General features: G+C 40.4%; 1 protein-coding gene across 17 annotated transcripts; it reads right to left on the bottom strand.

The window, feature by feature from the left end:
* Positions 1 to 6413: 6413 nt before the first annotated feature.
* RNF6 (ring finger protein 6) lies at positions 6414 to 35533 on the bottom strand. 17 transcript variants are annotated; one of them, XR_005378450.1, is made up of 9 exons: positions 34988 to 35057; positions 34430 to 34512; positions 32584 to 32794; positions 31605 to 31700; positions 28826 to 28944; positions 23757 to 23881; positions 9355 to 9473; positions 9188 to 9259; positions 6414 to 7727 (listed from the first exon to the last, which is right to left on the bottom strand). XR_005378450.1 is itself a non-coding variant. In XM_038573442.1 (6 exons), exons 3-6 carry the CDS (start codon positions 32774 to 32776, stop codon positions 14821 to 14823), a joined length of 480 nt encoding a protein of 159 aa, XP_038429370.1. In that variant the 5' UTR covers positions 32777 to 32794; positions 34430 to 34512; positions 34988 to 35057; the 3' UTR covers positions 14806 to 14820. The 17 variants fall into 17 exon arrangements, 10 of the variants coding, with proteins under 10 accessions (XP_038429370.1, XP_038429371.1, XP_038429363.1 ...); XR_005378446.1 differs by lacking the exon at positions 23757 to 23881 and having other exon boundaries at positions 6453 to 7112; positions 7583 to 7727; positions 34988 to 35056; XR_005378448.1 differs by lacking the exon at positions 23757 to 23881 and having other exon boundaries at positions 6453 to 7112; positions 7583 to 7647; positions 34988 to 35056.
* Positions 35534 to 54441: the final 18908 nt, after the last annotated feature.

The raw sequence follows: 54441 nt of genomic DNA, 5'->3' as shown, positions 1-54441 counted from the left end.
CATCCTTCGGCTGGAAACCCGGCGGGAGACAATAGGACGGAAACTTTTCAATTTTTTTTTTATTGGAGTTTAATTTGCCAACATATAGCATATACCCAGTGCTCATCCCGTCAGGTGCCCCCCGAGTGCCCGTCACCCAGTCACCCCCACCCCCGCCCTCCTCCCCTTCCACCTCCCCTTGTTCCTTTCCCAGTTAGGAGTCTTTGTGTTCTGTCTCCCTTTCTGATATTTCCCACTCATTTTCTCTCCTTTCCCCTTTATTCCCTTTCACTATTTTTTATATTCCCCAAATGAATGAGACCATGTAAAGATACATCCATGAAGGCAAGAGAAACCAAAGCAAAAATGAACTATTGGGACTTAAGATAAAAAATCTTCTGCACAGCAAAAGAAACAGTCAACAAAACTGAAAGACAACCTACAGAATGGGAGAAGATATTTGCAAATGACATATCAGGTAAAGGGCTAGTTTCCAAGATCTATAAAGAACTTATCAAACTCAACACCAAAGAAACAAACAATCCAATCATGAAATGGGCAAAAGACATGAACAGAAATCTCACAGAGGAAGACATAGACATGCCACCAAGCACATGAGAAAATGCTCTGCATCACTTGCCATCAGGGAAATACAAATCAAAACCACAATGAGATACCACCTCACACCAGTGAGAATGGGGAAAATTAACAAGGCAGGAAACAACAAATGTTGGAGAGGATGCGGAGAAAAGGGAACCCTCTTACAGTGTTGGTGGGAATGTGAACTGGTGCAGCCACTCCGGAAAACTGTGTGGAGGTTCCTCAAATAATTAAAAATAGACCTGCCCTATGACCCAGCAATTGCACTTCTGGGGATTTACCCCAAAGATACAGATGCAGTGAAACGCCGGGACACCTGCACCCCGATGTTTCTAGCAGCAATGGCCACGATAGCCAAACTGTGGAAGGAGCCTCGGTGTCCATCGACAGATGAATGGATGAAGAAGCTGTGGTCTATGTACACAATGGAATATTACTCAGCCATTAGAAATGACAAATACCCACCATTTTCTTCAACATGAATAAGTCAATAAGACGGACACTTAATGCTGTCTCAAGAAGGGTGAATGTGGACACCTGGGTGGCTCAGCGGCTGAGCATCTGCCTTTGGCTCAGGGTGTGACCCTGGGGTCCTAGGATCTAGTCCTGTGTCGGCCTTCCCCCCCCCCCCCCCCCCCGGGGAGCCTGCTTCTCCCTCTGCCTCTGCCTGCCTCTCTGTGTCTCTCATGAAACAAAAAGAAAAAAAAAAAGGTGAATGTTTGGTGGTAGGACAGGGTAATAGCCTTGGGGATAGCAGGAATATAAGAGTTCTTGGGGTGTCTGTGTAGCCGGTAAGAATATCAACTCTGGCGAGCAAGAAAGGTCACCCCTCTTCATTCTCTGGGTCTCAGTTAATTTCTGACTCCTCTGAACCACATCCACCTACTCTTCCCTGCTCCCATCTGATAGGCTGGTTAAAAAATAAAAATTACCCCAGTCTTTGGAGTCCCCTTGCCAGGGATTAGGCCAGATTCTGACTTGCTGGGTAAATTAATGGTTTAGTAACTTATGCAAGGTCACATTACCAGTGACAGGATTCACACCCCGATCTCCTGGACTCCAGAGGCTGTGCTCTCAACCCAGATGCTACATCTCTTTATGAAATGTTTAGCCTCAGCCCTGTTTGAACCCAGTTTGGATCGCGGTGCTCTGAAGCATAAAACACCCTGGACTAGAAGTCAAACAACAGAACCAGAAGTCAGGAGGTGACCAAAAACGTGACTCTACAGTTCTCTCATCTTCAGTTTCCTCTGGACAAAATGGGGTTAATGTCCCACGTCTGGGAATTGTAGGGGGTGTAACTGGTCATTTGAAGGCCACTATCCAGCCCATCATAATGTCTTCTTGCTGACAGATTTTCAAGAACAGATGCAGCATCTAGGTAAAGTGGCCTCATCATCACTGATGCAAAACTAGATTCTATACCACTAAACTGGTTGGTGGCAGATGAGACATGATGACGGTGCAAAGGAGGTAATTATGACACTATCCACCCCCTACATCCACTCCCTCTTCACCTCCCGGTAAACAGACTCCAACAGGAACTATGCCACATGGAGAAGGAAGACTGACTTTGAGACAGTAAATCTGTTGTCAAAATGCCACTGGTCAGTTTGAGAGAGATACCTCACATCACATAGGGCTGAGTAGCTCCTGGAATTATCAACAGTCCTGCTGAATTCACATATCACTTTCCCAAACAAGTGTAATCCTCCCAAAAAAAAGCAGGAACCTCCAGACGTTGCTTAAGTCACATTTGCAGACTTCCTTGAAGCCAGAGGCTAGTGACACATGAATGCGTAGACTAGGGGGAGTTTTTTTTTTTTTTTTTAAGATTTTATTTATTTATTCATGAGAGACACAGAGAAAGAGGCAAAGACATAGGCAGAGGAAGAAGCAGGCTCATAGCAGGGAGCCCGATGTGGGACTCAATCCCCAGACTGGGATCACACGCTGAGCCAAAGGCAGATGCCCAACCACTGAGCCACCCAGGCGGAGTTTTAAGTGAAATCTGCAGCAATTCTCTCCCTCTCTGAGGAGGACTTTAGTTGGCAAGTCAGAACAGATTCCTGAAGAGGGTTCTAGTTGTATGAAAATTGATTTTCGGGCTCAAAGGCTTGCATTTCCCTGAGATAAAAGGGAGTTTTCTTAAATTTAAGATGTAATAAAAATGGTTCCTATTGTAACATACCTTTGTATGGAAATAAGCAGCCTTGCTCACTCATTCAAAATCATATGGCAGGCTCATTTGAACATAATATCAGTGGCTGTGTTATTTATGTACATGTTCATGTGATATTTTATATTTCATTCCAAAAAGGAAATTTTAAATTGCTTCAATTTGGACATTTTCACCTAAAACCCAAAGCAGTCAGAAGACAAATTCCATTTAAAGGCCATCTGAATGAATGAATGAATGAATGAATGAATCAGTGAGCGAATGAATGCAGTTTGTCCCAATCTTATAGAGACGCTACCTTTTCTGAGCTCTTTTATAGACTCCAGGGAATAGGAATTCATCTAGCTTATTATCCCCAGAACTCAGGTAATGGAACTTTAGACTGAGTTCTTGACAGATCACATTCACTCACTTTGATCTTTAAGCTTCTGGGAGATAGGGATTTCATAATCTACTTGATAAACCACCTCCAAGTTTAAAAACTCTCACCTTTGGAATTGTTTTCCTGTTATTAATCCAGTCCCTCCTCTAACAATTTAGTATTATGGAAACTTAGATCTGGAAAACAGCCTTAAAGGTTGTTGTATTAGTTTTCCAACAAACTTGATTAAAATACAAACTTATTACTTTACAGTTCTGTACCTTAGAGTCCAACAGAAGTCAAAACAGAAGTCAAAATCAAAGTGATAGCAGGGCTGTGTTCCTTCTTTGGGGGCTATGTGTGGAGGCAAGGGGACTCTTGCCTTTTCTACCTTTTAAAATCCAGCTGTAGTCCTTGGTTTGTAGCCCCCTTCCTCTTTCTTCAAAGCCAGCATTTCTCTGACTGTTCCTCACATCATCCTTTGACTGTGATATCAGCCAGAAACATTGTCTGATTTTAAGGACACATAATTAGATTATTCCCCCCATAACCCAGAAAAATCTCCCTATTTTAAGGTCCTTACCTTCATCACATGTATAAAACACCTTCTGCCACATAAAGTAACACTGAAAGGTTCCAGGGATTAAGATGTAGACGTCGTTGGGGGCCATTATTCCACCACAGCCTAGCCACATTTGTAAAAAGTATTTTTAATATTGCATCTGTCCTGGCTCCCTGGGTATTTCACTTTTCTGACTCAGGTTAGACCTTGGCTAAGTCTCTAACATCCTCAGTAGCTCCCTGATTTTAACTACATTAGTTGAATGCACTTGATACATCAGTGGCCTCGTTTCTACAAAGGGCACCCCCAGCACCGTGAGGACGGGACACGCCCACGTGGTATATCCAGCTATTAACGCGGAAGCTGTGATGTGTGGCTGTGGAATATTTCTAATAAATATATTGTTTCCAAAAAAAAACTTTTTTTTCAAATCCTCTCTTCAAACTCCTTTCATCTCTTCAAACTCCTTTGTATTAGAAGGAATTCCTTAATAGATGCTTCTCTAATCTGAGTACTTCCACTGATGGGAATGTTATTATTTTACAAAACCACAAAAGGCAATGTTGACCAACACTAAATGTCACAAAATTCTTATGTTCAGTCCCAGTAGCCCCCATGCATAGGTCCTTGTCTTAAAAAGCACAGGAGAAAACCAGTATCCCCACCTACACATCCCCCACATGAAGTTCTTTATATGCAGACAGCCAGAAGATTTCCTTTTTTTCCTTTAGTTGAACAAATTGAACACCTATTGTATGTGGATTCTATTCTAGGTTTCAGAGATACAGTGATTAATCAGCTAGAAAAGTCCCCAGTCTCATAATGCATTTCTTCCACTGAAGGAAACAGGTGGATAATCCAATAGACAGCCTTAGCATCACCTTAAATACCACCAAACCAGGGGTACCAAAATAATTTTTGAAAGAATTTTATATATATATATATTTTTTTTTTTTTGAAAAATCACCTGCTGGGGCACATAGGGGGCTCATTCTTTATTTCAGTTCAGGTCATGATCTCACCACATCAGGCTCTGCGCTGGGCATGGAGCCTGCTTAAGATTTTCTCTCTCTCCCCCTGCCCCTCCCTGCCACTAAAATAATCTCCGATCTAGCAATTATGGAGGGGGTGGGTAGAACCAGTTAGATCTTTGTACACATATTTTATATTTTAGAAATGTTTACATTTTGAATAATGGAATAATACCAAAGCCTTTTCAGAGCCATGGTCCTCTGAAGATCTTACTCTGGTCTTGAGGGAAAAACAATTTTAGGGCAGCCCAGGTGGCTCAGTGGTTTAGTGTCTGCCTTCGGCCTGTGGCGTGATCCTGGAGACCCACATCGGGCTCCCTGCATGGAGCCTGTTTCTCCCTCTGCCTGTGTTTCTGCCTCCCTCTCTCTCTCTGTGGGTCTTTCATGAATGGATGAATAAAATCTTAAAAAAAAAAAAAGAAAGAAAAACAATTTTAAGTGAGGTAGAACAGTTTCTATTAGAGTAAGCAAAGATGACTTCCTAGGAAAAGTAGAGCCTTCCAAGATGACTTTCCAGGATTTCAATAAGACTAGCAGGGAGAGGGATGCCTGGGTGGCTCAGTGGTTGAGCGTCTGCCTTCGGCTCAGAGCATGATCCTGAGGTTCCGAGATCGAATCCCACACTGGGCTCCCCACGGGGAGCCTGCTTCTCCCTCTGCCTATGTCTCTGCCTCTCTATTTCTGTGTTTCTCATGAATAAATAAATAAAGAAAAATTAAATCAAATTTTAAAAACAGGGAGATATTCTATAGATTCGTATTGACCTAGGCAGCCAGGTGAGAGGGAGAATCAGGGCAGATAAGCCTTTTAGTTTGGGCATATGGTTGAGGATAGGGCATAATCTGATGTTTTACTTTAGTTATTAAATAGAAGTCTTCTCAGAGGCACAGAGAAGACTAGGAATTCAGGGATAGAAGACTAGGGATAACACAGTTCTGGCAGCAACCCCTGCTATCTGCAAACATCCTGTAAAGCAAGAAGGAACCAAAGGTCAGACATAGAGGATAAGCAAGGCACTTGGGAAGTTAGTCTCCCCAGTCCAAGGATAATTTCTCACATGATTGGCAACACATCAGAATGGGGAAGTCTGACTCTGTAATGCTCAAAAGGTAACATGAGCCCACCAATGAGCTCTTTAGAAACAACATGAAGGTATTTGGAGCACAAGGGCCACTTCATGCGGTTTCCATCTCTACAGGCTACAAAATCCAGACCTAAGCACGTTCAACTTGCTGTGGTTGAGTTTACCAGAGTCACTTGAAACTCCAGGTTGTGACAACCTGTAAAGCAAAAGCTAGAGGATGCTCCAATGAATAAGGTCATCAAGGCATTTGTTCTTATTCATTCAACTTAAATTTTATCTTTTTCTTGTGGTCTAAATTCAGCCTCTCCACATGCATTCTCAGAGCTGGCAATAGGAACATGTCATTTCCACTCAAATTCTGTGCTGCTGTTTCTGAAATATAGATGTAACTGAAATAGGGGCAACTGGGTGGCTTAGTCAGTTAAGTGTCTTGACTTTGGCTCAGGTCATGATCCCGGGGTCCTGGGATAGAGCCCTGCATCAGGCTCTCTGCTCAGCAAGGAGCCTGCTTTTCTCTCTCCCTCTGCCCTCCCCCCACCCCCCGCTTGTACTCTCCCTCTCTCTGTCAAATAGATAAAATAAAATCTTTAAAAAAAATAGATGTAAGTGAAATAATGTAAGTAAATCTAACCAATTTTTATTCAAATTTCCTGACATAGAAAATGAAAAAAATGTTTATTTTCAATTCAACTTTTCCAGAGGCTCTGCTGTTGACATTATAATATTGAAAGTTCATTGGACTAAGTTATCTGATGACACAACTTCTCCATTGTTGGGAAAGTGATGCATTTTGTAATTAACATTTGAGGTATCTCCTTCGATTTAGCTTTCTTATTAGAAGGCTTTGTTGTAAAGTGATTGTTTAAGTTTGTGTATTTATTTTAGGCATGTTTGCCTTTAAGACTCAGAAGAATTCTGACTTTTGTTTGGCTACAGATTGACATTAGTCATAGTTTTGAAGACCTTAAATGATTGCTGGAAGTGTTTCAGGCATTGTTTTTATTGGGACCAAATTTGTATCCTGTGATGATACTCTCATTCTCAGTGTTTCTTATTTTTAAATTTTGTTGGGTCCCTATGTGGGTATGCTTACTTGAAACTAGAAATTCCACTATAAGTGGGCAAAGTGTAAAATGAGAACAAAAGAGTAGTACAGTGCTGGCTGTCTGAGTAAATAATGGTATGACATTGGTATCTTATCCTTTTTTGGTTCCCCACAAGGTTCTGGATAACTCTGATCACTCCCTTCTATTACTACCTGTATCCTCCCAGAGAACTTGGGCATGACTGGTAGTAAAGATCAGTGGTTCCCATTCCTGTGAAGCAAAGTATAATCTTTCTTACTGGGGCAGCCAACTATGACTTGGCTTCTTTCCTTATTCATACAGAGGGTTAGCTGTTTAAAGATATAACATGATTGAGACAATTTGAGTGAACCAAGCTCTGCTCCCTTAATGTCTACAAATACAATGGAAAATATTCCAAACCTCAACATCTACTCTTAAACAGGAAGTTGTCTCTTGGTAGCTCCAGGGTTGACAGATCTAAGATATGACCTTTATAATATCAGATCCTTACTGACATGTAGACTTAGACAGTGGTGGGTGGGAGCTGAGAGAACTTGCCTTCAAGCACACATGAAATAGTCTGAGGAGTCTCACAGAAAGAAACAGGAAGACTGAGAGGAGATGGAGATCATACACTAGCTGGTGAAAGTTAGGGCTGTAAAAAATGGCTTACTACTGTCCATTTTATCTTATTTGTCATTATTCACCACTTCTCTTACCCAAAAGATGTCATGGCTGGTGGATTCATGGGTTCTTCTTCATCATCACCATCATCACCAATGTTCTGATGCATTGTTCATTTAGCATGAAACAGAAAAATCCAGAAATCCAAAGGGGGACTGAGTCAAATGAAAGGTCAGAGAACTAGAGTGAAAAATCAACAAATTCTTTTTGAGAATACATAATCATTACCCAGCTCCAGTGTTCATGAGGCCAAGCCTCATTAAAGCTTGCCATAAAGCTAGAATATTAAAAAGCTGGTAGAGAAATGGATAATGTTCTATGGAACATTACTCTCTATTTAGACTATTTCATTCAAGTCAGTGGGGGAAGGGTGGTGTGTCAGATAGATTATTAAGTAAAAGGTGCTGGAATAATTGGTCCTGTTTATGGGTGGGGGGAGTGATTAGGGTTCATTCTTCTCTCCAACCATTCATAAGAATTAATTCCAGATGGATTAAATATGAAATACATTTACTCACTAAACAAATATATATTAAAATATTATCATGTTTAAATTACTATAGATACAGCAGTAAACCAAACAAGAATCTCAGTTCTTGGGGCACCTGGGTGGCTCGGTTAGTTGAACATTGATCTCAAGGTCTTGGGATCAAGCCCCATATTGGACACTGGGCGTGGAGCATCCTTGAGTTTCTCTCCCTTTCCCTCTTCCTTTGCTCCTCCCCAACTTGTGCATACTCTCTTTCTCTCTGTCTCACTAAAATAAATAAATCTTAAAAAAAAAAAAAAAAAGAATCTTGGTTCTCAGGGAGGCTACATACTAGTGCAGAGTGACAAACAGTAAGTTTATTAGTAGGAATATGTGTTATGGAGAAAAACAAAGCAAGCAATGGGAATAGGGTATAGGAGTTTGCAATTTCAAATAGGATATTTAGAGAAAGCTATACTACGAAGATGACATTTGGGTAAAGACTTAAATAAGGTGAGAAAGTTGCCATGTTGTTCTGGAGCAAGGACATTTCAGGCAGAGGTAGCATTTAATACAAAGCCCTAAAATGGGAACATACTTGTTTCAGAAATAGCAAGGAGTGGCTGATGTGCAGTGAGCACAGGGGAGAATAATAGGAAATGAGGCCAGAGAGGTAGCCAGGGGTAGAAAGCTGATGGCCATTATAAAAACTTTGGCTTTTTCAGGTCAAATAGGAAATAACAGGATCTAATTTTTTTTAAGATTTTTATTTACTCATAGAGACACAGAGAGAGAGACACACAGGCAGAGGGAGAAGCAAGCTCCATGCAGAGCGCCCTGGCGTGGGACTCAGTCCCGGGTCTCCAGGATCACGCCCTGGGCTGCAGGCGGCGCTAAACCGCTGCGCCACTGGGGCTGCCCAACAGGATCTAATTTTAATGGAATCTTTTCTAGTGTTTGTTTTGAAAATAGTCAGTGAAGGCTAATTCAGGAACAAGGAGACCTATTAGGAGGCTATTGCAATACTCTAGCTGAAAGAGAGCAATGGCTCGGACCAGGGTGGTAGCGGTGAACGTGGTGAGAAGTGCTTGTTTCTGAATATACGGAAGGTAGAGCCAATAGGATTTGCTGGTGGGTTGAGTGTGCTGGCAAAAGGAAAAGAGGAGAGTACCTCTGCCTCCCGATAATCATGTCGTTTTGTAATCCCCTCCTCTGGAGGGTGAACTGGACCCGTAGCCTGCTTCTAATCAATAGAAGACGACGAAGATAATGGGATGTTACTTCCATGAGTAGATTACATAATATTGTGACTTCTGTCTTATTAGCAAACTCTATTACCTTCTTAGCTTGCATGCTTTGATGAACTGAGCCGCTATCTTCTAGAGGCCCATGTAGCAAGGGACTGAGGGTGGCCTCTGGCCAATTGCCTGCTGGGAATGGAGGCCTCAGTCTGACAGCTATAAAGAGAAATATTGTCAGATTTTATTTCATAATAATTGTAAATTTCTTTAGAAAAAAATAAAGTTTTTAAAAGTTCAGTCTGGAATAAGAATTTATAACATATATATAATCAACAAAATAGCAATATGAGTAAAATACAGTTGCAATAATACATACTAATATTTTAACTTCATAATATAATCTAAAGTAATAAGAAAAATCTTATAACCCAACGAGTATTAACTCAACGAATAAATGTAAATGCACAACAATACAAGCAGGTAATTCACAGGGGAAAATATGATATATAAATACATTAAAAGATACTTAACCTCACTAATTTTTAAAAAATGCTAATTCAAACAACAAAATACCATTTTTCCTTCTTACAACTCCATAAAGTAGGTACAAGCATACCTCATTTTATTATACTTTGTAGATATTGCAATTTTTATAAATTGAAGGTTTGTGGCAGTCTTGCATCAAGTAAGTATGTCAGTGTCACTTTCCAACAGTATTTGCTCATTCTGTGTCTGTGTCACATTTTGGTAATTCCTGCAATATTTCAACTTTTTTCATTATTATATTTGTTATGATAATCTGTGATTAGTGATTACTACTCGCTGAAAGAGGATGGTTAGCATTTTTTAGCAACAAAGTATTTTTAATTGAAGTCTGTACTTTGGGTTTTTTTTAGACACATGCTATTACACACTTACTAGACTTCAGTATAGTATAAATATAATTTTTATATGCACTGTGAAACCAAAGAATTCATTTGACTCATTGCAATATTATACTTATTGCAATATTAGCTTTATTGCAATGGTCTGGAACTGAACCTACAATATATGCCTCTGAGGTATGCCTGTACTAACACTGTCCTCATTTTATAGATGAAGAAACTGAGGCTTCAAGAAGCTAAGTAACTTGCTCAAGGTCACACAATTACTCAGCTGCAAAACCAGAATTTGAAACCAGTATGTCTCTCTCCAGAGCTAGTAGTCCTAACCACTGTACCATCAGGGGGTGAAATGCAAACTCTCATTATCTCCCCTCTTATACGCACACCCCCTACACACACACACACACACACACACACACACACACACACACAAAACACACACACACACAAACTCATATACAGGACCATCTTTGTCATTTCTCTAAAGATGATGTTATTATTTATTTGAACCTAATCTTCCTTGGACATGTTATATGGGTTATTCTTTTCAGTCAAATCCTAATAAGGTAAACCCAGAATCCTGTGGGAGGAAATACCAAACAGATTAACAGACATATAGTAGGAGACCCAGAAGAAGAAGAGAATTAGAATGAGGCATTAAAAATATTTAAAGATATAACGACCAAAATTTTCCAAAATTTGACGAGATCTCACAGATCCAAAAGTTTATTGAACCCAAATAAAATAAATTCAAATGTTCCTACCTAGGAACATTGTAGTCAAACTGCTGAGAACCAAAGATAAAAAAAATGTCTTGAAAGCAGCAAGAGAAAGAAGATGTCACAAACATACATTGTTTCTGATGAGAAACAATATAGGGCCAGAAGTCAAAGACAGAAAATCTCCAAAGTGCTGAAAGGGAAACATTACCCAGAATGTTATGTCCAGAGAAAGGATCCTTCAGAAATAGGAGAGAAATAAAATATTTTTATTTTTATTTTTAAAGTAATGAAGGTCCCAGACAATGTTACAAGTCAAGAAAAAAAAAAAGAGGCATACATATTGGGAAAAAAAATAAAAGAAGAAAACTTTTATTTGCATTTGAAATGATCGGTATACAAAATATAATTAAGAATCTTTTTTTTAAAGATTTTATTTATTTATTCATGAGAGACACAGAGAGAGAGAGAGGCAGAGACACAGGCAGAGGGAGAAGCAGGCTCCATGCAGGGAGCTCGATGTGGGACTCAATCCCAGGTCTCTAGGATCATGCCTGGGGCTGAAGGCAGGTGCCAAACGGCCGAGCCACCCAGGGATCCCTATAATTAGGAATCTTTAAAAAAGCTACTAGAATAAGTGAGTTTAGAAAAATCAGAGAATATAAGCTTAAAATACAAAAACCAATTGTATTTCTATACACTAGTAATAAAGAGCTAGAAATTAAAATTGTACAAAAATAACACAATAACTTCAAACAATGTGAAAAACTTAGGCATAAATTTAACAAAATATGCAAAATACAAGTACACTAAAAAAGTACAAATCATTGCTGAAATTAAAGAAAACCTAAATTAATGGAGATATATATAATATTGATAGATTGAAAGATTCAGTATTTTTAAGATGTCATTTCTCCCCAAATTGATCTATTGATTCAATGCACTCCCAACCAAAATTCCAGCATTCTTAGGGCGAGGCTTAATAGTTTTTTATTTAAGTAATCTTTACAACCAGCTTGGGCCTTGAACTCATGACCCTGAGGATCAAGAGTCAGATACTCTTCCGATTGAGCCAGCAGGCACTGCCCCCCACCCCACAATATTCTTTTACATAGAAATTAACAAGCTGATTATAAAATCTATACAGTGACACAAAGGATCTGAAATAGCCAAAAGAGTGTGGAATGGCACAAAAATAGATATATAGAACAACAACACAAGAGAATAGAAAATATAGCAGTAGACTCACACATACACATTCAACTAATTTTCAACAGAATTCAATGGAAAGGATAGTCTTTTTAGCTTATGGTGTTGAAACAAGAGAGAGTATCCATATTCAAAAACAAAAAAAATAATCTGGATTCTTACCTTCCACCACACCAAAAAGTAACCTCAAAACGGGTCATGTATTTAAATATAACAGCTAAAGAAGACAAAGAGAAGGGGGTGGGGGGGAGACAAATTACAAGAGGAGGAGAAGGAGGAAAGAAATCTCTGTGACCTTGGATTAGGTAAAGATTCTTAGGTAAGACACAAAAAGCATAAACAATAATAAACAAACACTGATAATTTGGACTTCATCAAAATTAAAAACATTCTTCTTCAGCGATGCCATTAAGAAAATGAAAAGGGAAAAAAAAAGAAAATGAAAAGGGGCCACCTGGGTGGCTCAGTGGTTGAGTGTCTGCCTTTGGCTTGGTCATGACCCCGGGGTCTGGGATCGAGTCCCACATCGGGTTCCCTGCAGGAAGCCTGCTTCTCTCTCTGCCTATGTCTCTGCCTCTCTGCGTCTCTTATGAATAAATAAATAACATCTTTGAAAAAAAAAAAAAAGAAAGAAAATGAAAAGGCAAGTCAGACATTGGGAGGAAAAAACATCAATAATGTGTATATAACTATATATAGTGTGTATATATATCGATACATATATAGTATAGATAACTACATAGATACACACATAGCATCTATGTATCCAGTATCTCATATCACATAGATGTAGATCACAAATGACTGATACTCATAATACATAAAGAACTCTTACAACTCAATAATAAAATAAATCAATAGGGGGATGGGCAAACATACAATTATATAAAGACAGAATTAAAAGAAGATGTAAAAGAGCCAACAAATACAAAGATAGTCAACATCATTAATCACAATGGAATTCAAATTAAAACTACAATGTGATACCATTTCACAACTATACAATGGCTAACATCAAAGAGCCTGGCAATAGTGATGTTAGTTAGGGAGAATGTGCAGCAACTGGAAGTCTCAAGTAAGGCTGGTTTCCTAGGCACCATGCTCAGAAGGTCTCCTCACTTGAATTAATGCTCTGCTGTCACTGTCCTGAAATTCTCAACAATGTTAGCTTTGAACTAGTGTTTTCTAAGTCCAATGAAACAATGGAAAATGTATGTGAGCAGAGGAGATGCTAACATACATGCCTGTTTGTTCCTTGCTGCCTCATTCAGGTATGGTGTTTGCAGGGTCCCATGAGCACAGAATTCCAGTGAACACAATGTATCGGGGTTCAGGAAGACTCAGAGCGAATAAAAACTAATCATGTTGTTCCTCAGAAAATTAAAAATAGGATTATCATATGATCTAACAATCCCATTTCTGGGTATATATACCCCATAAGAAATGAAAGCAGAGACTTTGTACACCCGTGTTCATAGCAGCATTATTTGCAATACCTAAAATGTAGAAGAAATGCCACTATCAATCAATGGATGACTGGCTAAACAAACTGTGGCATGTATGTACAATGGAATATTATTCAGCCTTAAAAAGGAAGGAAATTCTGCCACATGGTACAACACGGATGAACCTTAAAGACATTATGCTAAGTGAAATAGCCAATTGCAAAAGGACTTTGAAATGCTGCAAAAAAAATACTATATGATCCCACTGATTTGAAGTACTTAATGCAGCTAATTTTATAGAGGCAGAGAGTAGAATGATGGTTGCCAAGGGACTGGAGTCAAGGCAGAAATGAAGGAGTTTGCGTTTAATGGGTATAGAGTTTCCATTTTGCAAGATGAAAAGAGTTCTGTAGGTGATGGCTGCATAACAATATAAGTGTACTTATAGCCCCTGAATGGATATTTTTAAATGGTCAGTGGTCATATGTATTTTACCGCAGTTTTTAAAAAAGTAATTATATTACATCTATGATTGAGGGAGAAGGGGGCAGTGACAGCCCTAAGATATAGAGTTGTTGGATAAAATAAAATGTGTCCCATGCAGTATTTGGGATGTACTTTTACTAAAGAAATGACAGTGGTTTGCCTGAGGCCTAGCTTTAATTGTTCATCTCCTAATTTTATTTGCTAACACTGGCAATCCTACTCAAGAAGCCACACTTTCCATTTGAACCAGAACTTGCTTTGGATGAAGAAAGTGGCGATAGCCTTCTAAGAAACACAAAACTCCAAAGAATGCTATTGTTTCCTTGTTCACTTGGGTTATCCCCTGTGTGAGCCAACCACTTACACTGAGAACGAAGCTCTAAGACATTAAAGGAACAAAAAGGGTCAGGAAGCCTAGAGTTCCTTTTCCTTTCGCTCTTCCTTACTCATCAGTAAGCCTAAGGGGAGTCTCACTACAAAGTGCATGTGTCGAGAAGAGAAATAGAGACAGCTGAATCAGTTTTCTGCAGTGTTCGTACTGTCTTCCTAAGAGTTAAATACATGAGCTATGAAACCTAAACTGTGTAATTTCAGTGATTCCTCATACAAGCTAAAAGCTCTTGTATTTGCACCCAAAACTGGCTGTTTTGGATTCTTTTATGAGACCATTAGTCAGGTGGAGACACAAGAGGAGAGAGACAAAAGGCTCAAAACAAAACAAAGGTAATTATACTTACAGGTCCTAGAGACAGGAGGCACACAAGGCCCTATGAGAAAGATACCAGAGTGGTCAAGAGGCAGAAAACAGGAGTCGGGGCAGTTATGTGCGCTGCCAGGAGTGGAGCTGGGGCTGGGAGCGGTGCACGCAGACCATGGTCTTTATTGGTGTTTCCTTGGAAAAGTCAAGACAGGGCAAGAGAACAACATAGGATAGAATAATTTGAATAAAAAAAAAAAAAAGAATAATTTGAATAATTTCTGTGGGCCTTAGACTACAGGGCTGGTCCCTAGTTTCCTGGGATGATAAAGTCAGAGGAATGAATATAGCCTACGAGGGATGCATGGGCAAGAAAGAGGAGGTAATTCCTTGCTGTCTTTAAGAATCGGCTAGCCCAGGAAGGCATGCTCTCCCCAGTCAGACAGGATTTTTAAGATTTCAAAACATGATAAGGTATAGGAGGAAAAATACATACACACACACAATGCAATTGGTGCTCTGATGTTTTAACATCATATTAAGGAAAGTTTGGGATGATAGTAGTGGAGGTTTTTAGACTGGGCATAAGTTGCCTTAAACAGCATAGAAAACATTTTATTTTGAGTAGAGAGGAAGAATAGAAGTCAAACTACAAGGAGACTGGTCCACAGGCTGGTCCATAACTACATTTCCTATCTCCATGGCAGGAAAAATAGAGCTGAAATTTTGAGGACTTTAACAATATCTTGGTGGAATTGCAAAGTTTGTTAGAAATATGTTCAGTCAAGGTGGCAGGTCTGGCAGTTATGTTGTTGAAGGGTATGAAATATAAGTTAGTAAAATATATATTAAGACGAGTGGTTCTGTGTGTAACCAAGGAGAAACAGTGGTTTGGTGGTCATGGTCTGAGATGCAAGGTGGAAGATCATGGCAGAAAGCTGGAAGTGGATAGTAGGAGAAGGCAGTGGGAGGGTCAAGTGTTGACTAATATGGAGCAGGTGCCTCCTGGGGAAAACAATAATTTCCATTAATTCTTAGAATGGTACAGATAGTAGTAACTTCTACCAGATTCCTCATTAGGAATGGGAATGTAGGGATGTACATTTGAGAAGCAAGGAATATACAAGGATCATAAGCTCAGAAACAAAATAGAATCCCTAATGTCAAAAGAAGAAAAGCAAACATGCCTTGTGTCCAATTTCTGCCTAAGGAGAGGCAGACCTGGAACATGGTTTGGGTGAAGAGCTTAATATCCAGGGCAAAGTATCTGACACAGTGGCCAAAGTCCTCTCCAATGGCTAGTCTTGGGCAGAGACCATGTCATCTGAGGTGATATCATCTCCAGCAGTGAGCTCCTGGGTCAGGGATGTTGAACTGGGGTATTCTTATCAAGTGAGTACTTACTGGAATTGATGTGGGTCTCAGCATTTGCCATGTTTGGTCGAAACAAATGTTTACTGGAGTGTAAATGAGTGAAAGCACCCAGACCAGGAGTAATGAGATCAAGACTTAACAGAGTTTTGTGGGGCTTTTTTGTTTTTGTGGAAGTTGAGATTCAAATGGGTCCCATGTCAGATGGCAGGTGCCTGGCCCAGGGGACATTCTATGACTAATTGGTCCTAAAAGAGTATAAATTGGCTAGCCTAGGAGGGAGCAGTCTCTCCCCAGCCAGGAAGGCTTTTGAGATATCTAAACATCATAATACAAAGAACATTTTCCATATACATATTAAATCCCTTGACATTAAATCATATAAAGATGAAATAGCAGTGAACTTTATGCTCATAATTAATAACATGAACAAGTAAAAATCACCATGACAAGTCAAGAGAGATTACAGAAGAAAAGAGCTTTATATTTCCTGCTTTTTGAACAGTGAACCACTCATTTATTTTGCACTAGATTTAGCAAATTATGCAGCTGGCTCTGGCTTATACATTTCTGGTAGGAATGTAGATGGTATGACCATTTTGGAAAATAATTTGGTGACTTCTTGTAAAGTTAGCCATGCATTTACCACATGGTCTGGAAAGAAGCTAACTGAGCTAACTTGGTCATATTTGTACCCTTCTGAAGAAAAGTGAAAGAGATCTTATGATCAGCAGCCCTACCAGTAACACATAGAATGGAGGAAAACTAATTCCCCTAAAAGAATGGAGAAAGGGATGCTAAGCAAGCAAAAATAATGGAGGCAGAAAATGAATAAAGAGAGAAGCAAGAATATTCTATTACAGATGGGAGGGCTCCAATTTCAGGTTGCTGCTTTGATTCAATTCCTTCTTTGATTCAAGCCTATATTAAGACATTATCTAGGAAAATGGCTGGTTTCTGCAAATAAGTGTTTGTAAATTACACCTGAGGCAACCAAACAGATTAAATATATTGAAACACATATGGGCTACTGATCCCTAAGGAGCATATGTTTGCTTAAAAGTAGTGTAACTAAGAAGCAGGCTTCAGCTCAGATTCCTAAAATAGTAATTCATAATTCATATGAGGCCCATCAAGGGCCTGAAATTTTATGTTGCTACCCAGAAGTTTGGTTTCATACCTTGAAAGCCAGTTGACTGATACCCTGTGACCCAGCTGTGGGACCAGTCTAGAAGCTTTGGGGACTGACTACTTACTACTGGGAGGACAAAGACAAGCTGCCTGTGAAGGTCTAGTAGTACTAGACCCCAGCATGGTGGAGGAAAGAATGCCATTCTGCCCTTATTCAGAAGGTATAGGTCTATCCTGTCATGGGTAGCAGTCTGGCCCAAACTGAAGAGCCTCCACTGTAAATCTGGAGAACCAAGGTCTGTTTTTGGCACCGCCATTGGCCTTTTGGTTGACTTGGGCAAATTATTCACTTCTCCATACTTTAGTTTCTTCCAAAATAAGCATAAGTTATTCTTAACCAACCTACTCTCTTTGTGTATAAAATGAGATAAGCAGGGATCCCTGGGTGGCGCAGCGGTTTGGCGCCTGCCTTTGGCCCAGGGCGCGATCCTGGAGATCCGGGATCGAATCCCACATCAGGCTCCCGGTGCATGGAGCCTGCTTCTCCCTCTGCCTGTGTCTCTGCCTCTCTCTCTCTCACTGTGTGCCTATTATGAATAAATAAAAATTAAAAAAAAATAAAATAAAATGAGATAAGCAGCACAAAATCTCTTTGGGCAAATGAAATTTCATTGAGAATTAAGACGACTTGTTAGTTATTAGTAACACTAGAGAACGGAGCTGGCACCCTCCCCTTCCCTTCCAGATTATTGGCAATGGGAGAGGATCAAATAAGGATCATGTTTGGATTTGGAAAATGACCTTTCAATATTTTGCTATTCATGAAACAAGGATCAAAGAGTTTTGTGGCTATGCCAACTTCCTGAAAACCGAAGGACTGCTATGAATCCAGAAGAGGCATTAGTTGTTAAAACTCAGAGATGGAATAGTCTAACAGTGATACAAGGCAGCTTCTTATCTCTTGCCTCACAGCATCACTAAAACAAAACAAAAACAAAAACAGAAATGAAAACCTTTAATGGATTCCCCAAAGCACAGACTTTACAGAAAAGCTGAAGGAGAGAGAGAGTCAGTGAGCAAGAATAAAAACAGTCTGGTACATTCAGGAAGGAAAAATAGAGACATTATCACACTGGCAGATACTGAGAATAAATAATGAACAAAAGTACCTCAAGGCTTAGCCAAATGGATCACAAAGTGGATATGAGTCAGCAACACAAGTCCTTTTATTAGTAAAGGTCAAGACTGAATACAATGCTAATATTTTATGATGTTTATGAAGCACTTAGTATGTGCCATGGACATTTAGTATATACATGCTTTAATCCCACTGTGTAGGTGTGACGTTATTCAATTTCACGAATGAGGAAAATGATGATCAGAAAGTTAGCCTTCAGCCCAGGGCATGATCCTGGAGAACCCAGATGGAGTCCCATGTCACGCTCCCAGCATGGAGCCTGCTTCTCCCTCTGCCTGTGTCCCTGCCTCTCTCTCTCTCTCTCTCTCTCTCTCTCGAGAATAAATAAAATCTTAAAAAAGAAAGAAAGAAAGTTAAAGTACTTCCACAAGTTCCCGTAGCCCATATTGTGGCAAATCGGAGACCCACGCTGATATCTCTGGTCACCAAAGTCTGTGTTCCTAATCCCAATATTGTAAATGGACTCCAAAAGAGCTCTCTGCCCACAGAGAACATGGGTTGCAGTTCTGGGCTTTGGCAAAGGGGCTTGGCAAACCTGATTCAAAGGATAGCAGTGAAAGAAATAAGATTATTTAATCTGGAGAAAAGAAAGCTAAGATCTGAAGCAAGGTTAACTTATCTGATAGCAATTGGAATAAAGGAATGGAAAACCATACAGGTTTCCAGGAGTCAAAGTAAACCACGATCAAATCGTGATTGTTTCTAGAAATGAAGAGTGCTAAATATCTGTTGCAGTCATGAAGATGCACCCCTCAAGAGAACCTTGACAAGGAGAGCATAAGTGACTGAGCCTTCAGGTGTCACAGCTTTTGGGTCTGCCCTGACACTCAGGCCCAGGACATGCTCCCCCAGGCTACCCCTACCAGTGACTGAGCCGGAGGAGGTACAAGAGCTGGGCCATTCCTCCCCAGTGAGGGACTCCTCTATCAGCCTTGACTTCCCACCTGACAGTCATACAACTCCACTGCAATCTGAAGCTTCTACCCAAGCTTCCTTCTACCCACCTCCTTTCTTAGGTAGCATACCTACATCCTAGCCTAAAAGTTCTCCTTACCTACTCCTGCTCCCTCCCCATTCTCCTTAACAGGTCTTTCCGCAGTAAATCCCTTGCATATAATCCCGTGTTGGTTTTCACTACTCAGAGACCCAAACTGATACAATATTGAGTGTGTAGTGAAAGACAAATAATACCTTTGTCTTTAAAAGCAGGTGTGGCAATTAGTGATTGAGAAATTTTAAGTAAGGCTCTCAGGGCCCATAGAGAATGTGCTTAGAAGATGGCCCATCTTCCCTTAGACCTGAAATTCTAGGAGTCTGTATTTGGGGCATAAATATAACAGGTTGAATGTTCTTAGCTTTTTAAATTAAAAAAAAATTCACCGCATTATTTAAGTAAGAATTATGACCTTAAGGTGTTATCTGAATGATAATGAGAAATGCCTGAAATGATACCTTCATTGCACCTGTCACCATCTGTGATTTGAACCTGCACTGCTCTAACAGATGCTTTTAAAATTATTGCAAAAGTGAATAGGAACCAATACTCTTAAGTAACAGACAGCTGCAGATCTGAGGCTTGAGCCCTCACAAACCAGCTTTGGAACTCTACTGAAGCCCTGGAGCAGCATGACTCAGCTCAAACTTCCCCAAAGTCTTAGAGTCAGAGCCCACAGCTCAGCATTTGTCCTGACTAGGTTAGAAGAGGTCTTTCCCTATATTGAGTCATCAGCCTTATAAGACCAATAGACATATTTTGGCAGTGAATACATGGTGTCAGAGCTTTGAATAATTCTTCGTAATAAAGACATCTAAAAAATTACAAGGCTATTATTATGTCTTGCTTTAAAAAAATAATTCTTCGTAATAAAGACATCTAAAAAAATTACAAGGCTATTATTATGTCTTGCTTTAAAAAAAATTATTTATTCATGAGAGGAACATAGAGAGGGGGGGTGGGGTAGCAGAGACAAAGGCAGAAGGAGAAGCAGGCTCCCCACAGGGAGCTGGATGCAGGACTCAATCCCAGGTTCCAGGATCACAACCTGACCCGAAGGCAGGGGCCCAAGCACTGAGCCACCCAGGCGTCTCTTATGTCTTGCTTCTAACCAACTGTGTGACCTTGAATTATTGAAGCTATCCAGATTCTCTCTCTCTCTCTCTCTCTCTCTCTCACACACACACACACACACGCACACGCACGCATGCGCACATGCATGTATGTGCACACACACACTGCAAGTTAAGGGGGTCAGCATTTTAAGATCAGTGAAATTATAATCCTCACCCCCTATTAAGGGGTTAAAGTTATTCTTTGTTTCCCATGAGGACTGAACATTTAAGAAAATACCTTTTCATTGGGATATTGTACACTTCCTTTAGATGTATGTGGTAATTATCCCTCTCTGTATACTTAGTCAAGAAGGCTAAACCTCTGTTCTCACCTGAACAAACTGTTTAAAGAGCTTCATGATAATATTACATTGAATAAGGCATTTGCTATCATCAGCTCCAAAGACATAAACAACTCTATCAAACAGTCACACAAAATAAACATTTTAAGACTAAACCTAAAATCTTTTCTTTGCAAGAAAAAAAAATCTGAGTACAGTTTTGGGTGAGACACATTCAGAATTAAGCTATAAAAGGGCTAACCTGTTCTGCACTTGCAACCACCAAATTCCTCTCCCACTTGGCTATGTGGTTCTTCCCACAATCAAAATGACCAGCCTGTCTGCTTACTCTTTGGCTGCTTTACCCTTTGCCCCCTCCTGGTTGTTAGGGATGGGAGTCAGGAGAGAAGATGGAAGCTGGGAGAGACAAGAAAAGCAGAGTACACACAGCCAAAGCAACATTTTACCAAGCAGGGTGGCCCAAGGCAGAAATTCCATCCAGTTTAGCCACTGTGGTAAGTGAACAAAGCAGCAGCAACAGGCCAATGAGGAAAGGGCAATTTGAAATTTGAGAAAGGCATCCTAAGGGCACCTGGCTGGCCCAATTAGTAGACTTGTAACTCCTGATCTTGGGGTCATGCGTTCAAGCCCCACTTACATTAAAAAAAAGGTGGGGGGGGGGGGGGAGGAAAAAAAAAGAAAGGCATCCTTTTTAGAGTCTCAAACACTACTATTTGAGATAAATTTTTAAAATATTTCTTCACTTTCATTTTTGTTCTGTTAACTTGCAGGAATATTAGGTTTTTCTGCTCTTGCCGGCACTTATATTTCAGAAACATTCTAGGTAAGGTAGATTTTATCTGGGCTGGCTTGGGAGCCTTTCCCCTCTTGCCTAGTCACAAACATGGCATTGTATCTATAGTAAATGTGTTCTGAGTTAAAAAAAAAAAAAAAAATCTTACAAACAAGCTTTTAATGTAAAAGCTATTTGCAAACCAAGGCCTACCTATATATGGAACTTTTATTCATTTACTTATTAAATATATACTGAGTGACCTACTATAGGTACCAGGCATCATGCCAGGTGCTGAGGATAACTTCAAGGAACTTTCAGTTCTTTGCAGAAGATATAGTGTAGCTGAAGGACATAATGGGGAGATGAGAAGGGCCACATCGTTACTTTCATGGGCTCTCAGCACTTTTGCCTTGCTGGGGTCTGGAAGTTTGGCACATGCCAGACAGAGGTGCCTATGTGACCAATCCCCAATAAAAACCTTGGGCACTGAGCCTGTAATGAGCTTTCCTAGTAGACAACACTTCCCTCATGTCCCATTTGGTGCTGGAAGAATCTAAGTGTGTCTTGTGTAACTCCCCTGGGATAGGACTCTGGAAGCTTGCCTGGTTTCCTCCAGACTTAATCCCATGTGCCTTTTCCCTTTGTCTCCTTTCCTTATAATAAATCTTAGCTGTGAGCTATAGGCTGAGTCCTGTGAGTCCTCACCAACCACTAACCTGGGGGTGGTCTTGGGATCTTCCAACACAGAGTTATCAGAAACACTGGGCACTTCAATGCTGGGACTCAGAACAGAATTAACCCCTCCCAAGCTACATGCTTGCGGTGGATGGGCATGTGACCTGAACCCACTGATCAGAATGGAATGGTCACTCTGCCTCATCCTACAGACAAAAATGAACATATCTCCTTCCTATTGTAAAGCACACTGAAATGCAGCAAAGGGACATGGGGGGATTAAAGAAAAGCTCCCAACTACAACATAAGCAAAATCTATTTAGCTAAGAATTAGAGATAGGAGTCTAAAAAAATGCTTAAAAAAAAATCCCTAAAGGTGTTATAAGGGCCAGGACTATTTCTGTTAGCAAATCAAGAATAAAAGATTTCTGGCATGTGATACAAAAACCCAAATGAAATTGTTAAGATGCTAATTAAAGTTTTAATTAGATAAAAAAGCCCCTAACCTGTTGTACAGAGACTTACGACTGTTCAACATTAGGGCAGTCCCCAACATCAAAATGCTAAGATCAAAGCTGGTCACTAACATTTCTTCCAACCTTTGAGCCCCTACCTACCACCTACTCCCACCCCTACCACCAATAGGGAAATTCTCCATGGAGGTCTTTCTGAAAGTGGCCCCAATTCAGGATCGGGGCCAGCCAAATTGGCTGACCAAATAACTTATTCTACATTCAGATAAGAGTGTCAACAAAGAGATGCTAACAAGACTCATTATTTCTATCATTCATCCTACTAAGCTTGTTCAGCAAGATGTGTGTACATTCCCTACCAGTAATGAACGTAATCAAGGACACTTGCTTCCCCCTTTTTTGTTTGACCTTTATTCTACTTCACTCTATCAGGTAGGTAGAAGCTACATTTATCATTTATCCCATAAACTGGATGGTAAGGGGTCACAATTAAACCTGGTCAAATCCAAGCTAATGGAAGGATGGATACCATCCGGAGAAGCTGAACTCTTTTAAGAGTTGCTGAATAGTGTCACTTCACAATATAGAGGCTATATATAAATTTAGATTATTTCCCATGGGGGGGGGAGAATGTGAAAACATTTCGCAATTGCACAGAAGACAGTTTGATTAAGTAGGGGTAGTTTTGCAGTGAGAAGAGTGTGTGTGTGTGTATATATATACATATATGTATATATATACTGGGCAACGAAGAGCTTTCTTGGTCTTCAAATGAGACATTAATACAATAGAGGAAAAATACACCTAAAAGCTTTTTTTTCATTTTGGAGAAGATAAAGGATTGTATTTAAAAAAAAAAAAAAAAAAAGAGGAAAAGAAAAGTATAGGGGCCAACTCAAGGGTCTTCAGAGATTTAATGCTCAAAATAAAATAAAAACCTTGCTGAGAATAATTATTGCTCCCTAATTATCCTAAGGGCAGCTAGTCAAGGCCTAATACATCCATAGTAACTGAAAAGAACTTACAATCTGCCTGTAGAGATGGAGGAAACAATCACCACTGACACTTGCAGTCATGTCCTCTGGAACATGGGGCATTTGGCCTTCTCAGTGATGGATGGCTCTGGCTTGCTGGGAAATCATCTTCTGTCCTAACAGATAAACCAGCGCTCTGACTTCCAGTGTTATAAAGGATTGTGGAAGTGACCCCAAATGAGCTTACCGGCACTGCAAAGGGAATAATTACCGCCCCCCCCTTCACTTGGAGCACTATTTCTACATAATTTCTTGCTCCTCTGACCAGACATTAGTCTGAAGATTAGAAATCCATTAGAACTTCTCATGTAGGAGTGATATTTGTGAAAATGCCTCAGACTCCGCTTTCAAATTATGATCCTTAACACAGGTTCTTCAGATGCCTTATTCATCTCTGTTCTGGTTACATCCTTACAACACAGATTCTGCTTTATAACTTTCAGGAGCAGTCTGCTCATCATTTGTGAGACAGAAAGTATGTATTTGCATAGGAAGATTAGGGTAATCACAAAGACATGCCATCACAAAGTCACAAAACTAGAAAAACATCTTTAGGAAGGAGTAAATTAGACTGAAAACTTCCCAAAGCATTTCTGCTTTTCCAGAACACAGTTGAGTGGGAAAAGCACAAGCTCTGTAGGCAAATGGTCCCATGATTGACTCTAAACTCTGCTGCTTATTATGTTAAATGGCAGTAATACTTCAACAAGATCTTGGGAGGCTTAAATTATAAATTCACTTTAAATACTGAAAGGAAAATAACCTCAGAACGAATAAAAGATATTCAAGTACGGGCCAGTGCTAGGTGAAACTACACAAAACTGGGATACAAGAGGGAAAGCAGCTGGGAACCTGATGGTTTTGAAATAGAAGTTTGCAAGACAGCCACACAATAAAAACAAGCTCTAATGACATGACCTGGAACATAATATTCAAATGAAGAGTTTTAAGCCATTGTTCCTTTCTATATTGGAACCGTAAGGGGTACAATCATTGCTAAATAGAGGCTATAAATAAAGAGCCTTTGTATTTGTCATCAGCCTCATTTACTGGGAAATGAGTGAAAATATGATAGAATACATTTCTTTGTTCCCAACAAGGGTACCAATTTACAAAACATATTAAGCCTTCCCGCTGTTTTCAGGGAACTTTCCATATAGTATAGAATCTGGTATTATTTCAAATGCCTATTTGGGATCCCTGTACATGCCGGTGCTACCACATCTTACAAAGGACTAAATCAAACAAAGAAGCAATGTGCTTTTATTTTTCTTCTTTATCCCTACTTTTTTCATTTCCCCCTTTGTTCTTCTCTTGATCTTCCTAACTGACCAAACCAGGGGAGGTAGAACTTCCTGAAGAATATTCCATATGAGCAATAAATGCTGGATTTAGTCTCTTATACTGGGAACAAATGGTAACACTGAAATGAGTGCAATACACAAATAAGGCTATGTTCAAGATAAATGTCTCTTCTTCTATTCAGGTGATTCTCCATCTGTGAATATATCACTCTCCCACTTCTTCATACTGAACAAGAAACCAAATAATGTCCTTTTTTCCAACATTTTTACTTCCTTCTCTTTCCAGTTTCACTGCCATCACTCTAGGATAGAAAACAACTTAGGATGATGGTAACTGATAATTAAATGATCACAATAGTTCTTTTATTCGTTTCTTTTCACTCTCCTCAGCCCCCATTCCACTGAGTACTACACTACACCAATTTTCCTGAAACATGAAAGATGATCTTATCATTCGCCACTAAAATTCATCAAGAGACATCTAAAACCTGTAAGGTAAAGTAAAATTTCTTAGTGGGGTATTGAAAGCCTTCAAATGTTCCAGTCCCATGTCCCATAACTGAACTATATAAACCATTTACTCCAAGTCATGACTCATATTAAAACCTTTCACTCCAGGTGTTAAATGCACTCCCTAAAAATTTCTGTGTTGTATCTTACCTGGTGAATTGAATATAGTTACTCATCAGAAAGAAAAACTAAATCTTGAGATACATGTAAATCTTACAGAACCTGGTCTTGACATATTTGTTCTTGTGATTTTGCTCAAGCAGTATCACCACAGGAAAACTGTGTCATATTTTCATAAACACAAAAGTCATGTAATTCATTAATTCATTTTATCAACTGATTTTCAGTTTCTAAGAGCAAATATCCTCTTGCCTATGAAGATAGAGACTGTCCTCAATAAATCCTCAACACCTGTAACACTGCCTGGGCACCTTGTAGGTGCAAAAAAAAAAAAAAAATTATTTTTTAGTAAATAAACCACAGGGGACCAAAAGAAAAGAATAGTTCACATACAGCTTTGTTTTAATATTTATTGGTAGAAATAGATCTTCAATGCATACTTTTTGTGTTTATATAAATTCTACATTCTCTTAAGGGTTTTTTGTTTTGTGTTATTTGGAGTTTTTTCACCTCCAAGAGAACTTAACATATTATCTATGCATTTGAGATTCTTCATAGACATTTTTTTTTTAGATTTTAAAAGTAAATTTAAGAAACCATGCATATTGTATACCTTACTTAATATAATCCAAAGAATTGTCTGCACGTTCAAAAAATTCACAAAAAGGCTGAACTCAAGTTAAATAATCTATATGTACTAAAATGTCCACGTTCCGTTTCTGAGTAAAGAAATACTTGTTCAGTATTACATATTGCTTGCTGTCTAGTAAGATTGTCAGAGACGCTTCAGTAAATTATCTCTATTTTTAAATATCTTAATCTACTTCCTCCCAGAGATGATCCTGTAAATGTTAAACATTGTGCCATATGCAGTAATAACCCAAAAACTTAAATAAGAACCAAACTGGTAGTTTTTTAGATTGAATATTTTAACCTTAAAATTATATATCTATATATACATATATGGTATGTGGCATATTAAATTTAACATTTCAAGTAACTTAAATATATTTAGCAAACATTCAGCAAAACACTCTTTCGTGAAAAGATATTGTCCTTAGAACAAAAAGTGAAAGGCTTATTTAAACACCGATGTCTGGACATGGTACTAAGCCTATGGAACATGAAAGTCCAAGTAAAGTCTGCTGTGCTATTAAGAAAAGGAAGATTTATTTTTAACCGACTGACTTGTGCAGATACAAAAGTGCTTAGCATGACAAAATTACCAAAATAAAAACATTTTAAAGATTATTTGGTTCTAGCAATATTAACTATTCTGTACTTGTGGGTAATTTAACATTTGCCATTTTAAGTTTTATATAAATTTTCTTTTTACCAAGTTAAAAAAGCACACAAAAAATAGTTCAAACTATAATAATCTGTTCTTTTTCATCCTGGTTAAGCTCATCACAAATAATTCAACAAAAGAGCGCTTAAATACTCAGCTCTACTAAAGTGTAATATTTGAATAGACCCAACACCTCACCCATTGTTTGCTATGCTGGACCCTAAAACAGGCTGCCGACAGATGGGGCAAGTGCAATTCTCTGAGAGCCATCGGTCAATACAATGAATGTGAAATTCATGCATGCAAGGTAATTGCCTGAGCTTGTTTCCAGTTACATAGTCACTGATACAAACACTACAGATTTTACCTAGTTCACTATCAATACTGTTATGCTCATAGTTCCGGGTGGAAAGATTGTCAATCTGCTCTTTGGTTAAACCACGTATGTGATCATCATCATCACCTTCATTTAGTAAAAAGAAATGAGCAAGGCGAAGGATAGGTAGTGTTCCAGTTTCAACTAAGTTATTTGAATTTCGCAACTGCCTGCCACCTCTAGTATCACTGTTTCGGGCAGGAGGCTGGGTAGTCTCATTTTCACCATGCATTGCAGTGCTGTCTTCTTGTGCCCGCCTGTTTTGAGAGGTACCTTCACTGTGCTGGCTGATGTCATTAACTGCACCTATGTTACTCAGACCTGAGTGCCTCTCTGGAAAATGCTGACCATGTCTCTGAATCTCTGACTCAGATTCAGCCTCCATTAAAGAACTCAATTCTCCAAAACCAGTCATGATCTGCCTTAAAATTGACCGAAGAGCCACTGATGACGGTTCAACAAGCTCATTCTCAGAAATCCTACGAAGAGGAACTGTGATAGTACTAACATAGGTTTGAATACCCGATCGCTCTAAACGAGAGATAGTTCGGCGAAAGCCCCCACTATTGCTTTCAATAGTGACTGTATTTTCTGCTAGCCCTACCCTAGATCGAGTTCTGCTTGCAATACTATCCCGATCTCTGTTTTCTCCAGGACGAATCCTTCTCACTTGGAGGTCCAGTGTGATTGTTGGATGTCGTCGTGCAGCAGTTGAGGATCTGCTGGATTCTTCTCCTTCTTCTACTGTTATTCTTGACACAAGTCTTGAGTTAGAGAATGGAGCATAGGCAGTACCTCTACGTTCCCTATCTTGCTCTAAAAAGACACGCGTTATACCTCTCCGCCTAACAGACCTTCTAATGTTTTGCTGTAAAGGTCTACTTTCCCTCTGTGAATTACGATAAACAGTGGTGCCACTTTGTCTCTGAATTGGTGAACGGCTTCGACTACTGAAAGTAGACCGTAATCTTATTGGCTCTAATCTTTGGTTTGTATTTCTCACTGTAACATTAGTTCTAGCCCCATTTTCCCACACATGTGCTGCTCCAAACCGTTGCCCCTCCCTTTGCCTGAGTTCACTACCACCTGACTGGTTTGTGTGACCACTGAAATTGTGTGGACCACTAGTTCTAGTAATGCCAACTGCTCCCCCGATTCCATTTCTTAATCTTCCTAATGTTGAGAAAGATCCTTCTACTGAATTCTGCCCCCTTGAGCCAAGCCTAGTCCTTGGGATGTTGGAACTACTATCACTGAAATTCACTGAGGTTTGGCTTCTTGTTCGCCTAGCCACAGGACTAGCCGATCTTTGTTGCCTACTTGTAGTATGATCCCTGCTAATATCTGAGAGTGGAATGCCTGTATGATCTTCACCATGAATTTCAATTCCTCTATTCTCATGATTTATGTGTATTTCCAGACTAAACCGAAACTCTCCACTGTTTGGGTTTGTTCGACTCACAGCTCTCCAAGTTTGGTTCCCATTTTGTCCACTTCGAGTTGCGTTTCCTGTGCGTCGAAAGGTGTTCAACCATTCTAGCAGAGAATCTTCATTTGAATTTTCTCTAGGGACTTCTGAGTCTGGAAAGCAAACCAAGTTAACTTAAGATCAATTCCAAAAATCTACGCTTGGACTTTTATTGAAAACTTACAAGATAAAATTTTTATCAAATTAAGTTATATTTAAGAGCATCTGTGCATTTTAATGAATGAAAAATGGGAAAAAACTGAACTTTCTAAAAGGTGTATACTGTAAGCATATTATAATACATTCCCATGTATTATAAAAATATACTCTTTGCAAAGCCATGGAGAAATCCTTACTCTTACTTTCTATATGCCTATTACTGGGAAAATATTAAGGCAAATGAGAAATAGATCCAATACTAAAATTATATATTTAAATTGCTTTACTTTAAAGTCAGTAAAATATAGTGGCAAAACTTATATATAATTCATCTTGAATTTGTGGAATCCTTCTAGTAAAAGTAACTCAGCATTTTTGCAATTACATATTTTTGTAACCTCAGGAATTTTATCCTATTTCTCAGGAACTGCCAAAAATGTTTATCTCAAGAAATATGGCTTTCTGAATACAATATTAGAACTACATAGGTCTTTATGTAAAGCTGGGAAACTTTAGGCATGTTATGTAATGACTGTATCCTTATCTGTAAACTGGAGATAATAAAAGCATAAACGTCAGAGTTATCATGAAAATAAGACACTGTATATAAAATGATTAACATCACCTGGCACATAGGAAGCATTTGATAAATGGTAGCCATTACACATAACATATTTTCTGTTCATTTAGAATGTAAGCTCCATGAAGATGAAGGGTTTTGTCTTGTTTTATTTACTGTTAAATCCCCAACTTCTACAACAGTATCTGGTAGAAATCAGACTCTCAATATTGTTGAATTAATCAATTTAGAAATAAATGTGCCCCTGATATACTTTTTTGACTATAATTCTGCCTCTATGGGAATTTTTAACCAGTGGATTATATATATAAAGGAAAAAACTCAACAAAAAGCATTCTAATGCACATGAACTATACAGACTTTAACCTCAACATTTATTCTACGCAAAAATGGCTGTTAAATGAGATTGCTTTGGTTTCACGTCATTACTGTAATCTTTTATAAAAAACTATTTTTTTTTTTTTTTTTTTTTTTTACATGTTAAAGCTATTAATCAGCTTCTGGTGTCAATAACATAAAGAGCAACTTTAACCATATCTAAAGATACAAGCTATTTTATGTATGGTTATGTACATTTTCCATTAAAACATAGTATAGTAAAAGGACCAGTTTTACCAGCTATAGCAATATAGTACAACTCTCATACCTACATATACAGAAAAAAACGACCCCCTCATACCAGGGGTCTCATACCTACATATACAGAAAAAAAAAGAATTAATATCCAATTTCCATTTTAATTTGGAAAGAGACAGGAATAAAAGGCAGGTAAAAAGCATTCTAAAGGTTATTTCCTTCTTTAATTCCTAGAACATTGTGATGATATGTATATGTAAAAGAGTTCACTAATTATCTAACAAAACCTGTCCTGCCCTTCTCCCATTGTATGCATTATAATGGTCACATGGGCAGCTGGGCAGCTGGTGTGGCCATGTGACTAAACTCTCATCAGGGAAATGGGAGTGGAAGTGATATATCTCACTTTCGGGCTGGTGCCTGACTCTCCTTCTGCAACCTAGACCTGCCAGGTAGAATCTGTGTTGTGACTGAGCTTGGTCATGCAAACAATACTATGGAGCAGCAGTGTCCAGTGAAACTTTCTGTCGTAGTGGAGATGTTCTACATCTGTGATAATATAGAAGTCACTAACCACATGCAGTGACTATTGAGCACTTGAATGTGGCTAATATGAGTGAAGAAGTGAATTTTAAATGCTATTTAATTTTACTTAATTTAAGTTTAAATGGTCACCTGTGGCCAGTAGCTCTGCACTGGATGGCACATTTGTAGAACTACTCTGCTGGCTTCTGGAGTCAAGTTTGCCTATGTTCCCTGGACTATTAACATGAAAGAGAAATAAACTTCTATCTTATTAAACCATTGCATTTTTGAATTTTTAACAGTCTTTGCCCATCTAATACAATAATCTTGATATAATATGTGAAACACCAAAAAAAGAAAAAAAAAAGTGAAACTACCAATAATAAATACCTCTAGGGAAGGAAATGGAACTGGTAAAAGCTACATTAGATTGACTCTATTTTTAATTCTTCATACTTTTGTTTAGTTTGGGTTTTTTTTTTTTTACACTTTATTTTTCGTAAGGACATCTATTATGACTTAGTGTTTGTTCAATAAAATGACAAAACAAACACAAAAACAGTAAAAACAGTAGACAGGTTTCCTCACTTAGTCTTTCTGGTATTGCTCTGTATAAATTTTCAGAAGCTAAGTTTAGTTCTACTACATTAAAATAAGTAGTGTGTACATTCTAAGATTAAAAAGAACTATGCTGGTAATTAACTTAATTGTATACTAAGAGCTCCCTAAAGGCAACCTGTGTGTAAAATATTTGTATTCAAACCCTGTCCTATATTGCCTAACTATGCTGTTTTGCATATTATGGGTAAATACTATCTGAGTATCACATTAAAATTGGAAGACATGAAGAACAAACATACAAAAGATCCAGTAAGTTCATATCCACAATTGCTCCAATCAAACCTGCTTCTATTGGAAAGGGGTCCACAGTACCTCTGGTATTTGTCCCATTTCTCAAGTCAGGCTGATTTGCTAGTTGTTCCTTGACTCCATCTAACCGCTGTTGTAGTTCTTCTGACGTTATTTCTCCTAAAACAATAAAAAATTGCTCACTGAAAGTAACTATTGTAACCTATTGTTTTATGAGAATTCATGAAGGGTAAGACTAATCCTCAGCAATCTATTAGAAGACACTCTATTATTTTCATGTTCTATTAAACTGAAAACAGTTAAAAATATTTAAGTGATACAAGCATATATCATTTTGGTTGTGTTTCATTTATTGTTTTATTAAAATGAAAAAAAAAAGATTTAATTTGATTAATTTAAAAAGTCCTCTCAGCTGATACACTTAGGAATCTATAAGCTTGATTCATCGATTCTTGTCAGAGTTAAAAAGAAATTTAAAGGGAATATTTTGAGAAGAAACTTTGAATCTTTATTTGCTTGAATTTTACTTCAATAGTTCATTATATGGGTTATCAATATACAATGTGCAAATATGCAATTACAAATATATTCTCTGCAAACATACAAGTTTCAATTAGTTCATTTGTGAGATGAACTTATAAAAAATTCATGGAGCACATCTGACTCTTGGAGTGTTATTAATTCAGCTGAATAAGTTATAAAACCTCAAATGAGTTAGAATTCGGTTTTAAATATTTTATCTGTACAAGTATCACTTAAAAGAGAAAGAGGACCCTATATGTAAACATTTGACACCATTATGTATAATAAGCTATTTGTTAGGTTGGCATTGTATGAGGCATTGTGCCTCATGTCTAAGATTCATACTTACTTATAAAATATAGAAGTAAGCCAGTGATGTTCTATTTTGTTAAACAGTCCTTAAATTAAAAAAATGGTGCATTATATTTTGGGAGAGGGAAGAAGGGGGAAAACTCTCCTTATTTTGAAACTCCTTTCTACAATGATAACAAAGGTGTCTCCTCTTTTACCCATTTCTTACCAGGGGTGCCTAAAAGATTGTGGTCTCTCATTAGCCTATAATCTTCATCATTGAGTTCATTAATAAACTGATAATAGGCTTCTTCTCTGTGGAGACGCTCTTGCTGCCATCTTCTCTCACCTTCACGATGATTATGGTCTTGAGATGAGGCTTCTTCACTACCATCATGCGATCTAGATCTAGACGGATTCATACTGAGATTCCTGGCTTTCTTTTCAAACAATATATATGAGATTCAAACTGTTAGTCAGGGACTACACATGGCTTCATATTTTTAACTTACATCTATTTTCATTTTTAAATTTCATCCTCTACCCATATATCTCATATGCCAAACCTTGCAGTGAAGAATACATGTAAAATGAAAAACAGCTTCTGGGCAATAGAATTCAACTGGACCTACTTCTTTGCTCAAAGCCATTGTTTAAGTCAGACTGGATCTATTTTATCACTCATTTCTAATATCTGAAGACCAAAGTGATTATCCTTTTTTTTTTTTTTTTAACCTCTTTCACTCTGGTAAAGTTGATCTAAAAGCCCTCACATTGATGTTTCAAATATCTGGGTACTTCATGTTAGCATACAAATTTTAAGCTGAATTATACACTTTAAGCCTAATTTTAAATTATCCTCTTTACTCCGTAAGCAAAGAGCTATTGGGAGGCTATCATCTACATTTATTTCCAGCAAAGGTATTCTTCCTAAAATAAAACTCATGTTTGTAATATTATACTCCACTGTACTTTGTTGAGGTAAAAATAATTTAGCCTACTGTATCTACTGAACAGATTGGGAGTTGGTCTCTTACACCTAACAGGACACAGTACTCAATGCATGGCTCTGAGGGCTGGAAATGTACAGCAGAGCACTCTGTGTCTCCCCACAGCAAATCTCATCCCTGGGCCTCGAATTGTTAGTCCCAGAGGTTTTTGAGGGCCCATGAAACTTCCTGGCCTTGCCTAGGCAAACCTTGTATTTGGATTATACTTCAATGCCACTCCTTAGGGGCTTAAACTATAAAGAAACTGATGGGGAAAATTATATTTGTTTCATAAATACTTTAGAATTTCTTAAACATGTGTATTTAGTGAGTCAACAGTTCTCACCTGGTAACGCACAGCAAACTTACTTGAGGGAATTTTTGAAAATACAGATGCCCAGATCTCATCTCTAACCCTAAATCAGAATTTTCCAAGCTAGGGCCCAGGTCTACCTGTAAGAGCTAATTTGAGTTTTCTGTGGATGAAACAATCTATTCCTTGACAATGTCTGGGTGTTAATAAAGGGTATGTGTAATATGGCACACGACTTAATCGAGGCTGGAGAATCAAATAGCTAGGTGGCCAGTGAAGCAATTGTTGCAGCTCTGACTCACTGCTGAAGCAAATCACTTTACATATAAAGTAAATTGGTCTACACGTCTAAACTACACCTGAGTAAGCAACTCTCCAACTTCACTTACGTTCTAACATTTGATTACAAATTCAAGGATTTTATTACATGATTTATATACAAATACTAAGGACTTATTGAATGATTTTATTACGTGATTATTATATATTTTTAAAGGAAAGATCTAGTAGCACTACACCATCGTTTAACGCCAATTAACATGTTTTAAAACTCAAGATTTCTTTCCATTTTCAGAACAAACAAGATTAGGCCATCACGAGCAAAGACCACACTCGATAGGAACAGCAGGAATAGGATTTTTGTACTCAACAACCCAAACATTTGAAACCTGTTCTAAAATCAAGCTGGCCGAATATTATTCAAAACTTTAAGAGCTGCTCCTCGAAATGGTAATTTTCTTGCACGATGAACCACAACGAAAGAAAAGGAATACCTTATTTTCCTTTCGACATGCTTTTAATATATGGCATGGTATCCGTCCTTCAATTGTTTGTGCTTTTTTTGAGAGCTGCCCATCTGAAGCAATAAGAGAGAACTGAATTATTCGAGAATTGTGGTCTCTCTGAAGGACAGGAATGGCTAGCAAAGTCAAAGCTCTGCTGCAAAGTCAAAGCAAAATCTTCAGCGGATTGAGAGACACTCACCTAGAAAATTAGATCCCCAAACAATTAGGTCATCCGCACCTCCCACAAGGCCCCCTTCTCCCACAACGGAAACTAGGCCTTCCCTCCTGCGAGTCACAGCTCCCGGACCGCGGCCGCCGCCGCCGCCGCCGCCGCCGCCGCGCCAGGGCCTGCCTGCCTTCCTAGCCTGCTCCCATTCAGACGTTACCAGGCTTAGGGGTCTCCAGCTTCCTCCTGAACCTTCACTTTCTCGCCACCCCCGCCCTCCGTCCCGCTACTGGTTCCTTCCCCGGCCGTTGCGACGGAAGCTCGCGCCAGTGCACGGTTCGCACTACAATAAACAAACCGGGCTCCGGGGCCCAACCAACCTCTTCCCAACCGAGCCTCAAGTAACGCTTCCCTTAGCGACCTGGATGCCCACAGGGAGCAGGTGACGGACGGCGCAGCTGAGCCAATCAGCGGTGCGGGGAGCGCATGAAGGGCGCAGCTAACCAATCGGAAGAGAGACGGGGGGGTCGAGCGGGGCGTGCTTTCCTCGGCGTCTCCCGGAAGTAGTGGCCGGGCCCCGAGCCTCTCCCCGCCCCCCACCCCCCGCCCCCCGCCCCAGCCCACCTCGTCCGGCGCCGGGCGGTCTTGCTCCGGCCCACAGGAGAGTCGGCGGCGGGCGGCACTCCGCCGGGGGTCCTGGGAGGCTGTGACCGAGAGGCCAGAGGGGCGCGCCGCCGGAGGCCGCTGCGCCCCGTAATCGTCTACTGAAAGGAGAAGCCGGAAGTCCGTGTGGCAACTGGGGGTCGTCCAGCTGGCGGGGCGGCTCCGGAGGAAGGACGCGGGCCCCAGCCCTTCTGCCCCCGCCGCCAGGGCCCCCCTCGGACCAGCAGAGACGCTGCACCGCCGGCTGGGCGCTCGCCGGTGCTACTGAAAATTGCGTCCGGCGGGGTGTAGGACGCTGGCGTTCCGCGTTCCGTCCGGTCAGTGCTCGAGGCCCGGCGGGTGGTCCCAGGGCCTCGTGGAGAGCCAAATGCCGGGCGGCTCAGCGCTCCTGCAGCTGCTTTCCACCCTTGGGAAGGCATAGCTCCTACCCTGCGCTATGTTGTGGCCAGTTTGTCGAGCCTGGCTACGGAGTGCCCCCCCAGCCATCTGTTCCACCTCCCTCCTGCCCGGGTACCACGTAACTCATCAGCCAGGCTCTTCTCTTGATTGCTCACGGGCACCTGGAAACTGCAAATCCCAGCCATTCCAGAGTGCTTTTGTGTTTCTTCACTTTCCCGCTAGGAATGCACTTGGAAACTCCTCGCGTTCATGGCCCTCGTTTTATTTGCTTAGATGTGCCACTTAACCAAACTCACTTCACCATTAAGGAAGCCCTTGAGAAGGACTGCCCGGCCTGGTGCACGCTCCTTTCCTGACAGCCCTACCATCCAGAGGCTTGATGTGTGCACAGGGCGAGCGCACGCTACTGTTGTTCGTCATTCACTCGTTCATTAACCCGTTCATTCATTTCTGTCTTAACTTTTGAGGAGCTAGTCTATCCCCACCATTATGCTGAACGGCTGGACAAATGATGTAGTCTTTTTTCTTTTTTTTTAAGATTTTATTCATTCATAAGATACACAGAGAGAGGCAGAGACACAGGCAGAGGGAGAAGCAGGCTCCCTATAGAGAGCCCCACGCAGGACTCCATCCCAGGACCCTGGGATCACGACCTGAGCAGAAGGCAGACGTCTACTCAACCACTGAGCCACCAGGTTGCCCCAGATGATGTAGTCTTAAGCATGGATGAACTATGGCTTTAGTAGGGATATATAGACAAATTTTTTAAAAAATCATATCATTATAGATACTAAAATGGAAATATATGAATAATGCAGTCTGCAAGGACCTTTGGGACATCTCTACTGCATACCTCTATAGACTGATCTCTTCTTGAACTACTTGAAATTCCTCAACAATCATATAGGAACTCCTAAGCAACACCCAACCCCACTTTTACCTAATTTCTTTGAAATTTCTTTGATCTCTCAAGACCCAGCTCATTCCTCATCTTCAAGGAACTTTTTCTGATACCTCTGAAGTGACACCCTCACTCCACCCTCCAGCCCTATATTTACACATAAAACTAGGCAGATGTCCCTTTGGGGGCTCCCATAGCTCCCTCTGTATAACTATTCAAGCATATATTTATTTATTTGTCCAATACGGGGTGCCACTACATATTAGGTGCTAGTAATAATAGCAAAGAATAAGACAAAAAAGGTCCTTGCCCTCCTTTTCAATGGAAAAAGATAGCCACTGAGCAAATACAAGGATTTTCTGTTAATTTATACATCTCCTCCAACTAAAAGTCTAAAATCTATAAATTTGAACAAATGGTTTTATTCATTTTCATAGTCCCAGAATCTAGCATAGCTCCTGGCACACTACTCTTGGCTTACTGCATGGGTGAGCAGAGAAAAATGCAAACTTTCTGCACACAGGATTGAAGCAATGACCTCAGAAATTGTGAGTACAAGTCAGAGAAAGCCACAGGTGAGATAGCCAAAATTCAAGCAGAAGTCATTTGAAATAGTCTACACAAGTTTTTTATTTTATTTTTTTAAAAAAACTTTATTTATTCATGAGAGACACAGAGAGAGAGAGAGAGAGGCAGAGACACAGGCAGAGGGAGAAGCAGACTCCATGCACGGAGCCTGATGTGGGACTCGATCCCGGGACTCCAAGATCATGCCCTGAGCCAAAGGCCTACATTCAACCGCTGAGCCATCCAGGCATCCCTACACAATTTTTTAAAGAGTACTAGTCCATCGAGTACAAATACCTTTAAATGTTCAACTGAAAGACATGTATATATCCTAAGAGTCAAAAAATGTAAAATCCAGTCAAGTGATTTAGCTGGTGAGAAGCTGCAGATTTTTGTGAGTAAATAGATAATGTATGTAACTTGAATCCAACAGTTTTTGTAGTTAACTATAAAATGAGTTAATTCTCAAGGGAAATGAGATCTGGTAATTAGGACAGACAGATAAATCATGGATATTTGTATTTCAAGTCTCATAACCTGCCAAAATCTCTGGTCTGATGAATCTGAGATTACTGGAATGGTACCTGACCTCTTTTAACTTCAGGGCTTTTTACAATTAAGAATAAAAAGGTGTTAAGAGAATTTAAACCATGACCTTAAAAAGATGCTCTGTGTATTTGGTTTTTTGTGTACTTAAAATGTTTAAATAATTTGGGCTTCTTACAATGGTAGCCTTAATTAAAACTTAAAATGCAAAATTGAATAGTTGATTTAGACATCTAAGTTTTGGTTGAAATCTTACTGAGTTTGTAGCCAGTATAGGAACAGCTGAGAGAAATTCAGGTTCATCATAGAAATGTTTATGATTAATTTCAACATTATTATTTAAGGATTCACGAACGCATTAAATCCAACCCTTGAAGTACTTGTGGAAGGAGCATCTCTTACAGAACTGACCGAAGAGGAGAGCTACCACCCCTAAGGTGGCACCTGGAAGTCCTGCGTCAAGGAGGTAACTGCATCAGCTGCTGTAGTACAGTGATCTGGAACCCAACCTCTGAGAATCTCTGCCACCACAGCCTTCAGTTGTCTCTTAACACCATCAAAGCTGATAACTGGGTGCTGCATCCTACTGCAGAAAATCCTCCCCTCTCTATAACCTCACTTACCATCAGAGAAATAGCCTCAAATGGGTAGAAATACAGCCTCTGTGTTGGCTCCATTTTCCACATCTTGGTGAATACATTTTAATTGGCAGAATCTAATTTGCATTAGAACTGTAGTTGCAGAAAAGTCTGGGTCAGGTCACTTTTAGTGTTCCAGCCTTTCTACAAGATGGCACACTAGAAGAAGGAAGGAGTGGAGGTTGAACAAGGAAATCCAAAGTATCCAAAACTGGTCTCATCAATTTTCACCCACCCATCAATTTCACCATCCATCCAGTAGGCCAGAGACTGTCTTGGTTCAGGTTCTCTAGAAATAGAGCCTGGGGGATCCCTGGGTGGCACAGTGGTTTGGCGCCTGCCTTTGGCCCAGGGCGCGATCCTGGAGACCCGGGATCGAATCCCACATTGGGCTCCCGGTGCATGGAGCCTGCTTCTCCCTCTGCCTGTGTCTCTGCCTCTCTCTCTCTCTCTCTCTTTGTGACTATCATAAATAAATAAATAAATAAATAAATAAATAAATAAATAAATAAATAAATAAATAAAAATTAAAAAAAAAAAAAGAAATAGAGCCTGGGACAAGGATGCATATTCAAGTGATTTATTAGGGAAGTGCTCTCTGGAGAAGGGGAATGAAGGAAGCAGGATTGGCCAGGAAGACAAAGAAATAAGAATGAACCTCAGCTGATCCCACAAAATTGACAGCAAGTGTTATCCAAGAAGACCAATGGTTTTGTACCCCAATGCCATTGGTACAATGGTTTTGTACCCCAATGCCATTGCAGGGGCAGGAGTATAATTCTCTAGGAAGGTGGCAACCTGAATTGTTATCCAACACTCAGAGCAGCTGAAATATAAATGAAATAGCTTGTCAAGTAGATTTGGGCAGAGCACACACAGAATTCACTCTAGTCTGCCCTTTGTAATGCTTAGAGCACTTACTTTGCACATTGTTACTCCATACAAGCACAATTTTTCCAGAATTTGTATTAGTCACAATCTCTGGGAAATTTTTTATAAGAGGAAGGTAATGGGACAAACTACAGTCCCTACTACTACAGTCGACCTCAAGGCCATAACTGATAGTTGTTATCTCCCTCCTCCAGCACCCTCCTAGATTCCCCTCCACTTGGGCTATCGCTTCTGCTAGCATAGGTTGGTTGACTGATGGATTAACCCAGGTACTATTCCCTAAGGGGTTTCATGCCTTGGTTATCATGTTCTTATCAGGCTGCAGATGCTGTATTTAACTGTTCAGAGTTACAACCAGGCATGTGAATACCAAGAAATGTTCCTAGAGGACCTCCTGAGCGACAAGCACATTCCTCTCTGTCTCCATGATGTAGCAGTAGCCCCAACTCCCAATGATTTGTAGTCTTCTGGCATTAGGAGCCCAAAGTGACCAGAGAGCAACCATAGCTTTAAGTTTAGTGGGACTCTCACAGGAGGAAGCATCCCATGTCTGAGTATCAGGATCTCTAGGTTAGCAGGGCCTGAAGTTGCAGACAAGAAACATAAAGTCTCTGAATGGATCCTTGGGAGTGATGGGAAGCAGCCCACTCCTACTTTTGTCCCTTGATCTCTGGATCCATATATTCTACCTACTAGGGACACTGGCCCCTATTACAGCCATTGCTTCGCGAAGTATACTGCATCCTGAAGGATAATGCTCCAACCTTACAAGGGGTCATTTCAAACCTGGAGCCTCAGCTATGCCTTCCATAGGGCCATAGTTTCACCCCATCAATCTGACAGCTCTCTAGCAATGTGGTGTATGGTATGTGTTATGGTCAGTGGAGCCTCTGGTCAAGTGCCCGCCACCACACCCACTTGCTGTAAAGTCTGAATGTCTTCCTTCCTCAGTCAGAGGCAGGGTTATGTGAGATCCCATATCAGAATATCAGACTTTGATCTGAGGCAGTATTATGTGAGATTCCCTGTCAGTATCCTTGGATAGTGGTGCTGGATGAAGTGCTGCGGGCAGACCCATACTTGGAATACATGTCAAACCCAGTCAGGATGAAATGTTACTCTTTCCAAGTTAGGAAGGTCTGATGTAATCACCTTGCCACACAGCAGCTGTTTGGCTTCCTTAAAAGCTCAGCGTTGGTGTCTGCTGCTGACAGATCAGACATTTAGTAGCAGCAGTGGTTATGTTGGCTTTGGAGAGACAGTACAAGATGTAAGGTCCACACATCCCTTCATCTCTGCCACCATGGCTACTCCATCCATAAGCCCGCTGCATAAGAACTTGGGTGGCCACCTACCTAGGCTGACATCTGCTGGCCTACACATCCTATCTGCTTGGTTGTTTAGTGCCTCTTCTACAGTGGACACTCTAATGGGCATTATGTGCTATAAAAGATCTTCACACTCTATGCTCTCCCACAAATCCAACTCTCTGTCTCTTCTGCAACCTTCCCCAATCTTTCTTCTTCCACCTCCTGAAAAACAAGCTAAGCTAACATTCCTCACTATAGAATACACCCTTGCCCTGGCCACTTCTATCTCCAAAGTTAATGACTAAATGCACTGCCTAAAGCTCTGCCAACTGGGAAGATTTGCCTTCACCACTCTTTCAGAACCACCCCCAAGTGGGGCTAAATCACAGTAGCAGATATTTTCAGCTTGTATCCATACCAAGGTGACCCATCCATGCATGAGCCAAGCTTAGGTGTGTCAACTGGTCACAGGGACCCTCCACCCCTGCCATATGTGTTGTGGGAGAAGCATTGATACAACAGTGGTGGGTGACATGGGGGTCTCAGCCACCTGCTATACAGCTCGCTTGTTCTCTCTGGACTTGCTTGAGCCTAATCCCAGATGTGTGAAATATACTTACAGCACATTGCTGCTACAACCATCTGGCCCTCTGACACTGTAAGTCTGGCAGAACCCAACTTAGGATCACTTGGGGTCTCATGTTAGATGCTTAGTTTCTGCCGGGGCCCAGTAGCATGACAGGAGCTGCTTTTCAAATGCTGAATAGTTCTGTGCTGCAGATGGCATGGCCTTGCTCCAGAACCCTGGGGCCTGTGCTATGTCTTGCCTATTGGGGCTTGCCAGAAACACCAAACAGCATCTTTCTCTACAACAGATACCTTTACCACCAGAGAATCTTCTGGCTCAACTGGCCCAGGGGCAGGGCTGCTTGTGCCATAGGATGCACCTACCATAGAAACCTTTACTGCCCTGGGCCTTACTAAAAGATAGCAACCTTTTAAATCACTTGATAAATATATTCCCAAGTGCAGTTAATATGCAGCCTCCCAAGTCCAAAGAGACCTCTGAGCATGCTGCTGTTTTCCTAGCAGTAGGAATGCACAGTCCAATACCTTGCCCCATACTTTAGAGATGTTCTAGCATGCCCAGACCACTGGACCCCTAAAACCTTCACTGATGTGGCAGGCCCCTGACTCTCTGTTGGCTTTATCTCCCACTTTCTAGAGCAAAAATATATTACCAAGGCATGCAGAGTACTTGGCTAAGTTTGTGGTACTCCACTGTCATATGTCATGATCCATCAAGTTTTTGCAAGGTCAGAGTCACAAATTAAATAGGACTATGACAAGGAGCAACATATCTTCATTTTTAAAGACTTTGGGGATGGTACTAATCTCTGCCATCCCCTCTGGCCTGCAATACAGTTTTTTTATTCACTATCTTGGTGAAGAGGGATGGCTTTAGGGACTACTTCTTGGAGTTTCCTACTATAGTAGTTCAAGGAACCAGTGTGAGAATTCTACCAACAGCTAAGCATTCTAATTCTGAGGATACATTTGAGAACCAGGGAAATCACTGAGGCCATGGACTCAGTTGACCCCTTCAGGACAGTGGCCAGAACTCCAGTTATTACCTGACTTGCTATTGGTCCCTCCTTATAAGAATGCAACTTTCCTTTCAGCTGGTTGGTTCCCAACCTAAGAAATTAGTCTAGTCCAGAAATTGCACAAGATCATGACTTTCCATTGTGAGGCCTGACCTTAACATTCTACTAGCCCATTATTAATTAAGAATCATATTCTATTTACTTACTTTTAGCACTAATCTTCCTACCTGCCCATCTCGCTCTCTGTGGAATCCTCTCCATGGATCCTCATGGTCCATGGATCCTGTTGGTCCATGGATCCTCCATGGATCCTCATGGCTGAGGTCAGGCCCCTCAGCCAGCATTCTGACTTGGCCACCCATTCCAGTAATTAAGTGATTCTAATATTTAAGTGCTTCTGATGGCTAAATGCTGTCACCTGGCCTCTGCTGTTCTGATATTCTCTAAGCCCCTTTGCTACCAGGAAGCCCATTTTTGTAACACCATCTCTTATCAGCCTCAGCCTACAGGGAACAATCTCAATGATGTTGGTAGCCCTTTCACCTGTGAATTTCTTATTGCCTTAGTTTTTTCTGGGACCTCTTAAGAAAGATAATCAGCTGGTGGGCTTTCTGACCTTCCATAGTAGATCCATTCTATCATGGTGTTATGGACTATTTGTATTCTCCTCAAATTCATATGTTGAAGTCAAACCCCCATTGTGGGAGTATTAGGAGGTGGGGCCCTTTGGAAGATGATTAGGTCACAAGGGTGGGGCCCTCATGAGTGGGATTAGTGCCCTAATAAGAAAAGGCTATAGAGCTTGTTTGCTCTCTTTCTGCCATGTGTAGATATAACAAGTCAGCATTCTGGGGCACCTGGGTGGCTCAGTCGGTTAAGCATCTGCCTTAGGCTCAGGTCTGGGATTGAGCCCTGAATCCGGCTCCCTACTCAGTGGGGAACCTGCTTCTCCCTCTGCCCCTTGCTTGTGCTCTGTCAATAAATAGAATCTTTTAAAAAAAACAAAACAAAACAAAAAAAAAAAAGTTGGTATTCTGCAACCCACAAGAAGATCCTCACTAGAACCCAACTATGCTGGCACTGTAATCTCAGACTTTCAGTCTCCAGAACTCTAATATCTGTTGTTCCAAAATCACCTAGTCTATGGTGTTTTGCTAAAGTCCAAGCTGACTGAGACACATGCTCACTTCTAGCCTTTTGATCTCTTCCTCCATAGTTCTGGCATCTCTACTTCATTTAATGTATGTAAGCCACTGTTCCTTCCAACCTTCTAAGAGCCATTAGCAGCATAACATAAACATTCTTGAGGTGCTTTCCAGGGAATTAAATCCTGTTTCATGGGGAAATGCCTCTATACTGACAAATTCTCTTTTCTCCAGCTTTTTGGTCTACCTGCCTTGCTCCAGGACAACTGTGGTCCTGTCTCAGAAATTTTCTCCCTATAGTTGCTGATGAAAAGTTATTTAGAGACAATTGCTCTTTGGCTTATAAACCCTCTCTACTTACAGCACAACAAGCACATCTGTAATTGAATCACGGTGAAATGCAACCCCAGGTTTTTGGTTTGGTATCCAGAAGTAGGTGGTGGAAAATCCTTGTCTTCATCTAAGAGTTCTGCATGGCAAGGGAGGGAAGATTCTATCTTCTAGCAAGGGACGAGGAACACTTCTGCGTGATGATTAATTCAGGGGAGGATGGGAGTTTATATGCTGTATCTACTCAACAATGAGATCTGTATACCTCAGGGTCCCACTCCCTCCCTCTCAGGGTTCTGCCTTTGGCAGAGCAGATCTACCTTGACTGAGCATTGAACCTTCCTGCAGTTCTGCTGCTCTGGCAAAGTTATACCTGGACCAGCTGTCAGGAATGCTCTCTGACTCTCACATTTCACTTTTAATTCATGATTAAGTGACTTGAGCCTGCCATTTTCTTTCCTCAGTACATCAATGGTGCCCGGCAGTAGCCATCCAACTCTATTGCCCTTATAGTAACTACTTCCTCCATATCTCTCAAATCCCAGACAAGCAGCCAGGGCATTCTCTTTCACTTGCAATACATACCAACTCTCCACAAGTGAAAACCTTAGCAGCTGCGCTTTTCATGTGCCAGGACTGTCAAAACTCCACTAAAGGCTTTATGGCCAGTCACCTAGCAGATGATTCAGCTCCAAAAGGTCATCCTTGCTTCCTTGGATTTCTCTAGGTATCAGGCCAATCTTATATCTTAGAAACAGAACATGAGTCAGTGATTTATAGAGTATTCTTCAGGAAAAACCTTTTGGTAGTGAAGGAGGACAGGAAAGGGAGAAGAGTGGAGCAAGATTGGCTAATGTCTAGCCTAGCTTGGTTCTTTTATTTGGGAAAGTCAATCCTATCACTCTCTGCCAAGATAACTCTTAGGACTCATAAGCTCTAGCATCTCCACTTCCGGAGAAGATTCACTGACTTGTTGACCTTGATTATGTTTTCCTTCTATGTGATCTTATAGGAACCCATAATAATTTATGTCTCCCACTTATCATATAATTGTCTTCCCACTTGTTTGAGGAAAAGAGAAGCATTTTCCAAAACACCTGTGGTACTCCTCTCTCTTGAGGGTTTTAATATGCCTTAGGGTGAGGGAAGGGGTAAGTAAGTAAGGTATAGGTATATAATATGCAAATTTCATATCATACATACATACATTTAACTCTCTAAAGTGATTAGGTTATATTTATAGCTCTACCCTCCAGGTGAATAGGATATATTTTATAGCTCTATCCTAAATCCCCTAATATCCGCTAGCCCAGTGGTTCTCAATTCTGGCTAAATTTAGAATCTAAGGCGCTATTAAAAATTTTGGAATGTGGGCCTGATTGCCAAAACATTCAGATTTAATTAGTCTAGGATTGGACCTGGGCATCAGTGATTTTTTTTATAGCTCTCAGATTATTCTAATGTGGAATTAGGATTGAGAAACACTGAGCTAGACTGTGATGTGCATGGGGCAGGCATCTGGCCCTATTCCTCTAGTATATTTCCAGGGTTTACCTCAGTATCTATGGAAGATAAACAGTAATGTTGAATAAATGAATGATTAAAAGAAGTAGAGAGATAAGTGCAATTTCTTCCCTATTTATGACACAAACTGACATTTAACAATATTAAATCACATTTATAAATAAAGTTGACCTAAGCAGACTTTCCATTCCTATGGTCACAAATATCCCCAGAAGAGGTTAAAAGTCACCAAGTTCTACTCAGGCTTATAAAAAGACAGCTTTGGCATACAAGGGGAAGATTAAAGAATATCTTACTGGAAGAGGCAAGAGGACAGGGATGGACAAGTTCATAAGAAGGTCAATGTCAGTGGGAAAGGAAATAAACATTTATGAATACCCACTATGTTCCAGACACCATACCAGCTGTTTTCATAGCAGTCAGAAGGACATAGCATACAATAGTAGCTCAGTAAGCAATGTCAGAAGAATAACGAAGTGAGGATGGAGCAGATGATGGATGAGAGGGGGAATGACTGCTGTGTAAGTCCACACATGCCCTGCTGAGAACTGTTTTTAAAATATGAAGGGAGCACCTAGGTGACTCGGTCAGTTAAGCGTCAGACCCTTGATTTTGGTGCAGGTCATGATCTCAGGGTTGTAAGACTGAGCCCTGCATTGGACTCTGAGCTCAGCAGGGAGTGTGCTCAAAATTGTCTCCCTCGTGGGATCCTGGGTGGCTCAGCGGTGCCCCTGCCTTTGGCCCGGGGCATGATTCTGGGGTCCTGGGATCGGGTGCCACATCGGGCTCCCTGCATGGGGCCTGCTTCTCCCTCTGCCTGTGTCTCTGCCTCTCTCTCTCTCTCTCTCTCTCTGTCTCTCATGAATGAATAAATAAAATCTTAAAAAAAAAAAAATCTCTCCCTCTCACTCCCAACTCATCCTGCCAGTCTTTAAAACAAATAAGTCTTTAAAATATGAAGGATGTCATATCTGGAAAGAACTACAATGAACTGGGCTGGGAATGAGAATAGGAGACAAGAAGTTAAATCTGGAGGTGCTAGAAATTCATTTCAAAAAGCATTGTTGGGCAGCCCGGTGGCTCAGCGGTTTAGCGCCGCCTTCAGCCCAGGGCGTGAGGCTCAGCGGTGCCCCTGCCTTAGGCCCGTGATTCTGGGGTCCTGGGATCTCGGGTGCTACATCAGGCTCCCTGCAGGGAGTCGGCTTCTCCCTCTGCCTGTGTCTCTGCCTCTCTCTGTGTGTGTGTCTCTCATAAATAAATAAAATCTTAAAAAAACAAAAACAAAAAAGCATTGTTTATGATTCAGAATGCATATTCTAGAGGAAGCATGCATGGTAATTCCCAGCCTAGTCCAAAAATACACATTTAATCAGTCGTGGATCTAAATTATTAATTGTCCAAATATGAGTTTTACTTCCTGTGATCAGATGTGCATACTATAAAGTATTGCAGGGAGAGAAGGGGGGAGGAGAGGAAGAGTATTTTCTGATAGTTACAGAAATGAAGTTTCTGATCTAAAAATCAATTGCATTTGAAAATTTGTAAATTGTTTATCAGGAATCAGAATTCATTTCATTAAAAAAAGTATACATGGTGGTTTAGTTTCTAACTAGCCCAAAAGCTTAACTGGTAAATTGCTTGAAATTAATTTTTTAAAATTTGATTTGATTCTCCTACTGTACTTGACCTGGAAGTTTATTCATCTCTTTTTTCAGTTCCTTCTCTTATTATCTGTGACCTTGGGCCAATTACTCAATCTCTATATGCCTTCATGTCCTAAATTGTAAAATGAGGATAACCATAGGACCTACCTAATTCTGAGGATTGAATGACTTAATACTTTGCACATAGAAAATATTCAATTAAATAATAGCTGTTATTTCCATTATCACATTATTGTCTGTCAATGCTTGGCTCTCCACCCTTTACCCCCTGCAGAAAAGCAAAATCACAGACAGGGATTTGTGTAAAAATACTTTATTTAGGAAGTATTTCCTGGAAAAACCAGAAAGGGAATAGGGGAGTGGAACTGCAAAGGAAAAGAGCTTAGGTAAATGATGCTAAGTCACCTTTCACCTAAATTCATAGAGGACACAGGAGACAATGCAAGTCACCCCAGTGTGGTCCCAATCAGAGGTTATGAGAGCTAGAGCATTCATACTTGCACCTATAGTTGTTAAGGTGGGGTGGCTTAATTCCCAGGTACATCAGCTTTGCATGTGAGAAGGAAGATGGGTTCCAGTAGCCTAAGGGTAGCGCTACATGTAGCCCCACGTCAGCGCTCTGAAAGGTTATGGTCATCTGCTTGACTTGGCATCTGCTACAACATCTTCCTCATCATCAAAATCATCATCATCACCACCTCCCAGAAAACACACCATGGCAGATAGTATAGAAGGCATAGCGAATTCTAGACTAATTAAATCTGAATGTTTTGGCATATGTCCCTCCACACATTAGAATTCTTCTGAAAACACAGGATAAATACACAAAAGCAGAAGTATATGCTAAATAAGTGTAGACAAGGTACTTGCTATGAGTGTATAATATCGGCTTGGAGTGACAAGGAAAGTTGCTAGTAGTATCTGAGTTGGATCTCAAAGAATGGGTAGGATATAGAAGAGTGAAGAAAAAAAAGTGGGAGGTGTTAATGGGGAAAGGAGTGGAATGATGAATGCTTTAGGGAGAATCAATAAACTTGTTCTAATGTGGTGGTTCTCAACCTTGAATGCTCATTAGAATCACCGGGGAGCTTTAAAGGTCCAGATGCCCAGCTGTAGCCCGGATCAATTACGTCGGAATTGCTGGAGTGATTCCCCAGGTATTTCCAATGAACACCCAAGGCTGAGGACCACTGTTTTAAGTGGGATAGGATACAGCTTATGAGAAACTGGCTAGGAGCTACACTAGAGATACAGAAGAGCTCAGATTGTGGAGGCATTAGCTATGCAGGGCTAATGATTTTAATCTCCTTCTGACATTTCCATGTGAGCTGCCTTAAAGCATTTTCCTATGTCAGGCAAAAGTAAATACAGCTCCTGGAATATTAGATGAAGGAGTTTGAACTTCATGCTGTCAGCAATGAAAGGTCACACAGGGTCCTTGAAGATTTTTGAGCACAAGAATGATATAAATAAAACAACATTTTAAAATTTAAACAGGATGTAGCGTTTTAGAGCAAGAAGGACAATATCTGATGGAACTTGACCTTGGGTGGGAGGGGGAAGGGCTACTAAAGGAAAAAAGTTCCAGAGGTTCTGGAAGCATGAAGTTGCATGGAAACAAAGAGCCCCAGGTGTCAAGTATCAGGTGGTTGCAGAGGTGACCTAACCATGTTTATGTGTGAGAAAGTGAGGTCTGTGGCTCACAGGAGATCCATGTTTGTACAGGAACCAGCCAGAAAAAACTTGGCTTTTCTGGTGATTGGGACTGAGTAACAGTCCAGCTAGCTAAAGGGTGAAGCATAGTAGAATGAGAAGCCAGAATAATATTTTAAGTCTTGAAAAACCGAACACAGAACTAAACTGTGTTCCTATAGATTACTTGCTACACGGTTGTGTAGTGAAATTTATTTCAAACTGAAAAACAGTACTATGCTTATTCCAAGACAAAAAAGGCATCCAATAGAAGAAAAAGGGACATGATTATAATACTGTTTATCAACTTAAAGAGGTAAATTTTCCTTAATACTTAGAGAACACAGAGCAGAATTCATAATTGATAAATGGGAGACATTCTCAGTTTGGGATGCCCCTATCAGTCACTGTAATGGGAATCTATTAGATAAGAGAAAAACAAATTCTTAACCTGTTATTTATATTATTTTTTCAGCTGTCTGTTTTACTTAGTATTTGATGGGGTCTTGCTCTCATACTGCTTCTCATTAAAGAAGCAAGGAATGAGTATAATTATTTTTTTAAATATCCTACAAAAAATTAAGTTAAAAATTCCAAGCTAGTGTTATGCTATAAAAGGGAAATCCTGTTCTCATTTTCCTCCTTTCCCAGCTTAAATGTCATGGTCTGTCATTTTAACTACTCTATTGCCAATAATTCTAACCTCTGTCGCCTCATCTTCTTTTCATTAAACCCAGCTGGCAAGTCTCTAACCCTGGATGAATCTAACATCTGTCTTTGCCAGGCCTCCACCTGGGCTGTTGAGTGCTGGTGATGAAAATCTCACAACAGGGCAGATGGATATTGATATAAATGCATGGCTGCACCTGCAAATGGACCCGTGACATTGGCTAGAAGTCCCACGATGATATCCTTGCCAGCTATCTCTCTCATTCTGCCCAAAGCTTGTTTTAAACCTGAGTCTTCATAGGCATGAAAAGATATCACTGCTTTCTCCTTCCACTCCTGTCTCCTCACTCAGAGAGGTAAGCTTTTTTTGTACTTATGGAGAAAACTGAAGCCATTTGAAGAGGAACTGCTTCAACTTTCACCAAATCCACAGATTCATGTGTATCCATGAAAGAATTGAAAAACATGGCCACAATATTTCACACTTCCTATCACTGAGAAGTGGAGTCTACTTGCTCACTCTTTTTTTTTTTTTTTGGTCTTGCATTTTGCTTTAACCTAAACTTGTTCCTCTCAAAGTCTTTCTCATTTCAGGAACTGTCAACCTCTTCAGGAATCATTTCAATTCCTTCCTTAACTTTACTTCCCATCCAACTGAGCAGCAAGTCCCACACCTACTTGTCTGTCTGCCAATCTATCTTTCAATATTGTCTCCTGTGATCCATTGTTAACATAGCAGCCAGGATATTCTTTTTAAACTATAAATCACATCTCGCTGCTCCCTTACAACTTTCCAATGACTCCTTATTGCCCTAAAAGTAAAATCCAAACCCCCAACTATGGTCTGAAAGGCCCTATTATAATCTTATCCCTGCCTACCTCTTTATCTTCACGTCACACAACTTCCACCCTTACTCGTGACACTCCTATCGTGCTCCTATCCTTTCTCAGCTTAAGCCTTTGCACTTGAGGCACACCATTCATGTGGATTACCCTGATCTTTCATTTTTGCAGGCTTTTTTCCTTATCTATCAGGTCTCACTTAAGCATCACCTCAGAGAATCCTTGACCATCCGTCCAATTTGAAGCAATCTCCTCCCAGTTCACTTTCCATCACATTGCTTTGTTTCAGAGACTTCATGGTATTTAGAGTTTTTTTCTCCCTTTTCTTGTGAGCTCCTCACCCCATCTTCCTCATCCTTCTGAACAAAGGAGCCCCTGTGGGGTATTCTTATCCACCCCTGCCCCTGTGGGCACACTTCATGGGCCACTGACCTAGCTGGACCCAGAGCCCTTCCTGTGATTTTTAGAACTGGAGTTGAGAAACAGAGTCAGTTCTTCTCTAACTATAGGCATCTGATATCAAATTCAGCAACTGTTAGTGGTCATCTTTCCAGTCATGTGGAAATGAGTCTATAAGAACAAATGACATTCACATGATGAAGGGGAGAAAGAAAGTTATTTTTGAAGTGCTTTTTGGTTCTGGTTGTTTCCAAGTTTTAAATGATATTCTGGGTGCATATAGGGTTAATTGAGAAATTTTGCATTAGTATTTTCTTTGAAAAAATTTAAAAGGCAGAGTGTTGATTGACCTAACTTGTTCTTTCTTGTGCCTAACACTACTCAAATGTAGATGTTTAGTATGTGCTTTTTGATGAAGATGAACATTCCACCTGCAGAATGGAAGATTTAGATACTTTCTGCTTAAAGCATATTTTAATATTGAACAAGAAAACAAGCTGTAGAGATGAGAAGTGATCAACCTGGAGATTAATCTCTCTTCCCCCCCACCCCGCCGCCTTAAAGTCCATTTCAACCTTTACAGAAATCAATCCAATTAAACACATTCTAATTAAATATAATTATGCAAACTATGTTCTGGGCACTTTAAGAGATACAGAGATGAATAAGTCAGACTCAGTCATTAAGGTGTTCATTAACGGACAGATTTTTTTTTTTAAGTATATAAAAATAAATGACTAAAACACAAAGTAGCTGTGATGTTTCCACATGAGTTACAAATTAAGTATAATGGTGCCAGGGCTGAGGTAAAAAAAAAGGGGGGAGGTCATATTCAGTTGTAAGAACCAGGAAACGCTTCATGACTAAGTTAAGCATTTGAGCTGTACCTTGGAGGATGGGTAGGACTACAAAGGTCAGAGATGGTATGAGGAAGCATCCAGACTTTGAGAACAGGCCAGACAAAGGCATATTTGGCATGAGTATGAAGGACAATGTGCTGCTAATGAAGCCCTGAACTCGTAGGATTGGCAGTAAAACAACAGAATGTCTGTCTCCTGGCATTGTTCTTCACTGGATTTGGGAGTTTTGGGGGCACTGTATGATCATTTTCAGAAATTTTAAGTTTGAGATGACAGCAGAATATCCTCTTAGGTTTAACAGGAGGCAGTTGAATTGTGGGGCTCGTGTTTGGGAGGCATGTTAAGACTGGAGATATGAAATTTATAATGTAAATAAAACCATATTTATGAAAAGCATGAGCATTATTTGCACACTTTTTGGAATATGAACTAGTGAAGGTCATAGACTTTGCACTCTCATGACCTCCAGTGACCACATAAAGAGACATGTGATACCAGTAGAACCTGAAATTGAAAATAAAATTGAAACACCAGCTCCATGTTCCTGATATGCTCAATTCATTTAAATAACAATTAAGTATGAACTATCATCCTTGACCTATAGGAAATCCATTCTAAAAACAGATTCCATTCCTCAAGTTTTTGGAAACCTAACATGTGTCCAGTCCTTCCTAGCTCATTGCTTTGACTCTGTAGGCCACTTCCTATCTTTCATAATTGAGTCTTAGGCTAGTGCCCTTTCCTTTCTTCCAAGTATGGACACAGTATAGACCAGGCTGATAGCCTGGGTATAACAGAAGGGAACTCCCACACAGAAAAGAAAAACCTAAAGCCAGATATTAGATATTACTGCTCCTAACACATTAGCCAAGCTTCCCAAAAAGGCTCTAATGTCTATCTTTTCCTTAGCTCCCCATCCTGATATTGTGTTCAGGGGTCTGTTTACCTCAAATGACCATATTTTCCCAACCTGGCATTCAGATCTCTAACTTTCACCCTAGCTTCAGAGAGGGAAGCAGGCTTTCTCTGCCCTACTTCAAGGCTGGCTTCCTTTCCTGCCCCAAGATTACTGATAGTAAGAACACTGTTACTTAGCTTGATTATAGTAATCATTTCACTATGTCTGTTTATATACATAAACACATAATATTTTAAAACTATACAATTTTTTTAAGAGTGGGGGGGAAGGGTTGAGGGAGGGGGAGAAAATCTTAAGCAGGCTCCATACCCAACGCGGATCCTGGCCTGGGGCTCGATATCACGACTCTGAGATCATGACCTTAGCCAAAATCAAGAGTTGGATACTTAACCGACTGAGCCACCCAGGTGCCCCCAACCAATGCAGTTTTTATTTAAAGAAATCCAGTCTCTTCAGGGGGAATTCATACCTTCATCCATAGGGTAGATCAAGTCAAAAGAAATCTGGGACCTTCAGTGTTTTGGAATATCATATTCAGGTGATACGGGAGATGAGTGGAGAGCACCCATCCAAGTGCAGAGCCAAGCCCAGTCCCTTGCTTCTTCACAATCTTCCCCAATGTGGTGCTTTGGTTTCTCAAGATCTATAAGTAAATAGTTGGGCAAAAAAGCACAGCCCTTAATAAACACAAATATATAGTTTTCTGAAAGAATCTATTCTAAATCCATACTTGGGGGACACCTGGGTGGCTCAGTGGTTGAGCATCTGCCTTTGGCTCAGGTCGTGATCCCAGGGTCCTGGGATCCACTCCCGCATCTTCCTGCAGGGAGCCTGCTTCTCCCTCTGCCTGTGTCTTTGCCTCTCTGTGTGTCTCTCATGAAATAAATAAATAAATAAAATCTTTTAAAAAATCCATTATTTGGGAAAATATTTAATTCTTTATGCAAAGAAAGAGTCCTGCTATAGAATCACCCAATTGACATCACTGACTAGAACAGGTAGCATTCTCTAAGGGCCTTTTATTGCTCCATTTCCCAAAGAAAGCAACTGAGGGTTCAGAGGCAGGAGGCTAATAAACAGCGGGGCAGGATTCAAACCTGTTATGGGGGTTTAAAGGTGGGAGAGATTATATGCCCCTTGGAGAGTGGGGAAATTTGGTGTAAAATACATACAAATATTTTTTATTTTTTTGAAGATTTTATTTATTTATTCATGAGAAAGAGACAGAGAGAGAGAGAGAGAGAGAGATGCAGAGACACAGGCAGAGGCAGAAGCAGGCTCCATGCAGGGAGCCGATGTGGGACTGGACCCTGGGTCTCCAGGCTCAGGCCCTGGGCTGAAGGCAGCACCAAACGGCTGAGCCACCCAGGCTGCCCCCCACATACAAATATTTTTATAAATTAAAATACACATCTAAATAAAAAGGAATAGACAAAACGAGAGATTATTATCAGACATGAGGACTCCTTTCCTACCTTCAGCTGGCACCTTTCCTACTTAAAATGATCAACAATTTAGTTTCCATGCATTTAGATTCATTGCTGTAATCATGGCTAAACTTTGCTGTTCTAGGCAGTGGTGCAGAAGGCTGTACTCAAAATAATGTTCCCTCTGAATGGATGGGAAGCATTCAGATGGTCACCTGTTACAGGATTAAAACTATGACCACTCGGGCTCATTGACTCACTTTTACCGACGTTTGTAATATGTGTCATGTTGGTATCATCGTGCAGCCCTTATCAGATTGTGAGCGACAAGAACACAGAACCGTCTGTGAGATGAGATGTTTACAAACATACAGACTTTCGATAATGATAATGCCCTTTAATATCTTGGAGTTCGGAAGTGGCACAAAATGTGGTTCTAATGCAAACTAGCTTCCCTCGCAAAAAATTTCTGGTTATGTTTATGGCCCAAATCTCGCTCTAGTGATATTGCTGTAAAAAAAAAAAATTTTTTTTTTTTCCTCCAAGCGATTGCCACTAATTTCACCTGGGACTACTGATCCCATCATGCAACGCTCCCGTATTACCACCGTGTGGGGCGGAGTCTTAGAAGGGGGTGGCAACGACGGCCGCCCGTGCATTCTGGGCATTGTAGTCTGGGGCCCTGGCCGCCGTCGGGACAATCCACGTGGTTCATCCAGCGGCAGCTTTGGGCAGTGGCCACCCCGCTTCCTCCACCCGGTCCTCGAGGTGCGGGCCCCAGCGGGGCCGGACCGGCAACGCGGAGCGGGCTGCGGGGAGGCCCGGAGGCAGCCGGAGCCT

Source organism: Canis lupus, chromosome 25 (assembly GCF_011100685.1).
Source record: "Canis lupus familiaris isolate Mischka breed German Shepherd chromosome 25, alternate assembly UU_Cfam_GSD_1.0, whole genome shotgun sequence".
Lineage (NCBI taxonomy): Eukaryota > Metazoa > Chordata > Mammalia > Carnivora > Canidae > Canis > Canis lupus.
The sequence above is the reverse complement of the archived record's forward strand: the minus strand, read 5'-3'. Positions and strand labels throughout refer to the sequence as shown.

Bases quoted from the DNA above. Each gene is read 5' to 3' on its own strand.
- RNF6 (XM_038573435.1), bottom strand. From the start codon at position 32,776: ATGAATCCGTCTAGATCTAGATCGCATGATGGTAGTGAAGAAGCCTCA. The intron at 31,701-32,583 runs GTAAGAAATGGG...TTATTGTTTTAG, and splicing joins CAATCTTTTAGGCACCCCTG to GAGAAATAACGTCAGAAGAA. The intron at 28,945-31,604 runs GTACTGTGGACC...TTTGCTTTCCAG, and splicing joins AAATGGGACAAATACCAGAG to ACTCAGAAGTCCCTAGAGAA.